This window comes from Giraffa tippelskirchi, chromosome 5 (assembly GCF_054371585.1).
Source record: "Giraffa tippelskirchi isolate mGirTip1 chromosome 5, T2T-mGirTip1v1.2.pri, whole genome shotgun sequence".
NCBI classification, from domain to species: Eukaryota; Metazoa; Chordata; class Mammalia; order Artiodactyla; family Giraffidae; genus Giraffa; species Giraffa tippelskirchi.
The window spans coordinates 77,479,380-77,550,328 of NC_137279.1; the positions used below are offsets into that span (position 1 = coordinate 77,479,380).

The following is a 70,949-nucleotide window of genomic DNA, read 5'->3' on the forward strand; positions in this document are numbered from 1 at the left end:
ACCCTCTGAGATAATATTGGCTCATTTGTTCATTCAAGTATATTCATCTAGGGACACATGAGATCAATGAGATTCACTTAAAGGAGCTTCCTCACAGCCCTGTGGGAAAGACTAGGGAGAACAATGACTAGGCAGCATCATAGTGTGCACAGAGTGCCAGGGTCAAAAAGATTGCTGGTTATCTAATTCTGCTGAGGAGAGGCAGGCAGTGCCTCCTAGGTGATGCTTGAAGTGGGTCTGGAAAGTCCACAGCTGCAAAGGCAAGAAAAGTATTTGTGCTGCCTTCTGGTGACAGGGCTGGATAGACACATATCTGAGTTAGACTGACTCAAGACTGGTGAGAGGTAGAGAAGGTATGGGAAAAAGTCACGATAGCCTCTTGTCCTGCCCCAAGGACTTGGATCTCAGATCTAGAGGTGCTGGGGAGTTGCTACTTAAGTGAACAGCAGAATGATATGACTGAAGGGTGTTTAGGATAAGTACCTCTGGTATCAGTGTGAAAGGCTATGAGGAGAATGAAGCAGGTGTGTACAGAGGAAGAGAAGGAAATAAATCAATTCCAGCAGTTAGGACTCCTCACTCCTTTTCCTATACTCCCTTGGCACAAGTAACCCAAACATTAACCTCTCAATTCCATGGTTATATATGTAAACAGAAGGTTACTAACTACAAGTTTGAAAAACTCTTGATATTTACATTCCAGCATACAGCAGCCCTTAGGACTGTGGAATAAGCTAGATGTATCAGGTAAGCTTGAAGTTTAAAATAAAATAAAAAAAAAACCCAGAGCCATGTGTATGTTGTCTCAAGACCAGTTTATTAATTGGTATATACACACCCACACTCAACACTCATACACACCCATCCGCCCATTCTTGATGCACTGAGCCAATACAGTGCTGAGAAGGGACCTGATAAGACACAGGAAGCTGATGGGGGGCGGGGGTATGGGTCACTGGTGACTCTCCAGATAAAAAGTATAGTGACGGTGAGGCAGAAGATACACCAAGACAAGAACTTTCCATCACTGTATGTATAACCTTGCTGAAATACATTCCACGATACCCTGAACAGACCTGGATCCTGGTAGCTGCTGCCTTATGACATAACCAATTAAGATAGGGTTAAGTTGCAGAGGAGAAGCTAGGACTGAATTTCCCACTCAGCTAGCCCATCAGAGTTCCCTGAAGGAATCAGATGGCCTTATGGTCTCTGATTGTGAGTTCATCAATCACAGGAATCTGGGGCTCCTCCATAATCTTAACATCCATTACCCAGAGACAGGGGCTCTTTATCTCCATCCAACTCGTTTTCTGCTCAAGAACTCCTCCAGCTCCATTGCCAGTGGCCTGACAGACAGGAAGGGCAGGTGAATATCTTGCCCAAACCCATGGAAGCCCATCCAGCCCCACCACTCTGCAGCAGAAGGCTGTTAAGTGTGGCACTGCCCCAGGCTCCATCACTCCTTCTAGATGGGGTTCTCTGACCCTTCATCTGACCTGCTAGCCTAGCCCCTACTCAGACCCAAATCATCAGCTTGCAACTAGCTGCTCATCCACCTGAAGGTTGGCACTGCACTGACCCCTCTCCAGGTAACATGCCCCAGGTACTTTTCCTCTCCTCTCACTAGGAGAAGCTCTGGGTTCCATCAACTGGCCCTAAACCTGGGTTCCAAACACTTCCAAGCACCTTAGCAGGAGGAGTATGTGGGTGAAGAAGGAGAATTTATTGGAAATGACATTCCTACCAAACTAGGACCTATATCCCCTTAGCCCTAGATGCCACCATGCTGCTGGGGAAAGCAACTGAAACTGGGCAGGTCTCAGGAATTTCTGGAGGCAGCCCCTGAACACCAAAAGCACCTTGAACAAAGGGTGACAGTTTGGGGACAAGCAGGAGAATGAGAGTCTTCAACAACACTAGATTTCCTGGACCTAGGACATGATTCACTAAAGGGGAAGCTTTATTTTCTTGCTAGAAGATCAAGGGAAGGAAGCCTCAGATTACCTTTTTCCCAAACCAGATTTTAAGGTCAATGTATTAATATATACTCAATACACTCATTAGGTACATTTTTGTAGGGGTGGGGTTATCAAAGAAGTGGGGCAGAGAGGGACAGCAAGGGAAGAAATACTGGGAGCACAGCTGGGAGTGCATGGTTAGCTCTGTTCTGCCCCAGAGCCAAGATCCTTCTCCCTCCCGCCCAGCAGCAGCTCTACCCTACAGTTGGAGCAGGAGGCAATTCTCATTGTCACTTGGGCTTAGAGCTACCACAGGACATCGGCTCTCCCTCTAGCTGACCTACCTGCAACCTCTCACCGGGTAGGAGGGCTGAATTTCCCCATGTTTATGCTTGATGTTTTGGATTCAACTTAAACCAGGGCCTAGAATCTCCACCTCATCCTTCCTTCTTCCCAGGTTCATCATCCTGAGAAAGAATGGGGCCGTCTACATCTCCTCCCAGCTCCCAAAGAGGTCCTGAAGGTGAGGCAGCAGCTACAAGGCGCGGATGAGTCGGGGGAGGGAAAATAGTGGGAGTGCCAAAAGCAGACGTAGACCATCTAGTTCAACCAAGAGACGGAGAGAAATCAGGCCAAGTAACCCAAGCAAGGAAGTCTGAAGCGCCCTTTCCTTGGAAGGGCCACCCCAGCCCTCAGTGCTCCGTCCTGGTCTCTGGTGCAGTGTGCGGTCCAGACCTGTTAGATGCAGAAGACGGAAGGCGGAGTCCATCTATCTCGGGCTGCCTTCCTCTCCCTGCCGCAGACCCACAAGCATGGACGACCTGGCTGCCTCACACCACCAGCAGACCCAGACACATCCCAGAGAGCCTTACGAGGGACACACGGTGGACTTGGGGTAGCGGGATGCTGAGGGGTAGACGAGTATATTCTGAGAGAGGAGACTAGGAGCCCTGGGAGTAAGGGGAACCAGCAAGACGGTAAGGGCCATCCGAGCCTATGAAACCAAGCAGGAGGAAGCTGGCCTTGCGGGGGCTGTGCCTAGTCTCGGAAGGCGGAGAGCATGTGTCCGTAGAGATAGTGGGAGTGAGCTGAGAGAGAGAAAGGCATTTGCGCAGTGAGTTGGGAGCGATCCCCTGGGAGACGAGTTGCAAGGTATCTGCGGCATGCTTGCAAGCTCGAAGCGCCCAAGGCCTGAGAAAGCAGGAAGGGCAAGCGGGACAGTGGGCGCGACCAGCGCTGGAGCAGCAGGGCCAGCCCGCCAGCCACAGGCGCGGGGAGGCCTCGCGCCGGTGGGCCGCGGAGCGCCTGAGCCCCGGGCCTGGCCCCCTCACCCCTCACCCTGGCACAGCCGCGAAGGACCCGGGGTGGGAGGCGGGCTCAGCAGGAGTAGGTCCGCACTGCTGGGGTCTCCAGTCTCTGCACCCCCACCGTCCCGACTAGCAGTCGACCGCCTCAGAACATAGAGCAACAGGTTAGTGAGCGCGCAGCTCGCAAGCGGGTCCCTTCCGCCCACGGCCGCGTTAGCAGTGCCAGCCCAGAGCGGCGCGCCCCGCCTCGGCCTCGCCTAAGCGCCAGAGCCCGCCCCGCCCCACCTGCCGCTCACCTTCGGGCGTGATCTTCTTCCGCGGGGACGGTGGAGGCGGCACAGGCCCCACGGTGGACGCGCGGAAGGCTGCCGGGAGCGTGTCAGCCGAGGCGCTGAGCGGGGCGCGGCCGTGGGGGTCCCGCGGACGGAAGCGTTTCCTCCAGGAGGGCGCGCGGCGGAGCGCCTTGTCTTCCCCCTGCACCGGGGGGCGCGCAGAGGCCCGGGGCTAGGGTGCTACGGCCACTCTCCCTCCCTGCCTAGGAGGGCAGGCAGTGCCTGTTCTACGGGCACCTTTCCCTTCAGAAAGAAGGGGGCAAGGTCACGTCCCGTTTCGGGCCCTCCCCCTTTCCCTGTGGAAAATGACTGTACGAAGCGGATGGCTCCGGGGAGCCCTTGCGACTCTTAAGTTCCCTGTCTCTAGGCGAGGTGGGGTCTCCTCTGTTCGAATCTGACATCCTGCAGTTTAACTCAGTTTCCCAGTCGCCTCAATCATCTAAAAGTGGGCTTGGGATGCCCACTGACCTTTAAAGTATTCCTCCTGTCAGCCTCATCCATGGGAAGTGGCCACCAGCCGGCCTCCATGCACTCCTTCCTGCCCTTCTGGAGATTCAGTATGGCTGCAGCCCCAGTGTCCTGGAGGAGTGCTGGGTCAGGAGCCAGGAGACCTGGCTTCCATTTTACTAGCTATGTGACCCTCACAGGTGACCTCTCTGAGCTTCAGTTTCATTCTTTATAAATGTACAGGCTGCCTATCCCCGGAGATCTGGGGAGAGCAGTGACAGGGCTAGGTCAGGCAGATGGCCCATCTGAACAGGCTCCTCCAAAGGAGGCAGTGGACAGCAGACAGGAAGGCAGTGGACAGCCCCCTGCTATCTGCCCACTGTATTGCCAGCCAAGTCTCCAAAATAACTATCTCTGCCAAAAAGGACTCAGAGCCATAACCCTACAGGATGTCCCTCTGCACAAGCCTCCCAACCCACGCTTCAGAGCCTATATCCACCCTCCTTGGCAGCCATGCCTAAAACCCCTCAACCCTTGTGTTGGCAGAACTGGTGCAGGTAAAGTGCTCTGCGGGACTGAGAGACACCAACCCACCCGTTCTCACCTCAACAACCTCTCCCAGCCCCATTAGGGTTTGCTGCTCCTGCCCCGAGTAGGGCAAATGTTCCCATCAGTTCTTAGCACCCTTTATCTCTGTCATAGCATTTTTAAATGTACTGATGAGATTATGTCATCAGTTTATTTCTCTTCTTCTTGTCTTCCTTCTCTCCCCCACCTCCATTTTCAAATTCTAATCTCCATGGGGCAGAGATTTTGTTCTTTTTGTTTCAGCCAGTATATTCCCCAGCCTCTGAGTAGTGCCTGGGAACACTGTAGGCACTCAATATGTAACTGTTAAATGGCAGCTGGCTCCCTATGCACACATCCCATCCCTGAGTTGATGAGAAACTTTCCTCATCATTTCTGTCTCCCCCATGACCCTATCCTTATCCTAGTCCTGAGACCCTTCTCTTCTGCATGCTTTCTCTCCATTTCCACCTTCAGCCAACACTAAGGTCTTGTTTCTGTTTTTCTCCCCTGTCCTCTAATAGGTGTTCTTTCTGTTTGCCATCTCCTCATTTCCCTTGCGGAGAAGGCAATGGCACCCCACTCCAGTACTCTTGCCTGGAAAATCCCATGGATGGAGGAGCCTGGTAGGCTATAGTCCATGGGGTCGCTAAGAGTCGGACACGACTGAGCGACTTCACTTTAACTTTTCCCTTTCATGCACTGGAGAAGGAAATGGCAACCCACTCCAGTATTCTTGCCTGGAGAATCCTAGGGACGGCGGAGCCTGGTAGGCTGCCGTCTATAGGGTCACACAGAGTCGGACACGACTGAAGCGACTTAGCAGCAGTAGCAGCATTTCCCTTGAGTCCTGCTATCTATGTATGGGAGAACTGGATCTAGCCCTCCAGGCCCTTAAAACTTGAGAAGGGAAACCGAGAACCAGAACTGTCAGAGAACACAGTTCCAAGAGACAGCCCAACATTGCTTATGATGTGCTAGATGGCTTGGCAGAAGGCATGCTCTTGGATCTCCAACCTCCCCGCTACCACTCCCCCATAGCCCCAAATCTGATATTATTCATGGGACCTGGCCTTCTACTTTAAGCTTCCTTTTAAAGAATCAGTTCTCTCCAGCCCTACACCCAACTGCATCCCAGAAAGTCCACTACATTGCCAAGATAATATCATCTATTCAATAACTCCACCTCAATGTCTGAAGCCTGGTATTTCCACTTCTAGGAGGCAACGGAATGTAGGAAAAAGAATACAGGAATCAGATACACTTTTGCTCCAGTCTTGCTCTGCCACATACCAGCCTATGACTGTAGATAAGTTACCCGTGACAGCAAGTTACCTCTTTGATCTTCAATCTCATCTGTAAGATTGGATAATAACCTGCCTCATGTGATTATTACTAGCATAAAATAAGATGTCTGCCATCACTTCACTACCATGCCTTGCCCAATGCTTGGCCCAGAGTAGGCATTCAAAGACTAATTTTGTCAGGATTGAAGGAGTAAAGAGCTTTCTAAATTAGAAAGCACCATTCAAAGATTTATGAGAAAGCTATATCAAAGAAAGCTTAGATCCTAGTGTATGGGAAATAAGTAGGAAGGTCCTCCTTGAAGGGGCATTGGGAAGATACAGATCTCAGAATGGGGACACCTAGTAGGGTTTGGCAGTTTATCTCCTTAACTGAAATACACACACACACATACACACACACACGTGTGTGTGTGTGTGTATGGTAAATAACACACTCCAAATTTCAAAGTACCTCTGTGAAGAAACACCCCTTTACAAATTCTGTGTGTTTCTGAGTGTGTCCTATCTACCAAGGCAGAGTAGTCATTCCACAAACGGGTTTTATCCCTGTTAAACCCAACCAAGAAAAGACTAACTGATAAGTAGGTAACACTAATGGTATCTCATAAGGAGGCCCAGAAGTCTAAAGAGAGGCACTGATGGAGGTAGGGGTGCAAACAAAGGGAAGCTGCACAGAAAATGGGGATCAGCAGATCTGATTGAAGATGGAGAAACTAAAAATAAACAGTCTAGGCTCTTTTTTAACTTGTTTGGAACCAAGGCAGCTAAGGCAGACCTGACAGGGAGGGCAGGCAAGGCTGATGATAGGAAAGTGAGTAGGGAGGAGGAAGGGGAGAGGAGGCAGGCAGTGAGGGGACTGTGTCCTCAGGAAACTGATGTCTTAGTAGGCATCTCTTACAGAAGCATTATGGCCAGAACTTAAAAATCTTCCCAGAAACAGTCCAGCCTAAACTTGAGAGGAAGGCCTGACAAAATCTAGTTGGAAGGGACTGTTTCTTCAGAGACCAGGGGTATATGAGTAAAACTAGAGGGGAAGCTGGGATGATAGCAGCCTGGGCCATGTGTTTAACTATGTCACACTGAACTGAGGAACATGTGAGCAAACTTGTCATTGAATGACCTCAGCATAACTTCCACCTCCAAACAATCACACTGCTGGAGGGGTTGGAAACTTTATGAACAGGCTGGAGATGTGCTTTGCTAACAACACTGAAAAGAGGAGGTCTAAGAGATACAGTAAAAGGTATGATCCCAAAGAGATGGCCTTTGGGGTAAACCTCTGAGCTTCTGTAGTTAGGAGGTTTGGGGCACAGATGCTAAAGGTTCAAGGAAGGAGTTTCACAGAGACTTCTCTAGGCCTATTGCTAGGCGTGTTTCTGCCTCCTCAACCCCATGACATCATCCCCATCCCCTATGGCTCTCCTCTTTTAGGTTACTCCACCAATCATCAACCCAAGGAAAGAAGAACTCATGAACTTCAATGAACCAGCAGTGACCACCAGATCTTCAAGGTCCCCAGTTCACAGCCAGGTACTCACATCATCCAGCTTCCGGTCTGTGCCCAAAGCCAACAGGTTGTTGAACTCTCTCTCCAACACGTGGCGTGCCTAGAGTCCACAAGGTGAGAGAGGGAGAGCAGGGAGGGGCTGTGGTTACTGACTTCTAATACCATCTTTCGCCCATTTCGTAGGGAGTACAAGGGCGGAGATGGGGTTTTCAGTTCATTTAACCCATTGGCCTTTGATACTGTGCCTTTAGGCCTGACCTTGGTGTCCTCCTACAAGTCAAACTGTAAACCTTAGGATTTTTTCATATGGAGCTAATTAGAAAACTATAATTACAAAAAAACAACAACTATAGAACACATGGATGGACAGGCTTCACCTACTGGGGGAAAAAAACCAACACTTTGTCTATAAGGGAATATCATGGCATACTACCTTTCTGAAGGGGTAAATATGCATGGAGAACATGGATAATAAAGATTTAATTTATTTAGATTATATAAATGTATTTTATGAGGTTTCAAATAAGAAATTTAACTTAGGAGACTGCTCAGTCATGGATATTGGTGGCCCTTAGGCTGCGTGGGGCATAAAGGCCTTCTGTAGGCCTCCTAGTACTTTAACTCACTAGGAGATTTGAGAAATGCCAGAAACAAGGAAGTTTTCAAAATTGCCACCAGATATTTTTAACCATTTTTAATGGAGGATTCCATATTGGATCAGATCCTACTTCCCTTGACAGCTAAGCTAAATGAATGGGTCAGAAAAATAAGAATGGTTAGAGAGCAACAGAGGGGTAGCCCTGTTACTGTTTACAGAAGTACTGCTATCCACAAAAACTGGATGTATGCAGAGACAGGAAACAAGACAAAACAAGCCCATTTCTGGGTAGAAAATACTAACCATAGAATTCTATGAGGACAGTCTTTGTTTGTAATGGGAACATAATATTTTTATAAATGATCAAAAAGGAGACACACAGTTAATTTTCAAGTATCTAGATGACACTGTTCCCCTGGGTAGTGAAAAATGACTATGAAGCTGTGTAAGTGGGCAAGAAGGCGACCAATGAGGCTAGAGGTGGACAATCATAGAGAAATTGCATTTTGGGGGAAATCTCAGCTCTTCCTAGAGAACAAGGGGAATCTGTGCGATCCATTCTGACTGGTTGGGATGGGTCACTGCAAAGAGACTACAGAACACCCTGGGCTTGTATGCTGCCATCACCCCTAAAAGGCCAATACACCACCAAAATTACAAGACAATTCAATACTACCTTGCACAAGCAAAAACTTGTCTGTTCCCAGAATAGCTTGTGCAGCTCTGGTGGTTGAATTTCAGAAGATATATGACAGCTGCAAACAGTCCAGACAAGGGTAGCTAAAATGATCAGGGCATGGAAACAAGTCTATATGAGAAAAGCTAAAAGAATTAAGACCACTCTGTCTGGAGAGACAAAGCCTCAGACCCAGAGGTAGCACAATCGGTATTTATGAAATGACAAAAAGTAGAACTAGTCAAACACAAACATCTGTACCAAATTACAGACAATTAGGATGAGGCAGTTCTCATACCCAGGGGGGAGCCCAATGTGAGTTACATTTAGGAAAAATAAAATCAGGAAGTACTTTACACAACAGGTAGTAATTCTAGAGTCCATTATCCATAGGAAGTTAAAAAGGTCAAACAAAAATAGGTTCAAGAGAATTTAGATATATTCTTAGATGATAGCTCCATAATAATTATGAAATGTAATGGAAGGAGATGTCTAATCGTTTGAGCTGTTGACAGAGACAAAGCCTTGGCATGGAGAAGCGCTGGGCTGTGTTATTTGGTATATTTAGCTTTCTTAAACCTAGGGACCCAGGAGCAGATCCCTAGGATGGGAAACAAAGGAGATACAGGTTCTCTGGTCCTTTTGGGCCCTAGGGCTAGGGCTATTTATTTTCCTCTATGAATAGTCAGGTCAGAAAAGCAAGTTGAGGAAAAGTCTCAACTGCAATGACGTGGCTGGGAGGAGATGAAGGTGCCCACTGCAGTGGCGCCAGGCCTGTGCTGAGCGCGTTCTGTTTGTGAAGAACACTTGTTTCCTAGGGAACTTGGTTATGCACAAGGACCACTTGGAGGTTTGAAGACATTTGTGATCCCCTCTAGGACAGGCCTCCCACCAATCCATAAACCTATGCATATCAGAGGAAGAGAAAGCAAGAGCAAAGGGAGACCGCAATTGAGACTGATGACAAGGATGCCCACCTGGGTATTTTGTGTGGGTATCTGGAGAACCAGGGCCAGTGTGTTGTGGTCAAAGTTCTCGTCCAGGGCCAGCAAAGCGCCATGCACACCACTCTCGTGGAGGTTTCCCGCGTAGTCCCGGAGCCCAATAGACTGGACCCAATGAACTACCTGGTCATTGGTCCAGACCAGCACATCTGGAGGGTGGGGGCAGAAAAGGAGCAGAGACAGGTGTGGACAAGGCCTCTCCAGGGACAGAAATGGAGGTCCCTGGACCCAGAGCCCCAGTCTTGGCTCCTACCCACTCCCACCCCCCTCAACTTTCCACATCTTCTTTCTGTCCTTCCTGGCACCTGAGCTCTTGGAGAACCAGCCCATACCACTCCATTCTTGCCAGCCTGCAGGTTCAGGCCAATAGGCTTTCTCCCCAGAGCTCCTGTATCAGGCATCCCCTGTCCCTAGGCAGGAATGGCCCTTTTCTTAGTCTTTCTACCTTCAAGGTCTCTTCCAAGACTTGCCTTTCTTTCTGGTCAAACCCCATCCACAGCACCAAGTTCTCTCAGCGCTTTCTCACATCAGTCTATAACACCATCCCACAGGGATCCTTGCATTTGTCTGGTTGGTGGCCCTGTCTTGTGTGTGGGGAGGGGGAATGTTGCAGCAGATTGGGCGGGGGCTGTTTCTTCTCCAAGAGACAGCAGCATCCTCTGGGCAGAGCCTGTGTCTCCCTACGGGCTCTGCCTTCCCTCTCAGATTTGGATCTCTGCTGTGGCACAGGATGCCTCTTCTCTCTTCCCTCAGCCGGAGGCCGGGTCTGTGCGGCAGGCCCTCGACCCCCAAGGCTGCTTCCACAACCCTCAGAGGAGGCTCCACCGAGCCCGACAGGCTTACCCTTGATCTCATGCTGGCTTTCCTCCCGCCGCTTCTCCAGCTCCTTCCGGTCGTAATTCAGCCTCTTCAGGCACATGATGCCATACTGAAGACTGGTTCTGCAGGCACACAGCACCCCCCCGCCCCCCAAGCCAGAGCCTCAGTGGGGTCACATTTCTACCTCATCTGCCCCATATCCAGCACCAGTCACAGCACATCAAGACCTACATCCTCCAGCACAAAGAGCATCCCCGCCTGCTCCTCCTCCCCCTTCCCCAGGGCTTAGACATGATCCATTCCAAGGTTACTTCCCTCTCGCTGCCTCTTCCCTTTCAGCCAGGGTGTGGGCTTGACTGATGAAGGAAAGTTCTTTGAATGATAGCAACATGTCCCTCCCTCTCCAGGGTCTGAAATGACAAAGACCCCTACGGATACTCTTTTGTGTGCCCATTTCATTGAGTCCCTAAAATGGCCTATGGTATGACCTGCCCCTATACTGACAGCCCTGCTGTTCCTCTGACACGGCAGGTGTGCTTGGCTTCTGTGCCTTGGGGCCTTTGCATGGCTGCTCCTTCTGACTGTGACATCCCTCCCCCTTAGACTGCTACATGGCTCACCCTCCTGTCTCCTTTAAGTTTTTTCTCAAATGTATTTCAAGTTGAGTAGTTACCTTGTTTACCTGGTTTAAAACTGCGACATCACCAGCACCACCCCCAGCCCATATTCCCAATCCACCTTACTCTGGTCTAATTTTTTTCCTACCACCTTTTATCTATTAACATTCTGCATATTTATAATTCCTTGCTATGTCTCCCAGTTAAATGTAACTGGAAACTTTGTTTTGCTCACTGATGTATCTTAAATCCCTAGAATGGTGCCTGACACATTTCATAAATGTAAACGTCATAAATGCTAAAAAGATTACATGAAATCATTCACATAAACTATTAAAGTACTTTAAACTGCACCAGGTGCATAGTATGTACTCAGTAAAAAATGACTAAGCCAGGCCAAAACCCAAAGACTGTAGAAGGGACCCCACAGGCTATCAGTCCAAGTTCCCACCTAATGCAGGAGTCACCTCTTTAGCATCCTTCTGAGTATTATGAACACCTGTGCCTGAACACTTCTGGTGACAGGGAACTCACTACCTCTCAATGCAGCTTATTCCACCTTGAGCAGCTTTCCTTGTAGTGTTCTTTAAACTTGAACACTACTCTGTCATTCAGCCTCTCTGGATTTTATCATCTATAAAGTGGAGGAATAGAATAGAAGGTCTCTCCCAACTCCAACTGCTTTTGACTATCATTGAGGCCATTGCTTTGTGAGATTAAATTATGCTGGATTGCTCCCTACTTTTCTTACCTCAGTTATACCCAGGTAGCCCATCTGCTTAGAAAAAAAATCCTTTACAGCTCAGAGACACCATTTCTAGGAACTGTTTTCTGGCTCATGACCACTGGTTTAAGCCTTTTGGTCCCATGGAAGGAGGGCAGATGCACACAGACCTCCTAACTGGACATGCCTCTAATTGCAATCTTACTATAATTTCAATTCAGTTTCTGTGACTTTCAAAAAGCTGTTGTATGGTATAGCAGAAATATAAAGCTCTTAACGTCAGATCAGTCTGGGTCTGAATGCCAGCTGTGCCACTCTCCAGCTAAGTGGCACTCAGCATATGTGAAACAGGGGTTGTACCTCTCCTGCAGAATCACCGTGAGCATTACAGGTGATCTTGTATGATACAGTTTACCCCAGCCCCTGAAATATAAGAGGCACTCAGTAATGTCCACTCTTAGGAGGACATTGCTGATTATTGTGTGTGTTTGTTCTCCTATCAAAATCAGAGATTCTCATGGAAACCTGCTCAATAGAATACTATGGTCTAAGGAAGAGAGTTCTCAGTGAGGTGTCAAGAAAGAATGTTGGCCCCATTCTGCAGCCACTTGACTGAGACCTGGTGACACTCAATCTCTACTGGACTTTTTTTCACCATCTGTGAAAGAAGTTTTTAAATATCCCTTCCTCATCGTTAAAAAATTATAACTTAAAAAACATTTTTTAAAGATGAGAATATGCTTATGAAATACTGAGTGGAATGAAAGCAGTTATAGACGTAATTGAGATAATAAGCAATGTAGAAATGCTTTATTAACTCTGAAGTACCAACAATTTGGGGCTGCATCTAGAACCATGTATATAGGTTGAGAGTCTCTCCTGGGACCTGGGCAAAGGGTCAGAGGAGGACTTCCATAACACTGGGCAGGGCTGGGCTACCGGATCCTGGTAGCAGCAGAGGCACATCTCAGCTTGGTGGGCAATGGCCCTTCTCTCCCCAGCCCCATCAATCACTCAAGGGGGACAGGTGCAGCTAGGTCTGGCAGCCTCCCAGACTGACAGAGACAAAAGAGCGCCTTTCAGCCCCAGCAGTGAGGAGGGAGGGCAGACACAGCTGAGGGTTCCAGCACAGGAGGTTCTCCAGCATGGTGGTGAGAGAACTGGGTTTGCGTCAGGAGACTTCTATTCTGATAGTATCCCTGAGTGACCTTGGGCTGCTACTCCTTCCTATGCCTCAGTTTCCTCACCCATAAAAATATGGAGGCTAACTAATCTCTTCCAAATATAATTTGTTCTTTATGAGTTGCAGAGACTCAGGGACACCTGCAGAGTCCAAATAGAACCTTGAAAAGCCATACACTCTCAGCCGTAACCTTTGACACATTAACCACTCAAGGCAAAAGACCTGGCTCAGATAGCTGGTGTGATGTGAAGCTGAATGTTAAAAAGGACTTCCTAAAAAGTATAAACTCCTGGAACTATTACCACTCACTTTACTCTCCCACCCAAATGCCAGCTGGGGTCAAGCATATATTTCAAATGAGTGAAGCAGGCTGGAGGGGCTGGGAGGACCTGGGGAATACCTGTGTTTTAGGAGGGCTGCCTCCCTAGCTCCAGCTGGTTGTTTTCATGATGCTGTTTTTCAAGAGAAGCCAGACATTCAGAATTCTGTGTAATATTTCCTAGTGTTTAAATGTTGGCAACTGAAGTCATAGTTTTAAAAATAAAATGTAGGCCAAACAAAATACATTAGTGAGCCAAATTCTGCCCTCAGGCTACAAGTTGGTGACCTCCACTGCAGACACTTTTGCACAGATCTGTCAGATGACTTCCTGTACAAAAGGATGTATGTTTAAAGCTGAGAGGCTCAGATCTAGGCTGTCAGCAGAGCAAGAATCCAGATAGAACTTTCCTCTTATCTTGTAAGGAATTAGGTACCTAAAATAGATGCTGGGTTCAGTATGAGTCTTCTTGGGATACATGTAGGGAATTCAGCAAGCCCAGTGACAAGAAATAAAATTCATATCTATGAGGAAATTTTTCCAAGTGAAGCTAAAAAGAAATGACTGTTTGTGTCTTAAGAGTTGGGGGTGAGAGGATTAAACCCTCAAATTGCAGTGGAGACAAAAGATTTGACTTTCCCTAAATGGAGATCTGTCACTATCCCAAACTGGCAAAGAAAGAAGCACCTCTATTCCTGAAGACAGACCCCCAGAACTGGGGGAGACCTGTGCTGGGAGGTGGCTGCGGGTTCTAGCCTGGCTCACCGGTGGGAGCTGTCCACCATCTTCAGGTGGACCCGTAGGTCCTTCTTGGTGAGGTGATCCAGCATGCGAGCATCCACGAGGCACTCCATGAAGTAGCTGCGGTATTGGGGGAGCCCCAGGCTGGGGAGCCACTGGTTCCCAACCCACTCGTGGTTCATATCCCCATAGACCAGGGTCTGCAGAACAAGATGGAGGAGGATGGGGGCAAAGGCAGCGTCAGCAGGTTGCAGCTAGCATATCGTTGAGAGAAATCTTATTCCAACGTCCATGGCAATTCAACAAAATATCAGCTTACTTTCACTGAGAGGCTGGTATAAGTGGGAGGTGGGGATTTTTAATGGAATTTTTTAAATCCTGAAATGATGTATTTCCACTCACTTATCAATTATCTACAGTAATGAACAGAAGCATCTATCTAGGCAGCAGATAATAGGAAATCCTTCCCATCAACTTTGAAAGGCATTTGTGGTGCTGTAAGGCAGACTTGCCTTCCTGATTTCCAGTCAGCCACAAGCCTGCTGAGCCACCCCCTACCCTGTCTGGTTCTGACAGGCCTGCTCCATTTAGTCACTGCCTCCTGTCTTGCGGGCAGGGACCTCTCTGACCATCTATCCTTAGAAAGAATTTTAATGGCAACCCTCCATCACTCTCTTTCCTTACCTAATCTGATTTTTTTAGAACTGAAAATTTTATTTTCATTATCTTTTAAAAAATAGTTGATACATATAAAATATATGCAGCGTATGTTCATTGTGAAGCATAAAACTGAAGTTAACATCTCTGGATGTCATCCACTGCGGCCTCCATCCCTGTGTCTTCCCCAGCTTGTGCCCTGCTCCCCTGAGAGGAAACACCTCTACTGAGTTTTCTATCATTCCCCTGCTTGAGAAAATGTTTTATTGGTTCTTATGGTCACTGATGTGTACTTCTTTAAATAATACAATTACATTTGCTTGGTTGTGAGTTTTAATGGAAAATCTTTTGGGACTTACACTTTTCATGTTACATTATATGTGTGAGTCATTTATTTCCTCTGCTGAACAGTGTTTTACTGTGACAATATGCTATAACTGATCAGTCCAGTCTACTATTGCTGATGTTGCCCAGTAAGTATGAACAGTGCTGCTCTGTGCTTCATTTTAATTCATGGCACTCATATCTATCTGACGTACTGTCCATTTATTTATTTACTGCCTCTCTCTCCACTAGAATATAAACCCCAGGAAGGCTACGTTTGCTTACTTCTGTAGAGCAAGGCCTAATACCTAGTAGCTGCTCAATAAATCCTTGCTAAGTGAATGAATGAAAGCCCTTTGCTAAGCTCACCAGCGGTACCCCCGAGAGGGTCAGGAAGAGGAAGAGGATTCATACAAATGATCTCAATACTCCTGGGAAGGGTGTCAAACTGAGGGGAAGAGGAAGGCATGCTGGGGGCACAGCCATCCAAGGCTCCTCACCTACCATAGTAAAAACCAGAGGTAACGAAAAGGGACTGAGGAAGGAAGGAGGCGGGGCTTCAGCAGAGGAGAAAACCTTTGCCCAGGGCTCTTCGTGTGAAGAGGGACCTAAAAGACCAGGGCTCAGAGTCCTCCAGGAGCAAACCTGCTGGGAGAACACCACCCCTAACTGCTGCGAGTTGGTTCTGAACAAGGGGACGGGGTCTTACCTGAGCCCAGCTGCCCTTCTCACTGTCCTGGGAACAAGTGCAGCATGTCAGAGGGAAACAGGCAAAGTCAAGAAACCTGGCAGCCTCCACCCAAGGTCCCATCAGGAAGAAAGAGAAGACACCCCAGTAGCGGGTTGGGTGACTAGGGAAAGCTTACTGGGATGGTTTCAGCACAGAAGGCTGGTGCACATGCCTATTTGCAGTGAAAGGGGATCAAATGTGTGTGTGGCAGAAACAAAGCCAGGCAAATTCCCAGGTCCTCGTAACCCTCCCTGTCCCTTCCCCAAGGATCCAGCGCAAGGGCCAAGACTGGCTTCATGCCTGTAGCGGGACAAGACGCTCCCAAGCCCGCTTCTTCTCTGTAGTACATCAGGAGCCCAGCATGAGCCTGTGAACCCCCTGGGATGGACCTTCACCCCCAAACTGTTTCCATTCTCACTTCTTTCCCACCACCCACCACTCTGAGAACAGAACTCCATCAAACATCAGGGATCCCAATCTTATGCTGTATCAGCTACAACCCCCTTTGACTTCCTATAATCTTCCCCTCATCCTCACGCAAGTCATCAGTCCTAATCCCAGACCCAGGACCCAGGGCCAGACTCACTGTTTTAGTGGATGTTGCCAGAGTTTCCATCTCTTCATGGGTGACCCAGACATTCCCAGAAGACTGTGGGCAGAGAAGAAACCTAGCTGGTCCTGTGTGGGGGTGCCTAGGCTCCCCATCAGGCTGAGCCCCAAGGACAAGGACAGAGCTGCCTTCCTCCAAGTCCTACCACAGGCCTAGCCCAGTATTCTGCAGTCTAGCTCTGAGCAGCTCTCTTTTATCACCATGTCTGCACTGCTTAGCACAGTGTCTGGCACATAGAAGTACTCAGCAAATGTTTTCTGAATGAATATGAATAAACGGTGTGAATCTGGTATAAGGACCGACCCAATCAGAGAGATGAACTACAGTGAAAGATTTCATCTGGGCCTCTATGGAGAGGTTTACATTCTTCTGGAGAGGTTGGAGGGCCAGAATTTACAAATGGCCTATTCCCTCTGCTTCCCACAAAGGCCCTATTTGCAAACTCTGCCCAAAGATCTAGAATTGTTGGCAGAGGAAGAATTGGGGAGATGGAGCTCATGGGCGGTATGTGGGAGGCAGGGAATTAGACCTGCTGAGATCCTGCTGAATCAGTGTTCCTACCTCTTGGAGACCAGGTGGGACCCTCTGTGGGGACAGGAAGTAAGGGGCAGGACTCAATGCTACCATCTTCCCAATGACCCATGGGAAACTTTGCAGACACTATTCTGGGGCTTCTGAAAATATTCTAGGTGAGGGAGAGGCCACTCACAGTCCTGGAGGTGGGCGGGGCAGAGGGGCTGGTCAGCGACACCATCTCCTGGATGGCCAGCCGGAGCTTGAGCCGGTGCAGGGCATTGCTGATGCCGATTTCTCGCTGGATCTCTGTGTCCGATAGGGCTGACATGATGGCACCACTCTTGATGTTGGCCCGGCAGGCTGCCACATACCAAGCAGGCATCCCCACCCAGAGCTGAAGATATGAGGCACAGAGGGAAAATTCAGCCCCTTCCCCAAGATCTGGGTTTCACTCAATACTGAGAGGCAATGGTCAGGCCTCACCCATGGTCTCAGAATAGCAAATGCAGAGAAGAGGAATTTAGACATGTGGAGATGACCATCATCAAATGCTTTTTCTCATTTTACAGGTGAAAACTCTGAGGCCTGGGAAGGTGAAGGGATTTTACTAGCACTGCATGGGTGATCAGCTCCTGGGGATAGCTAGAGGAAAAGTGAAACCACCTGTAAAAGTCTTATGGCTCAGTGATGATTAATTCCCAGACTTAGCCACCTGAGAGACATCAGAATATAACATCCATTATGTCCTCCAAAGTAACAGGTGTGAATGTTTGGGGAAAGGGGGTGTTGGCTAAGGGCTAGATATGGCACTGTGCACTTGTCAGGGGAGAAACATGCTGGGACAATTTTAGAAATACCACCCCTGTGCCTAAGGAGTCCTTGTCCTTTCCCACGCATCCTTCCCACCAGACCCGAGTAGACTTGGACTCCCTTTGCCCAGGTTTACCTCTAGCCAGGAGACCACAGTAGGGCCGTCCCACTGGGCAAAGGACATTCCTTTTCTGCGGGCATCTTCAAGCAGCTGGTGTCTTTCAGGAAGAACAACAACAGACTCACTAGTCCTTCTTTCTTTCTCAACCATGCTTACTCTCAGGGACCATGGGCTCTGCTAAGATGTGGACTCCCATTACCCCAGCTCCCCACCACCAGACTGCCACCTCTGCTCTATGCCTGAAATAGTGTAACACGAAGACATGAGGAGCAACACCTCTCCGTTCCCAGAGGTGAGGGCTTTCAGTTTGTTTGCACATGGCCTGAAACACAGACATTTTAGTCTGCTGTGTCAGAGATCCCAGGTGCTGGGTTGTAGCACCCTTGTCTCCTTCTGGCTCAGGTCATCTTAAGAACAATCTCCCAGCCCCCACTTAGACCAGGCCAACTCAGTTCAGAAAGGGCCTTGCTGGGCTCTGACTGCCTGAACTCAGTCCCACAGCAGTCCTGGGGGACGACAGTGAGTGAAGGGCTGGACCCCACCCTGGCAGAGCCTAGCCTGTGGTTCTTACTTCTTCTTCAGCCTCCAGTCCTTTTCTGCCTGGGTTCCCAGCTTGGCAGGCACCATGGGCTCCTGCAGACCGAGCTCAGAGTCTGTTAGTAGTACAACTAGAATGGAAGAGACGGCGTATCAGCTAGATCCTCTGGTTCTCCTCCCAAGGCCTGGGCAGGACTGCAGAGCATACCAGCAGGAGGCGCCTCCGCACAGGAGAGCCCACAGGCCTGAGGGGACCACCCATTCTTCCTGGAGCCTCCACACAACATCCCTACAACCCGGTGGTCCCACAGTGGCATCAAGTGGGTCACCCTGAGCCCAGAGAGCCTTCCCCTGGGGGCCTCAGCTCTGGAAATGTTTTCCAGCCAGATGGTTAGAAGTTGTTCCACCCTAACAGCAGCAGAATCCTGGCAGAACTTGTCCCTCCTCCAAACCAAGCTGCAAAGGAAACTCGGAGAGCCAGAGTGGGCTTTGAGCTCAGCTAGGATTAGCCTGGCCTGGGCTGGGGTGGGGAAACAGGCATGCTCAGAGATGTGTGTCTGGGCCCCTTTCTCAGGGCCACTCACTTGCACAAATCACAAAATGGAACATGCATGGCTCTGTCGTCTTCTGTTAAGAATCTCCTGAACTGATGCCAGAGTTCATGGCAGGGGCAGCATTGTAGAATTCATTTAAGTCCCAGTCACTCCTCACAAGTATACAGGGGCAGAGAGTAATCCAGAAATCAATCTGCAATGCTGTTTTAGCTTTAGGTGCCAACATGGTGTGGGGAACATAGGAAATCATAAGGCTTCAACACAAGATGCCTCTTCCACTGCCAGACCTTCTCAGCCCTGGCCCCTCCCATCTGTGGCTGGCTCCATAATGTATTTTGCAAGGCCCTTATGAGCTAGCCCCAGCCCAGGGTCTAAACCCACCTCTTCCATTTCTCCCACGCCCTTCCCTCCCCACTCTGAAAAGATTCAACTAGGTACAAAACTCTCATACCCGCGAATCTTTGTCTTTCTCAGACCCACCCCCTCCCCCTCTCACACACAAATGCTTCTTCTTGGCTAATTCCCACTTAGCCTTCAAGCTTCTGCTGAGGTGTTGCCCAGCAGAGAAAGTCACTCCCATCACTCCCACTGCTCCATAACTGACCTCTGAGTTCCAGAAGCACCCAGAGCGTATTGCTATCTTAATATTGTTTTGGAATCCCCTCTTTTTCTTTTTCATTAGAAACTGAACTCCTTGAAGGAATGACTACTGCTGTGATACCTAATACGAAGCCTTGCTTACTACAGTAGTTAATAAATGTCTGTTGAGCAAATAACTGAATAGATGAGGGCAACGAAAGGAGGAAGGGAGGGAAAGGAAGAAAGGAAAGAAGGAACAGGGGGACAGGAAGACAGCTAACATTTACTGTGTACCTACCACATGCCAAGCACACACTGGAACTTTATATTATCACAGAAGTGTTAATAATGCTACCCTTGCCCAAGTACTTACTTGACTACAGTGTCTACAAAGTTATGATTAGGCATTATGATATTTTGAGTCTTGGAGGCAAGGTATACTAGGAATTAACAAGTGACTCTCCTGGGGAAAAAAAATCCAAGAAATTTCTCCTGAAGGTCCTGAGCCCAGTACACTAGAAAACCTCCGAACTGGAAGAAACCTCAGAGGTCCAACCTCACACTTGATACAGGAAGCCCTTCTACAGTATGCCAAATAAACAGACATTCATCTGATGCCTGACACTTCTCATGGCAGGAACTACCACCTCATGAAGCAGCCCTTCCAGCTGTGAAACAGCTCTGACAGAAAACTGATTCTCTGGAGTGGGATTTCTATGTCTGTGGCTTCTGCCCACTGGTCCCTGGCAGAGAAGGCTGGATCCAAGGACACCCTCCTGCTTCTCCCCCTACTCACACCCATTTACTAGGATTAGACAGAGACCATGGCCTGTGGGTCCATCCCGGCTCGGCTGGATCAGCCTGCCTTTCTCCTTCTTTCCAAACAGGCGGCCGATGGATGATTTGATGCCCTTGCGCTTGGCACCCTTGTGCAAGGAGTCCTGGCTGCTGTTGCTGCTGCTGGGGTTGCTGCCTGGATCCTCCAAAGCACTATAGGATGACAGCCAGGATGGGGTGGGATGAGAAGAAATATACTTAAATTACAGCATGACAGATGGGAGCCAGACTTCAGGAAGAAGTGTCAGAATTGAAAGGGTAAGGGGGTATGATCAGAGCACGGGACCAAAAGAGACGTGGAAATGTCCTTCCCTCATGGTGTTTCAAAGAGAAGTGAGATGTTCAGACACCTGGGACAGGTGAGATTCAGCCTGTTCAGAGGCAGAGAGAGGGACGAGATAAACGTGGGGATGGAGAGGCTTGAGATGGGGTCTGCTCCATTTACCTCTTGCCTTCTTCCTGGCTCAGGGCTGGGTGGCCAAGCTTCTCTAGCTGCAGTGTCCTGGGTGAGGAAGGAGGAGAAGTCTCACATTTTATGGTGGCTTTATCCTCTCGGTTCTCTTCCCAAGACACTGGTGACTGAACAGACAGTGGAGCCGTCAGGGGGTAGAGGGAGAGATTGGGGGCCTGCTGACCCAGCCCAGACAGGCAGAGGGGCGTGGAGAGCGGCAGAGGGGAGGCCCCGGGGCCTCTCAAGAGTTCAGACTCAGACTCAAGGGCCCAGGGGGAGAAGTTGAAAGGGAAAGGTGGGGGAAAATTAACCTATTAGTACCTGGGTCATCAGGCAGCACTCACCAGCAGCTTCCTCCTATGCTTTCTTAAGTCACTGGGCTGGAAGAGAGAGTGAAGGGTGAGCTTGGACTCACCTTTTGGATGCTTGAACGTCTACCCTAAGGGGAACCCAGTGGTGTGAGGATGAGAAGATAGGACTCAGTGCCTTATACAGGCCTGAAGAGACTATCACAGCAAAACAAACCAACAAAAAACTGGCTTGAAAAAAAAATAAATCAGGGCTTCTTCTGAAAGAGAGAAAGACGTGTGGGCGCTGGGTGAGTTTCTTAAGCATTATCCAAGGGGAGAGGGCAAGAAAGAAACTATGTAGCTCTTTCCAAACCCAGAAGGACATGCTGGTGACCTGGCATGCCAAGGTCTATACACATCATAAGAAGAAAATGCTGTGACCCAGCTGAGAGCGAGCCCTGCAGTCAACTCCCCTCGGTCAACCCTGAAGCAGAGCCTAGTGATGACAAGGTTGTTCATCAACTGCCCCGAGTCTCTCACCAAGGTCATGACCCCCATTCGGTCCAGGTCCTGGGCAGCACTGCGGGAGGTAAGCTTAGGTGTGGCGCGGCCGCTGAGTGGAGGGGATGCGCTGGCCAGGGACAGGGCAGTCAGAGAGGTGGGGATGGAACCTCGTTTGTGCAGCTGGGTCAGGTCTAGGGCCTCCATGCTGCCACTAGTCACTCGAGTTTCGAGCTCCTCAGCACGGAGCTCTGTGGACTCCTTCTCTTCCTGGATCATCCTGGGAGGTAGGCAAAACCGGGCCTCACCATTAGCCCAGAGAGGACCAGCAGGAGGCACGTGTGGGCACTGCCTGGGTCACCCCCCAGTGACCCCGGGTACAAGGTGATGCTCAGGTGTATCCCAGTGTTCGGGGGCACTGCAGGGACATACAAAGCCTTGTGGGCATAGCTGGTTCTATCCCACTACAGCTTAGCAATTTTCTGTCCGGTTAACTGGCCTAATGTTAACAAAACTCCCTAGTTTAACAAAAGCAGTTGCTAGGAAAGGAGGCAAGTCAGTCAGTGGAATATAAGCCTTCCAGGAAGTCAGAATGCTTGACCTACCACTATCTATAGGGCCTCAGTTTCCCAATATACCCAATGTCAGGAATGGTCTAAGTCAGTAGTTCTCAAACACAGAACCTTTAATTGATGCTGATCCCTGATGGAATGTTCCCTGTGCCACGGAAAAATTAGAATAATAGTGATAATGTTATGTGTATTGGGGAGGCACTCAGAGAGAAATGTGTGTACGCACACTCATACACACACACACACAAATATAACAATGTCAACTATCCTTTAGAAGCAGGACCTTATCTTTATTTTCAGAGCATATCTTTCCAACTTTAGGGATGTTAAAATATCTTTTCTTTCATAGAATGGTTATGATAGGAAATGGTAATTATCTTTACTGTTTCATTTTGCAGAATGAAAGTTGGCAGTCCAATGTTAGTACCCTTCTGTGTGTATGTGTGTGTGTGTGTCTGTGTGGTATTTTCTCTTTAGCTTGTCTGTGAAATCCAAAAGTGTGGGAACCACTGAACCAGATGACCTCTACAGCCTTGTAAAGCTCTGATGGTCTCTGCTTTGGACTTTCCTTTGCCATTTGTCACAAACATTAATAAACTCTCTATAAAAATGGAGTAAAGCGCAGATCTTAATAACATTCCCTGCCAGTGGTTTCTGTCTGATGCTTCATTAGGGATGGAAGGCATGACACAGTGCACTGAGTTTAGAAAATTTTGAATCCTGGCTCTGCCACTTACTGCACTGCTTTGGGCAAATCATTTAATCTCTCTGATTTGTTTCCTTGTCTGTAAAATGGAAATAATGCTCTCTCCTCCAGTGACTGTGATAAGACTGACAAAAGCTCTCACCCTGAGTTGGCCTCAGTATGTGGGAACTACACTTTTAGTGATTGTGTTTAGCTGTAGGAGGTCAGGAACACAGCCTCCAAAGACCTGGCAGGAAAAATGAAGCCTGAGAAGTCAATCTGAGGTCCTGCCCCTCTCCATCAGCACTGTGCCAGAACCTTGCCCGATCCCCACACAGGGTCCCCTAGACTATGGCACTCAAGGTGCAGCTGTAAGAGGCAAGCAAACACATATAGACTCTCTTCTGCAGTGCCCAAACACAAAGAGCCTCTGTCCTTCAAGGAACCTCCCAGGCCCTCCACCCCTGCCCTAACCTGATCTCCTTGTTGATAGCATCCAGCTGCTCCTGCAGCATCATGGCCAGGGTCTGGGCGTCTGAGTGGCTGCTAGGGGAGACAACGTCCATGGAGCCCACCAGACCCCCTGGTTCATCCTCATCCACATCAGAGATCTCACGGTCACTGTCAAAGGCAGGGGTGGCTGTCGGGACCAGCACCTCAGGCAGTGGAGATGGCTCCCAGTCCTTAGCAGAGAAGGACAGAGAGGTGGATAAGATGCACCCGATGGCTAAGGAGCAGGACCCTCCCCACCTACAGCAGCAGCACTGACATTTCCTGGGAGGTTGTTAGAAACACTAAATCTAAGGTACCATCCCAGACCTACTAATTCAGAATCTACATTTTAACAAAATTCCTGGATAACTTACTTGTATGTTAAAGTCTAAGAAACACTACCCAAACCCAAGGAGGCCAAACAGCAGAATAGTTAGGAACAGATTCCAGAAACTGCCTTGCTTTGAATGCTGGCTCCACCAAGTACTAGCTATGAAAGAGCTGTTTAACCTCCCTGTGCCTCAGTTTCTTCATCTATAAAGTGGGAATAGTAATAGTATCTACTTCATAGTTAGCTCTGAGGATTAAATTAGGAAATGCTTGTAAGGCATTAGCACAGTGTCTGGCACCAAGTAAGTATTATGTAAAGGCTATCCATTTCTATGCAGACAAAAGGTAAAGGGAACAAAGAAAACCAAGGAGGCCCGACTGTCTTGTGTCTCACAGACTTTCAGCACATTACAGAACCCTCTGGTCAACCCTCAGAGGAGGTAGCATCTCAGAAATTGTCCTACAAACCTCTTTGGTAGACAAAGGCCTAGAAGTGGAAACAGCACAGAACTGGGCTAGGAGAGTGAGATCGGGGGAAGAAAAGGGAAGAGCCCATCTATAACTCTTATCTTCTGTGTCCCAAACCCCCCAGGGCTCTTTTCTCACTCCTGCAGCCTTTAGACTGAGCTCCTGGACAGCTGCTGTGTTGTTATAAACAGAAGGAGGACAAGGAGAGAGGGGAGAGAGAAAGAGATGATTTCAGACATCAACTCCCCGCCTTAAGGGTTTCCCTAAAGGCGGAGATGGATCCCCCCCATCAGATAGGAGTTCCCTCCTTCTCTACCTCTATCTTCTAGCGCCCTAGAGCATGTAGGGAACCTGCATTCAAGACATAGCATGGTTAACAATTATGGGGCTAGGAAGGAATCAGACTTCCCCAAAAGACTGAAGTCAGTCCTTTTCTGCCCCTAATCTTTCCTGTTTCCTCTCAGCTTCCTAGGCAGACCCCACAGAAACTACATGCTTCTCAGAAAACTTCAGGAGCCATCCCAAGGGTCAGTTAACCTGTTATCTCTCCCTCACCTCCCCCATAAACCACAGCTTTTGTTTCAGAAAGCTTGCCAATTCCATCTTGGCCCTACTTGCCCCACCCCCACCACTAGAAACACCCAGGCACACATGCACAGGCTTCAGTGGGGCCTCATGGGACTGGCTGGCCACCCACCAGCCCTACCTCTTGCCCATCAGGAGGTCAAGGCGAAACACAGCTGTTGTAGCTGATGATGGCCCTAACCCCAAGGCTGCAGCTGTCACTGACATGGGGGAGGGTAGGGGGAGCATGTGCACCACACACCAGCTGTCTGTGAAACCAGAGCCAGACACGTGGCTGAACTGACCCCAAATTCCCCTGGGGAGACCCATCCGCACTCACCCCTCCACCCCCTCACCTTGGCAGACTGTTCCCGCCGTGCTGAGTAACAATGATGCAGATCTTGAGATGCGTGGGCAGTTGTGCTCAGGGAGAACCGCACATCCGTTGCACTGCCCGTGTACGCCCTTGAGTGGTGGATGGGGGAGAAAAGGTGAGCCCCGAGGCCTGACAGCCCCAGCTCACACCCACTGGCCCCAAAGAGTTGAGGGATCTTCATCTTGGAGAAGGACATGACCTTTGTAAATGATTTAAGGGTTTCCATGTAAGCAAGAGATTAGGTTTATTCTCTGGTGCTTCAGGAATGAGAATGATCCAGGAGAGTAAGTTCTAGGGAGGTAGCTTTTCACTTAATACAAGAAGAACCTTCAAACAGTAAGAGTTGGCTTATGATGCAACTGGTGGCTTTAAAAAAGCTGAGCTCCCGATCAGAGATGTATTCAGGCGGAGGCTCTCTGGCCATCTGACAAGAATGGTGTGGGAGTGTTTATGGAAACAAGAGAAGTTGGAAGGGATGATCTCTAAAAGTCCTTTTAACTCTGAGAGTCTTTGTTTCTTGGTCTTCTCCCCAGCAACTTCCTCTGGTCTTCCTCTGGACTGAGTCCCTGGCCAAAATTCAAGCCAGGCATACTTCCTATCCCCACAAAACTTCAAGAGGCCTTTCTCTAGCCCATGTCTCTGATACATGGGCTAGAGAAAGCATTGTGACTGCCGCAACCCTGAAATTTTAGGATCACAGTAAAGATCCTCTGGACTATCTGGAGCATCCTCTGCTGACATTTCTTCCCTAAATCTTCCCAGTTGAGAACCCGAGGGAGCCTGGAGCAAAGAGACAGGGTGGGCCTACAACAGATTACACAAGGTATCTGGAGGGAGAGGAGAGTTCCTGCTTATCCCCACCGCCACTTTTCTCTGCAACTCAGTTCCAGCTCTATGATGGGGTCAGTACTTCCATAGTCAAAGCCAAGAATTCTCAGTCATTAAGGAAAGCAATGCCAAATAGCTTGGTGTACTCCAGGCTATGTCTTTTTGATTGGAGTAGGGGGTTGGTCTCTTCTGAGCATCCTACAGGAACAGAGGAGTAGGAGGAATTCCAACTACCATTTCCTGTTTCTATTCTCTGCTTCTCTCCATTTGTGCTCTGTCACTCAGTCGTGTCCAACTCTTTGTGACCCCATGGACTGTAGCCTACCAGGCTCCACTGTCCATAGAATTTTCCAGGCAAGAACACTGGATTGGGTTGCCATTTCTTTCTCCAGGGGATATTCTAGACCCAGGAATCGAACCTACATCTCCTGCATTGGCAGGCTGATTCTTTACCCACTGTGCCACCTGGGAAGATGCTTCTCTCCATACTCCTATACTATAATTCCTAATAAACTTGAAATTGATACCTAAGTGCCTACCACCCTAGAAACCTACAGGCTTCTCTTCAACATCTCTTTTCCTAATTTATGTCCTATGTTACCCTTCTGCACATGTACCTACACACATTTACTTTTACCTCTCTTCAAAAAAACTGATCCCTATTTCCCTGATACAACAAGAGCATGACCATAGGGAACCTTATGAGTTCTGATCTAAGAAATTTTGGTTTGTACAGAATATATCCAGAAGCCATGAACTTTGAGTAGCATCATCCACTTCAGTCTCCTCAATCGTCACCCTGCCTCTCTGGGCAGAGAACTGAGTGCAGGCCGGATGTCTGAGTTCAATACTAAATGCTTCAGAAAATATGAAGAAAAACCCAGAAGTCCCCTAAAACATGGGCCTAATTCAAGCATTATGTTCAGAGCCCTAAGTAAGTTATCTCAAAAGAACTAGAGTGAACCAGATACTCCCCATGAGCAGGCCCTGTGGGACATAGGTGAGCATGTAATTCAGTAGACCCCTCTCAAGGACATGCCCTGTCAAGGAACCAGGAATCATGCCCTGTGTTCCAGGACAGTGGTGAAGGATCATGCTCTGGTTTATTGCCTCTCAGCATCCCTCAGAGGACAGGTACTCCCTTCTAAACTGCCCAAGTAAGCTGGAGGACTTTACCAAGTTCTCTAAACCTCAGTCTTCCACCCTGAATAGGACAAGGACCCTGAGGTCCTGAGCAGTCTTTTGTTGGGAAGAAGTCTCCTTCCCCAGGATCCATCCAGGTCCGTCCAGGACCCCATCCCAGCGTGCCTGGCCTCCTAAGCGTACCTGGAGTGGATGGCATCCACAAATGGTCCTCCTCGACCCTTCAGTTGGTCCACCTCTTGGCGCAGTTTCTCAATCTCTTCAGACAGGCGGCCCTGTGCCAGGCAGACACACAGTATGGGTAGGGGCAAGGGAAGAGAAGAAAGGGGATAAAAGGACACAGAGAACAGCAGAGTTGGGAAGAAGCAGAAGAATGCACTGCAAAGTCCAAAGCCAGGGGCCCAAGGCCAAGACCATGGATGACACCAGAAGAGAAGAGGTCCAACTGGAAAGTGAGTAGAAGGGTTGGCAGGGCAGGGCCAGAAGAGGGGTCTGTCTGGAAGGACTCAAGCAGAACAGGTCTGCTGAGCCCTCCCTGCCAACAAAGGCATGGCACGTAAGGCCGGGCAGCAGAGGGGCCCGCAGTGAACTCCCAGACCTAATGGACATTGCTGGGGCACACACAGTGGTAATCCTCCCCAAACCACCAGAAAGCAAGAGCTTCACCAGGTTTGTGTGCATGCATGCTCAGCTGCTTCAGTCATGTCCAACTCTTTGCAACTATATGGACTATAGCCTGGCAGGCTCGTCTGTCCATAGGATTCTCCAGGTAAGAATCCTGGAGTGGGATGCTCTTGTCCAGGGGATCTTCCCAACCCAGGGACTGAACCTATGTCTCTTATGTCCCCTGCATTGGCAGGTGGGTTCTTTACCACTAGCGCCACCTGGGAAGCCCCACCAAATCATTTTGTCAAGTCCTTCACTGGGCCCTGTCTGCTACCGACTCTCTGCCCTAAGTTTATGGCTCAGTTTCTTCTTTACAGGTCGGTGGTGATGCATCCACTGTGACAGGCTTTAGTGAGGATTAGTGGGATAACATGCATACATGGACTAACAAACTGGCTAGCACAGTGCTGGGTTTGAGAGCAGCTCCATGAAACATAGGTGTGTTCTTTCCTCACAGCAAGCTCAGCCCTCCCAGGCTGGCAGGGCTGGCCAGCAACTGGGTACCTTGTGATGGTGCTGCTCTTCAATCTGCCGCTGAGAGGTCTCCAGCTCTTGGATCAATGTGTTCTGGGGGAGAACAGCTGTAAGCCAAGAAGCCTTCCTCTCCCCGTCCTGACTCCAACTCCAGCTCAGGCCATGCCGTCCCCTCCCAGCACCAGCTGCCCTCGGCCCGCTCTCCAGTCCGCCCTCTTCTTGCCTGCCCACTACCCCCCCACCCCTGCCCCGCTGCTCCTCCTTTGCTTCACTCCGGTCCACAGACCACTGCCGCAGTCTCCTCTCCCCTGCCCACATCCCCAGCCCTACCGCACCCGCTCGCCTGGATCCCCCCATGCCTTTGCCCCTCCACCCATTTCCACCAGATCTGCTCCTCCCAGTAACCTGCCCACCCAGACTGCCGCCCGCAGCACCTTCTCCTCCAGGGCTGCCATGCGCTCCCTGAGGTGGAGTTGGAAGCGCTCCTTCGCCTCGCTCAGCAACCGGTCCACCGTGTCTGACAGCCGCTTGTTGTAGGCCTCGTTCATCCTCTCCCGCTGGCGCACCTGCACACGCAGCCCGCCTCACCACAGGCCCCCGCGGCCCTCCCTCCACAACCCCAGCCTCCTCACCGCAGGCCCCCCTCGACCCTCCCTCCACAACCCCAACCTCACAGCAGGCCCCACGGCCCTCCCTCCACAACTCCAGCCTCACAGCAGGCCCCCCTCAACCCTCCCTCCACAACTCCAGCCTCACAGCAGGCCCCTGGCCCTCCCTCCACAACCCCAGCCTCACAGCAGGCCCCACGGCCCTTCCTCCACAACCCCAGCCCCCTCACCGCAGGCCCCTCTCGACCCTCCCTCCACAACCCCAGCCCCCTCACCGCAGGCCCCCCTCGACCCTCCCTCCACAACCCCAGCCTCACAGCAGGCCCCACGGCCCTCCTTCCACAACCCCAGCCTCAGAGCAGGCCCCACGGCCCTCCTTCCACAACCCCAGCCTCACCGCAGGCCCCCTCAGCCCTCCCTCCACAACCCCAGCCCCCTCACAGCAGGCCCCACGGCCCTCCCACCACAACCCCAGGGAAGCACCTGTTTCCACTGTGGTTCTGCACCCACCCAGCTTCTTCCCATCCCCTGGGGGCCCCTCTCCCGCGCTCCTGCCCGTGTCCCCCGCTCCTCCATGGCTCTGTCTCTGTCTTAGCCAGGTGCTTGCCCAGCTCCCAGTCTCCTCCTTTCCCTGTTCACAGACCATCCTGCGGTACCACCCTGGGGCAGAGAGGGGCACCAAAGAGTCCAGTCTGGTGCTCTCACCCGCGCCAGCTCTTGGTTCTTCTCCTCCAGCTGTCCCTCCAGCTGTCGGAGATGCTCCTCAATGTTGCCATGTCGCTCTTCAGCCTGGAGGTAGGAATGGGTCAGTGCAGCTTGTAGACCATCCTTCCTCCTGCTCAGACCTTGGGTCTCATGCTCCCAGGTGCCACAGGAGTCTTTGAGAATTAGGGCCTCAGGGAAAAATGAAGCCAAGATCTCCACTTACCATCCTGGAGCATTTTGTCCCCACTACTGCCATTCTTCCCAGGTACCCCAAGCCCTGCCAGATTCCCCCACCCACAACTCCTCCTTTCTGTTCAGGGCTAACCTTGAACTATCTCAGAGCTGGCAGCTCAAGAGACTGTAAATTCTCTTCATGCTTCCAGAAAGAACGCCACTTGAAAGTATGAGCTACCATAAATCTCTGTGCCTCTAGACAGGAGTACGGATTCAAGCCAGAGTTCAAATCCTGGCTCCCTCCCGTCTCAGCTGTGTGACGTTGGGCAAGTTACTGAACCTCTATGAGCCTTTGTCTCCTCCATTGTGATAACAGTACCTATGCCTTTTGCAAGGACCAAAGGTCATAATCCATGGTAAACACTTAGGACTCAATGAGCACTCAACAGTGAGCTGCCCTGGTAGAGTGGTCTCCCTTCTGTTCATGCATCGTCAAATATGGGGACCCCACTGTCTCTTTTGACACAGTATTCCAGATTATTACACATCCTATAGTCATGAAATCCCTCCCAAAAGTCCTTCTACTATGACTTCCTGAACACATTAATCACTTCGGTCCAGCCCTTCTGGTCAGTTTTGGGAGTGATGAAACCTGACTGCTCAGCATCGCACACACAATATCTTCTGCTGGACTTTACAATCTGTTCTTCATTCCTGGGGGATGATCCCTGAAAGGCTTAGAGATCACCAAGTTCAACCCCATGATTATAGAGATGATGATTTCATCAGAGACAATAACACAGACACCCAATTAGGGAGGGAGTGACTTTTCCCAGGTCACAGAGCCAGTCAGTGGCAGAAGTAAATCTGGTCCTGAGTATGAGGCACAGCCGAGCCGGAGGCTCCATCTGCAGAGCTCCCAAGCTGCCACACAGGTACGATGGCCAGCCTCTTACCTCCAGAGGTCTAGGGTCTGATGCTTACTAAATATTGGTTTCCTTCTCTTCACTGCTTGAGGGGGTAGCTATGGTGATCCCACATGGGGCACCCCTGAAAGTCTCTCCCACTGTAAACACTCCTAAATTCTCCTGATTAAGCCACCACATGTCCATGCATTTACATAGCTCTTCCAGACCTAGGATATTTTTAGCCATACACCTCCATAAAGTTAACTATCCTTTGGGTAAAATTATATTCCCTTTCATTTGTCCCAAAGTTGTGGCCTTCCAAACAGCCAGAGGTGGTCCCAAGATCTAGAATGCTTCAATCTGACAAAAAAAAAAATGAAATGCTTAGCCTAAACTCCTACCCCCTTCAGAGATGTATAAACTCTGATCATATCTCCTCTCAAATTTCACCTTTCCAGAAATGAAAGTCCTTTTTTTACACTTCAGATTCCCCCAAAAGGAAATATTAATATTAATCACAATGGTATAAATAATAATAAAAACACTTTGAATTGACACAGTTTTTTCTACTTCTTAAAGTATTCAGTACTTTTACATCTACCCTCATGGGACTCACATCCCTGTGGAGTGATAAGGGCAGGGATTACTCTTCCATCTGACAGACACAATCAAGTGTGTTTCCTGGAGCCCTGCAAGGAGCAGCAGCTTCCTGGCCGGAGCCCATCACGCCTCCCACTCTCTCCACCCACTGCCTGGCTCCAGGAGAGCTCAAGTAGAGGCGGTCAGAGGCAGATTCCCAGGCCCACAGTCCACTTGCCTTGGTGAGGGCAGTAACTCTCTGGGCCAGCTCAGCCTCCACTTCTGGCAGCGTCTCGGCCTTGAGCATCATCTGCTGAAATTTCAGCTCGGCTACCTCCAGTAGCTCCTGCAGATATCGGGCTTTCTCTTCACACTAGCAGAGTGAGGGGTGGGAAGTAAAGTCAAGATGGAGCACTGAAGTGTCCCCCACCCCCTGCTTCAGGAGAGAGCAGGTGACAGGCCAGGGGTCATCTCGGTTCCTGGTTACCCAAAGACACCTGACTTCCCTCTCCCAAGGTGGCCTGCTGTACTTCAGAGGCTCTTGGGCTACCAAGGGGAGGGTCAAGCATGATCATCAGGACCTCCAGGGTCAAGTACAATGCTCCCAAACCCCAAATGCAGGAGTTACCTGGCGATGCAAGGATTCCTTATTGGCCAGCTCGTTCTCCAGTTTGTTGTTGAGGTCATGGATTGATGTAGCCTCACGCTGAGCAGCCAGGTAGCGCTTCTCCAGGGTGGTGATCCGCTCCTCCATGTCCTCCTTCTGGGCTAGAGCCTGAGCAGGAGAGGAGAGGGTGCCAGGGAAGGCCATCAGTTTCTTCCCGCCCTCACCCTGTCTGTGCCTCCGCACCAGGATGGCTATGTCTCCTCCATGCTCCCCTACCAGTTTCTGACCCTGACCCATCCCTCCCACCGCTCCTCCCCACACTGGACCCCCCACACGTTCGGTCTCACACTCCTCAGCCCTCTCCTGGCCCTCCCTCAACACCCAGGACATACAACAGCCACCTTCCTAAGTGCCAAAGGCCCGCACCCAGAAAGACAGCATCAGGCCCAGGCCCCTGCTCACTTCCCGGAGGTCCCGCTGGTATTTGCTGTTCAGCTCCTCCGACTTGATGAGGTCCCGGTGGGCTGTGCCCAGGTCCTCCTCCAGTTCAGCCATAGCTGCTGTCAGGGTGACTAGTCGCTCCCGGGCCTGGCTCAACTCAAAGTTCTGCTTCTCCAGAAGCTCCTGCAGCTCCTCAACCTGGCCTGCGTCCTCCTCCAGAGACAGGGAGCTCTCAGTCAGCCATCAGGCACCCCCTCTCTGCCCTGCCCCAGGGAGGGGGACGGAGGGACAGCACATCCAGAGCAGGCCACAGCTCTGCCCCAGCTCTAGAGCACACGTCTAGGAACACCCTTCCTTCTCTGAGCTCCAGGACCTCATGCCAAACAACAATCAAACACCCTCACTCTCCTGTGTCTCTCTTGAAAAGCAATCATTTCTAGCTTTACCTGCTATTTCAGTCTCTTGTAACCTAGAAAGGGCCATGACTAGGGGAAGAACAGAGGCTCAGAAAGAGAAGTGATCTCTTAGATAGATGGCTCCTAACAATTCAGTTACATGCTTACCAGTGTACATACTGGGCACTAAAAGAAAAATCTGCAGATTTCTTTGCAGATGGGGTAAGGGGAAGGAGGAGAGAAAGATGGTAACCTCAGAAAAAGCTCCAAATTTAATTCAAGCAGTCACTCTACTGCACGAACGCAGGGCAGGGCCCACACCCCGTCTGGGGTAAGACGTGCCCCCTCTGTGCAGCTCCCCATGACCCACCTTCCACAGGCCTTTTGGTCCCAGCTCCACAGTCCCCTCCTCTTCAGCCACTCCATCCCGAACCCCTGCCCCCAGCTGCAGGGAAGACACCTGTAGGGCACAGTCCCCAGGGCAGTGAGTCAAAGAGAAGAGAACCTTCTAGACCTTCCAAATCCCCCACCTCCCACAGAGAGATGCCTCCTGTTAGCTAACAATCTCTAGCTAAGACAGGAGGGAAAAGTCTGATGAGGACCGGAATTGGGAACAGGTGTAACTCAGCCTTGGCTTCCAGATGAAAAGAGGGAAAGCAGCTTACCTGCTGATGGGCACACGCCAACTGTTCTTCCAAAGTGGTCACTCTCTCGAGGGCCTCCCGGAGCCGCTCTCGCACCTGCCCAAGGTAAAGGGAGATGGAGAAAGAAACAGGGACCCTCTGGACTTGAGCTAGAGAAGCCTGGGCTTGGTCTATCATCACTGAGCATGAGGCAAAGAGAAAGACCTACCAAGAGGCAAATTTCTGAGAGAGCACCCAATAGGAGGACCTGGAAATTGGACTAACGGTAAGAGTAAGCCAGTTAAGAAGCTAGAAGGCAGTTTTCCCTAAACACATGATACAGAAATCTCAGAGAAGGGATGCATGGAGGCTCCAGGGAAGAGATTGAGGGTGGACTGAACTGTATTTATTGTATTCATGGTTGCACTGGGGGTGGATGCAGGCTGTGGGCTGGCCTAGGTACCTTCTCATCCAGTGCCTTGTGGTGCTCAAACAGTGACTTGAGAGCCTTCAGCACCTCCACCTCACTGGAGACTCCTGATGGTGACTGAGCCTGACGCTTCACCACAGTCATTCTCAGTGACCGCTCATGGCGGGACACCAGGCACTCCAGATGTTCCAGAAGCAACTGGCAGAGAGAAGGGGAGGGTGCGAGGAAGGACTGTCAGCCTACGCCCGAGGGGCTATATATAAGCAGAGTCCACACAAACACCCAGCAAACCCAAGTCCTGCCGTGTGTACCACTGTTGGGATGCTGAAATACTCCCATGTGGGTAAATGGGCACTGCCCCAACTGCAGACCTGCCCGAGCCTCTCTCTCAAGACCCTGACTTTCCCATGATCCCCTAACTAGAGGCGAAAAGCCTAGGACTGATGGTTGAACACACTGACTATTGTCTCAGAAGACGAGCCAAGAGGAGGTGAGGATGGGGCTGGATGTGCTGGCCATGCCTGCTCCCTCTGTCATATGCCCCCAAACCCCAAAGCACAAACACACACCAGGTCACCCCACTTACCCTAGTGTTATTCCGCTCTGCTTTCAGCTCTGATATCTCTTCCTCCCTCTCTAGAAGCTGCTCCCGACACATACTCAGCTCCCGGGTTAAGGTGGCAAATTCCTGTAAATCCCCAAGGCCCCTCAGTGCTTGAGGATCCACCACTTAAACAGTATCCTGCATGTCCAAGTCAGTGAGTGGTGGGATCCTGTCACTTGTACCTTACTTCCACCAACTGTCCCCAGAAAAATCCCTACCCATCCACACGTGCTTAGTCACTCAGTCGTGTTTGACTCTTTGTGACCTTATGGACTGTGTAGCCCGCCAGGCTCCTCTGTCCATGGGGATTCTCCAGGCAGGAAAACTGGAGAGGGTTGCCATGCCCTCCTCCAGGGGATCTTCCCAACCCAGGGATCAAAACCAGGTCTCCCGCATTGCAGGTGGATTCTTTCCTGTCTGAACCACCAGGGAAGCCCAAGAATACTAGAGTGGGTAGCCTATCCCTTCTCCAGGGGATCTTCCTGACCCAGGAATTCAACTGGGGTCTCCTGCATTGCCAGTGAATTCTTTAACAGCTGAGCCACAGGGAAGCCCTATCCATCCATACTATTAGCATATGCTTCTCCAGAGGGGAGAAGCATTCCAAGTACATGCAAGGGAATACAGTTGGATATAACAGTGAGAAAGTCACCAAGTGTGCTCTGTGATTCCTTCCTCCTCCAGCTACCAATATAACTTGATTATGTCCTCCCTCCCATTTTGTATTTCTGTTTCTCCAACAATCCAGTGACATTTCCCCGTAGAAGTGGGTGGAGGGGAGTTTCACTTCTGGTTTGCTGTTAGTAAGGTCCAAACAGAGATTTATGGATATCAAAGAAGGAAAAGAAGGCGGCTTTGAAGCGAGTGTTCCGGAAAGCTCTTTTCCACTCCCTTCCCAGAGTTTTACAAGTTACCGGTAGCTAAAGAAATGAGATGACTGAAAGGCCCACCCTACATAGAAACAAGAGAGTGAACAGATCTGCTCAATCAGCTATGTGGCTTCAGCTTTGGCTTCTAGGATCCCAGCTTACTTCATCCTGGGGCCTGATGCCAGGGCATTTGTCCTGGCTTTGCTGAATGCCTATGTATAAAGTATCCCTTTGAGGGGTCTTTTCCCATAATGATAGGCCCAGACACTCTGAGAGACACTTCTAGCCCACTCTCCTCCATGAGGCCAAGCACAGAGGGTGAGAGGCTGGCCCCACAGACCCAGGCCTATCATATCTATTTATAATTAGACATCAACTAATTCCAGAAAGGTGTTTAGATAAGTGGCCCAAACTCTGTAGATGCTCAGGGTCTGGGAATGACTGAATAGTGGCTACAGTCCCATCCCAACCTGCAGTCTCTCTCACACAGCACAGAATCACTACTGAAGGAAGAATTTCAAAGCAATCACCTTTTATATCATTCCATATCAGGCCAAGGGGACAAGAGACACAGGGAAGGAGACAAGGGACACAGAGAGATGCCGGAGCCTCAAAAGCCTCGGACGCAGACCCCGCTCATGATTCCTGCCTTTCTCTCAAAGCCATGGGCAACAGAGGTCAAGCAGCTCCCATCCCGGAGGCCAGGCCTGGCCTCATGTGGCTTCACTATCCAGCTCACACACGTGTACATGCACACATTCTCTCACACACCTGAACACTTGACAGCATGCTCCCAGCCCATACCATGGCACTACCAGCTCTTCCACCCTGTCCTCAGGCTCAGTCACTGCCTAGCCTTCTCACCCCAGGGTGCCTCCTACTTCCCTCCCCAACTGTAACCATCTGACACACTGTTGCCAGGGGAATCTCCTAAAGCAATGCTGTCTTCACCCTTAAATACAAACTTCTTATCCTGGTTCCAGCTTCTCTCTCAGGGCTCCTTTCCAAACACCCTAAGACCTGGTTAACCTGAGTAACCTGCTGTTCTCAATCACTAGTAAAGTCCACACCTTTGCTCAATGGGCTCCCTCTCCCTCCCTCCCAATCCTCTGTCAACACCTGATTTTTCAAAGTCCATTGCAAAGGACACATTTCCTTGGGATCTTCCTAGTGGAAGGCTTTCTTCCTCTACTGAAAACTGTTTGGAACAAAATACTGGGAGCACCTACTATGTACCAGCTCCTGTGCTGGTCACTGGAGACACAGTAACAAGAAAGGCATAATCCCTGCCTTCGTGAAGCTCCCAGTGCAGAGTTAAGATCAATTCTTAGCTCTGCCCATTTGTGATCTTGGGCAAAATGCCTAACCTCTCTGAACCTCTAATCCGAAAGGTACAGCCCTCCCTCAAGTGTTGCTATGAGGATCAATGATCTGGCCCCTATTTTAACCATTGATATGATTTTAACAGTCCTCTGGAGCCCCTCTTCTGTTCCTCCACACTCTTCCTGTCATTTGGGTTCTTGTCTATTTCCTTTTTAGTGTATGAGCTCCCTAGAAGCAGGTGGTTCCTTCATCCCAGGGCTTGTTCAGGGTTCCAAACACAGTGGGGGTAGGGTGGGCCCATCTCTCACCCCAGTTCCTCACCAGGGCTCCATATTCCCATCTAGAAAGCATCATAAGACTCTGTCCTGCACACACTTCTGAAGCCTGGGTAGGAACCTCGCCTGCTCTGGCCCTTCCCCACGTGCGAGGAGCAGAGGGGCACTCCAGCTCCTCAGGGCCGCCTCCTCCACCCCGGCGGCTCCCCTACAGGCAGGGCGGTCAGAAGCAATTCACCAATCTCCTCAAGTTTTGAGTTTCATCATTTGTATAATAGAGGTGATGGTGATAATAGCACCAAATTTACAGTTGTGAGAATTCTGTGAGGGAAACCCCATGCAAAGTGCTCAGCATACAGAAGATACCATAAAGGGTGATTATAATCGCTACTAGTTGTGTTGACGGAGGAGAATAAGAGAGGTGTCACAGTTCTACCTATAATTGTCCACGGGATGCCTCTTGTTTCTCTCATCCGTGCAATGAGAGGTGAACTAGATTGTCTCTAAAGCTTCTTCGTCTTCACTCTCTGCGGTCCCCACCCATCACTTCCAAGAACAGACCCTGGTGAAGAGCAGCCAAGGGGAAGCTTCCTGCCCAGTACCGGCTGCCACCTGCTGGCTGCCTGGGCTCACTGCAGCTGGCCACTAAGGCGGGGTTTTCCTGCAAAGGCCATCCTTTTCTCCAGGTGAAGCCAGTTTCAGCCTGAGGCGCTTGGGAGAAACAGGGAAAGGTTTAAGGAGACAAGGCGAAGGAGAGGAAATGCTCTGTGAGTTCCATCTGTTGAGATGCTCACAGGTGCAGAGAGCCGAGGGCTCAGAAGGTGTGGCTCTGCTGTGCTGGGTGAGGGGAAGGTGAGGAGAGATGCTGACATCAGGCCTTACCTGGGGGAGGGCAGAGTTAAGGTGGCGCTGGAGCTGGTCTCGCTCATGCAGGGCATCCTGGAGCCGGCTCTGTGTCGCCAGCAAAGTCTCCTGACTCTCCCGAAGGGACTCTAGCAACTTCTCCCGCTCATCCAGCATGTTCACCATCAGCTGCTCAAAGTTGGCGTCAGCATCAGCTCCATGGGGAGGCCCCAGAGGGTCTCCCTCATTGATTGTGGGCATCACTTCACACATGGTGGGGGTGGGCAGGGGACAGGGGAGTGGCTCACAGTGTTGGCACCTCCGGGGGTCCCAGTGAAAAGGTCTCACAGTGGGCAGTACCAGGTGAGTGAAGAGGTGGGCAGGGGCTTCTCCATGGCATCAGTTGCTCTCAGTCTGAAAGGGGCCTGGTGCCCAGAAAGCCCCTGTGAAACGGAGTGAGAGGGCCTGGTTTAAGCTCTCTGGGCTGGTGCTGGGTACCCTGTGTCCCCAGACAAGGAGGAAGCAGCCGTGTGTGGCCATGACAGGCAGAGCAAGCAGGGCTCAGAGAGGATCCTTCTCTTAGACTGAGCACTGGAGCCTGGCAGAGTCCCAGGTGGGTCCAATGACAACCATCGTTTCTGGAGGGCCGTGGTCTGTTGGAGAAGAGACTACTATGAGAAGCAGCTGAGCAGAGAAAGGCACAGAGAAGGATGAGTGGGTGAGGGCAGAGAAGGCAGGAACCTGGATCAGAATGTGGGGGAGTGGCGGAGGAGCTGGGCAGGCCCCTCCTCTGGGCTTTCTCACTCAGATGGTGCCTTCCTTAGTTCTCCCAAGAAATGCACATGCCCGGTGCTGCAGCTTCTGCTGCCAGCTTTCTCCACCCCCAGCTGTCAGAAGGGCAGCCACAGTGGAGTGGCTCCCCCACCCACATGGCTTGCTGGCCAAATATAGTATGATTCAGTAAGTGGCAAGGGAGCAGCCAGAAAGTGGCCAGAGTCCTCCCGAGTAGGACTGTGCAAGTGGGAGGAGGAGAAATAGGGTCCCTACCCCACCATAGGTTTCTCCTCCACATTCAGGCCAGGGTGAGTACAGAAGGGGTTAAAGAATTCTTAGTGGATATGAGTCTCACACAGAATAGACTACTGGGGTCACAGGAAACAGGGACAGAGTAGCTCTTACCCTGACCCCTGGTACAACATGGCTACCTGGCAAGGCCCAGGCTGGACACTGGGGCAGGCAGAGAACCCTGATCTGCTCCATGCCCGTCATTCAGGGAAGAGTCTCTGGATCAAGTCATCCCTTACTCCTGAATCCTGGCAGACAGCAGGCTTCCACTCTCAACTTGTGAACTGCCACCTCTGGGCTGGAGCAGGGGCTGAATGAAGTGAAGGATCTGTGACGGGGAGTGGGGAGGGTTACTCTCCTAGGGCAGGGCTTCCACGGGGGGCCTCTGCTCATGTCTGGGAATCTTCTCCCTCCAAGTCATTGCCCAATGCTAGCACTGTCAGAAGCCATCAGCTAGGGTGGTTAACATGTGCACAGCCTGGCAATAACACCTTGAATTTGGCACAGGGATGCCCAGTAGTCAGAGCAAAGGAAAAGGAACTGAGGAAGGCAGCAAACAGCTGGGGATTTCTGCCTGCCATCGGCTTCCAGTCTCCCTGCTCACTGCTAGAAGGCTACCACCTAATCAGTTTTCAGAGGAAGCTGTCTTCAAAGCTCCTGTTCTAGGAGAGATGGGATGTGAGACAGCCAGCATGGTGATAAGGACTCAGAGAAACCCCATAAAAGGTGCTTTCTTTCCTTCCCTACCCCTTCTATATCTGGGAAACTCAGAGACAGCTTCTTGTCTACCCCTCTGGCGGCAGACTGGGAGGGTCAGGGAGAGGACAGGCAGCATCTGGACCCAGTGTGAAGTGAAAAGTCAGACAAAGGAAGTCAGACACACTGTGGCAGGGCTGAACCTAGCAGGAGAACCAAAGAAGGGCCAAGACTCTTCTACCTGAATTCACCCTTATCCTCCCCTACTCCCAGGAATGGGGGACAGCCAAAGTGATGCAGGGGAGAAACATGGGCCCAGATGAGATACAAGTCAGAGCACCAGCTAGAGAACTCCCAAGTCCACAGCCACGGCCATTCCCAGAGGACCCAGTAGTTCAGGCAGCATGTGGGTGTGCCCATATATGCACACACATGCCCACATATGTATGTGCACTGGCAGACACAGGAATTTGGAGCCTTAGGACATACACATGTTCCCAGACACAGAAAATGCATACAAAATCTGACCCAGGGAGCCCTTCTCCAAACTGGATAGCCACTGTAAAAGGCAGGATCCCATGAGGTGAAAAGTAGCACCCTGCTCTGCACCCTACATTACCCCAATATCCCTGCTCCACAGAGTAGCTGGGAGCAGACAGGAGGAGCTGCTACCCCAGTCCTGCCAGAGGAGTGGTCTCACTAATGCTAATAACAGCAATTCCTCAGACTCTCTCACCCTCCTCACCTGAAATGCTCCACTCTGTGAGATTTAAAGGCCACTGGCCCCACCAAACCTCTCATCAACAGCCAAGCCCTAATCCTTTCCCACTCTCCTGCCCCCACCTGAAGAAGAAATGAGAAGCAGAAGAGAAGGCCAGTCTGGGGAAGGGGCCCCTGTGGCAAAGGCTGTCCTTTGGAGAAGAGCACAGTATGCTCAGGAGCACAGGGACTGAGTCCAGCAGATCTCAAGCAGCCCGCAGTGTAACACACAGGAAGGAGCCCAGAGCTAGGACTCCGGAGCCCTGAGTTGCAGTTCTGCCACAGATTAGCTGAGTGATCCTGGGCTTGTCTTGACTTACTGAGACATCTGCTGTAAGACAGAACCCACGACCCTTATTCAGTCCACCTCAGAGGGATGAGATCATAGATAAAGAGCTTGGGAAAGCAGAAAGCACCCCATGATTATAGGGGAGTATGAATTATGTTAGTAGTGGGCAAAGGTGGGCCTGTGGTGGAGTTTTTATGGTTCCTTCTATGGTTCCTCAAAGGGGTTGAGAAGTTCTCAGGAAGGGAACATAGGATCTCAGGTTGGCCACAGTGACGTGCTGGACATTTGGTCTGATCTGGCCTACTGAAATCCTCCCAGTCATCCTGGCAACTGAGAAGCTGACTTTGGTACCATCATCACTTCCCCAGGCTCCTTCCAAACCAAGAGCCAGGTAGTCACTCCACTCCTCCTAGTGAAATGGCATCCCATAGACAGGTTGAAGATGTGCCCAGAGGTGCATGGCAGGCGGATACCCCTGAGATGACTGTCCAGGACTTCTACGGCTGCCCCCACAAACTGCACTAGCGTGGTGAGCAGACTGGGGCTCAAGACAGCCCTATCAGGACACCTGGCTCTTTCTGGTTCCATGGCCATCTTTAAATAGTGCAGTTATCATCTCAACCTAACAGAAGCCGCAACTCCTGCACAATTTCTAAGTAACACTCACAGGTCAAAAGCTACCAGCCCCTAAAGCAGACATATGTGAGGAGCTGTGGTGGTGAGAAGTGTGGGCAGGCTGTGACACAACAGAAGAGTGCCCCCAACCAAGCTGATGTGTGTGTGTGAAGAGGGAGAGGTCAGATGAAAACCAGGCCTCTGCGCTTATGAATACAGGAGAGGCAGACTCTGAAACCTCTTTGGCTCCCTAAAAATCACCCCCATCTTTTCCGAACAAACAGGAGGGATAGGCGCTTGAATGTGATGCTCTGGTTGACCACACACACACATACACAGGCTGGCTTCCCACCGCCCTACCAGACGGCAGGCCCCACCATGGTAAGACAGCTCGGCAAGGGCAAAGCTACTGGATTCCACAGAGGCCCAAGGGCTAGGGCAAAGCTTCCAGGAGCTGTGCCTGAGTCTAAGCGGGCCAAGAGCCAGGCAAAGAGGGAGCTTCAAGGTGAGAGCCCCTTCAGGGTAAAGAGGTAAAAAAGGAAGGTCAGATACCACCCAATTGGAGGAAGGGTGAAGACCTGAGGAAATGGAGGAGAGTCATCTAGGAAAATAGTAACAATTATGAAAGAAGCTATGATTTATTCAGAATTTACCATGTGCCAGACATTGTGGTGTCAGTTGACACATAGTAACTTTAATTCTCAAGTTCCTTGCAAGGAAGACACAATTCTCATTTCACAGATTTGAGAATTGAGACAAGTCATGCAATCAAGTCTATGTGGCTAGGAAGAAGAAGAGCTAGGATTCAATTCCAGTGGCTGACTCCAAAGAGGAATAGAGGATGGAGGAGAGGGGAGTGGACACGACTCCTTCAGGCATCCTGTTTCTTCCAAGAAGCCAAGGCACTTGGGCCCCAGCCCCCTTCACCCTCATTCAGGAGACAGCAGCCTAAGGGTTCGCTTGCCTCAGCCCTCCTCCACCAACTTCTAGCCCGAGCGAAGGCCTCTGCACAGCGGGCACCATGGTCATGAGGCAGCCACGTCCCCACTGAAAGTGACCTGTCTACAAAGCCTCATCCACCACCTACCAAACTTCTCCCCCTACCCCCTGGCTGGCTCTATACTGAGCTGTAAGGAGACCACTCCTTTTCCGCACCACTCCATATTCCCTATTCCCACAGGAACTATAAAAGCAGACATTCTTCCGAGCCCTCGGCCTCCTCCCTCTGGGACTTTCTGACACCATCCTCTCAGTGGAACGCAGCCCAGCTCCCCACCTCTCTTTCCCTCTCATGCAGAAGTCCATCCTACCCCCTTGTTCCTCTTCTAATCCAGCTCAAAACCCCAAGAAGACTTGCCCCCACTCAGTGTCTTCTCCAAAGCCCTGTCGAGCCCCTTCTCCCTGCTACTCCTTGTCTCTGCTCACCGTCAAGCTCCCAGAGTCCACCTATTGCTCATGAGCTTCTAGCACCTCATCCGGCCTGCCTCAGTATCCTTTCCATATTAGTCTAAGGAACTTCTGATCACCCTTAAGCTCATCTTAAGCACCACATCCCCCATGGAACCTTTCTGATTCCCTCCACACAGAAGATTGGCCTTTCTACTGACCCAGAACAGCTTTTCCCTCTGTTTGTGGCACATCAACTCAACTAAAGGCTCTAGAGTGAGAACCATAACCTAATTATATTTGGATTCTCCAACACTTACCGTGAGCCTCACATACACAGAGTTGAGTGGATACATGTGACACAGTCATTCTGGGAAGTCCATCCCTGACCCACTTTAAAGAAGGGGAGTTCTAAAATAGAAAAAACTGACTCAAGGCCTAGAGCTAGGTTCATTTACCTTGCCCTCTAAAAAATTAAAACTTCTTTACAGCAAGATGGGGGCCACTCCTGCCTTAAAAGGCAGACTCTGGAGCAGGTTGATGGACTGGCTCCTCCACTGACCACTCATGTGACTCTGGAAAGATAACTAATCTCTCTGAGCCTTGGTTCTTCATCTGTGAAATGCGGATGATAATAATATTCACCTCAGATAGCAGATGTGAGAATTACTAGAGTTCACTCACATACACAAAGTGCTGACATCAGTGTCCATCAAACACTCAGTAAGTGTTAATTCTTAGCATTTCAGGCTCCTGAAGCACATTGAGGCTGAGCCCACTCCAAGTACAATAAGAAAACTAAAAATCTGTATTAGCTAGAGGAAGCCTTCCCAGAGGAAAAAACTTTTGGAAAAGCTTTATTGATACTTTCTCACTGCTGGCCAAAAATCCCTTCAAAAGCATCCAGTTCTCTCGGTCTCTAAAGGGCCAGCAATGAGACCTCCTCTCTCTGAGCTTCAGGTTCCCAAATCTGGGAAATGAAAGTCATAATATGTAACACGATCTAGTGATCTCACAGGTTGGCATGAGGGTCTAAGGAGTTAAGAGATATGAAACTGTTCTGAGAAGTATAAAATGCTACTCAAGCACAGGTTAGCACTGACTGCCAGCTTAAGACATTCAACTTCTGAATGCTAGCATAGTCAGCTGACACAGGAAGAGCCTGCTCTATCTAACAGGTTCCCCTGGGCCCATATCTGTGAAGGCCATCTCTCCAGCTGCTCCACAGGAGTTAGTTATAAGCCACTTCTTACTAAGACATGGCCTATCATTTGGGTAAGCAAAGAACTTTCTGTCCAAATCAGGACAGTGAATGGAGGCACTGTTAACAACCGTACTAGGACACAGATATAAAATGCCACTGCCCCAGGCATGTCAAACCATCTTGTCACTCTCATCCTCATCACCCAAGGGGGACTAATGGCAAAGGCTAGTGCGGAAAGGAGGACTGCAGGTTTCTGTACATCTCCAAAATAATTCCACTTCTAAAATAACCAAAATTATAGCCATCACAGCTATCTGTTTAAATTAAGCCAGGGATTTGAAAACTGGGCTTTTTCATAGAGTACCTTCGGGGGAGCCTGGCATGAAAAAAAAAACAGGAAAGAGGTTAAGACAAATGCAAAGGGCTCTGAACTCTCTTTCCTTTCTTTAATCTCATCAACTCCAAATCTGTGAATTTTACTGGATTTCTGATTAAGGTTTCATTTGCATAAAAGGGTTCCAAGTCTAACAAGAGGTTAGAAGATCTCTGGTAAGTATTGTCTACAGATCTCTGCTAAAGTAAACACACATTCTCTCAGAGAGGCAGCACATCAATGCAACAGAAAAAGAACCTGGGAAGGCTACACAGGAGACACTGGGGGCCACATTCTAAAGGTCTAATGGTGGTACTTTAGTCACTCAGTCGTGTCTGACTCTCTGTGACCCCATGGACAACAGCCCGCCACACTCCTCTGTCCATGGGATTTCCCAGGCAAGAATACTGGACTGGGTTGCCATTTCCTTCTCCAGGGGATCTTCCTGACCCAGGGATCGAACTCGGATCTCCTGCATGGCAGGGGGATTTGTTACCGACTGAGCCACCAGGGAAGCCCCAAATGTCTAATAGAGATTATTTATTTACAAAAGTTAAGATAGGCTGCACCACTGAACATAGTGTCTGGCTTTGGCTGAATTTACATCATAAGTACAGTAACCCTAACCATCTTCTGCTAATCAGAGCCACTAATTAACACATATATGTCCTCATTCCACCCTGGTAGCTCAGTCAGTAAAGAAGTAGGGAGCTACCATATAGCAGAAAACAACTGTCCAGGGGTAATAAGGAACATCAGAAGGGAGTTCTGTCAGGGACTGGGGTGTGAAAGATCCAGAGTACACAGAACTGCCCAGAGAAATGTACGCACAATAAAAAGTGTGCATTGCAGGTGGTCACAAAAGTGTGTGTGGGGGCGGGGGTATGTGCAGATACAAAATAGAATATGGTGGGGGGAGGCATGTGTATTCACACAACAGAGTGTGTAAGTGTACAGTCATGAGAATTTGTGGTGTAAATGTATAATCTTGAAAGAGATATGTGTGTGTGTGTGTGTGTATGTGTATAAGAGTATGGTCACGAGAATAGGGTCCTGAGTCCATGTGCATGAGAGAACATGCTGCTGCTGCTGCTGCTGCTGCTAAGTCGCTTCAGTTGTGTCTGACTCTGTGCGACCCCATAGACGGCAGCCCACCAGGCTCCTTCGTCCCTGGGATTCTCCAGGCAAGAATATTGGAGTGGGTTGCCATTTCCTTCTCCAATGCATGAAAGGGAAAAGTGAAAGTGAAGCCATTGCCTTCTCCAGAGAGAACATGAGTGGGTATATAATATGGTGAGACTGTGTGGATGTGTGTGATCATAAGTATAGTCAGGGCTCATGACTGGTCATGAAAATACATGTGTGTGCAATCATAAGAATGCATCTGGGAGTCATGAAATTATGTATGTTCATAAGAGCATATGGCTGCCGTGAGAGTTTTGCATGTGTGCATGATCATGAAAGCATATCGCTGATCATGAGAGAGTATAAGTATATATGTGGTCTTGAACTTCTGTGAGAATGTATGAGAGGGAAAGGAGGGAAGGATAAGAATAATAATGAAGGAATAAAAACTGTACTTGTTCATGTGCTCTGCCCCAAACAAGGACCAAAATTTTAGGGAACTCCACAACTGGCCTAGTGTGAGTTCAAGTCAGGGAACTAGGCTCAGCCCATCCTTCTACTTACCACCAACCATCAGAGCTTCACTGCCTAGTTTCCCAAGCCCAGGGCATCAGAGATGGCAGTGGTCACCCCCTAAGTGTTCCAGAATGCCCACTCCTGAAGGAAGAGTCCAGGATAAACTCCTTGCCTGACCTTCCTCTTAGCAGCTATCCTCTAAGCCGAACATAGGAAAATCCTCTTCCACAGAGCGGTGAGCAGGGCTACGTGGTGATGGAGCAGCGAGTGGCTAAGAGGAGATACCCCACGTCCAAGGTAAGAGAAACCCCAGTAAGACGGTAGGCACTGAGAGAGGGCATCAGTGGGCAGACAGACTGAACAACAATCACAGAAAACTAACCAATCTAATCACATGGACCACAGCCTTGTCTAACTCAGTGAAACTAAGCCAGGCCATGAAGGGCCACCCAAGACAGACGGGTCATGGTGGAGAGTTCTGACAAAATATGGTCCACTGGAGAAGGGAATGGCAAACCACTTCAGGATTCTTGCCTCGAGAACCCCAAGGACAGTATGAAAAGGCAAAGAGATATGACACTGACAGATGAACTCCCCAGGTTGGTAAGTGCCCAATGTGCTACTGAGATCAGTGGAGAAATAACTCCAGAAAGTATGAAGAGACTGAGCCAACGCAAAAACAACACCCAGTTGTGGATGTGACTGGTGATAGAAGCAAGGTCCGATACTGTAAAGAGCAATATTGCATAGGAACCTGGAATGTTAGGTCCACGAGTCAAGGTAAATTGGAAGTGGTCAAACAGGAGATGGCAAGAGTGGATGTCGAAATTTTAGCAATCAGCGAACTAAAATGGACTGGAATGGCTGAATTTAACTCAGATGACCATTATATCTACTACTGTGGGCAAGAATCCCTTAGAAGAAATGGAGTAGCCATCATAGTCAACAAAAGAGTCTGAAATGCACTACTTGGATGCAATCTCAAAAATGACACAATGATCTCTGTTCATTTCCAAGGCAAACCATTCAATATCACGGTAATCCAAGTCTATGCTCTGACCATTAACACTGAAAGAGCTGAAGTTGAATGGTTCTATGAAGACCTACAAGACCTTTTAGAACTAACACCCCAAAAAGATGTCCTTTTCATTATAGGGGACTGGAATGCAAAAGCAGGAAGTCAAGAAACACCTGGAGTAACAGGCAAATTTGGCCTCGGAGTACAGAATGAAGCAGGGCAAAGGCTAATAGAGTTTTGCCAAGAGAACGCACTGGTCATAGCAAACACCCTCTTCCAACACAAGAGAAGACTCTACACATGGACATCACCAGATAGCCAACACCAAAATCAGACTGATTATATTCTTTGCAGCCAAAGATGGAGAAGCTCTATACAGTCAGCAAAAACAAGACTGGGAGCTGACTGTGGCTCATCATGAACTCCTTATTGCCAAATTCAGACTTAAATTTTAGGAAGGGGGGAAAACCACCAAACCATTCAGGTATGATCTAAATCAAATCCCTTACAATTATACAGTGGAAGTGAGAACTAGATTTAAGGTACTAGATCTGATAGAGTGCCTGATGAACTATGGATGGAGGTTTGTGACATTGTATAGGAGACAGGGATCAAGACCATCCCCAAGAAGAAGAAATGCATAAAAGCAAAATGGCTGTCTGTGGAGGCCTTACAAATAGCTGTGAAAAGACGGGAAGTGAAAAGCAAAGGAGAAAAGGAAAGACATACCCATTTGAATGCAGAGTTCCAAAGAATAGCAAGGAGAGATAAGAAAGCCTTCCTCAGTGATCAGTGCAAAGAAATAGAGGAAAACAATAGAATGGGAAAGACTAGAGATACCAAGGGAACATTTCATGCAAAGATGGGCTCATTAAAGGACAGAAATGGTATGGACCTAACAGAAGCAGATGACATTAAGAAGAGGTGGCAAGAACACACAGAACTGTACAAAAAAGATCTTCATGACCCAGATAATCACGATGGTGTGATCACTCACCTAGAGCCAGACATCCTGGAATATGATATCAAGTGGGCCTTAAGAAGCATCACTACAAACAAAGCTAGTGGAGGTGATGGAATGGCAGTTGAGCTATTTCAAATCCTAAAAGATGATGATGTGAAAGTGCTATACTCAATATGCCAGCAAATTTGGAAAACTCAGCAGTGGCCACAGGACTAGAAAAGGTCAGTTTTCATTCCAATCCCAAAGAAAGGCAATGCCAAAGAATGATCAAACTACAGCAGAATTGCACTCATCTCACACGCTAGTAAAGTAATGCTCAAAATTCCCCAAGCCAGGCTTCAGCAATATGTGAACTGTGAACTTCCAGATGTTCAAGCAGGTTTTAGAATAGGCAGAGGAACCAGAGATCAAATTGCCAACATCTGCTGGATCATCAAAAAAGCAAGAGAGTTCCAGAAAAACATCTATTTCTGCTTTACTGACTATGCCAAAGCCTTTGACTGTGTGAATCACAATAAACTGTGGAAAATTCTGAAAGAGATGGGAATACCAGGTCACCTGAACTGCCTCTTGAGAAATCTGTATGCAGGTCAAGAAACAACAGTCAGAACTGTACATGGAACAACAGACTGGTTCCAAATAGGAAATGGAGTACATTAAGGCTGTATATTATCACCCTGCTTATTTAACTTATATGCAGAGTACATCATGAGAAATGCTGGGCTGGATGAAGCACAAGCTGGAATCCATATTGCCAGGAGAAACATCAATAACCTCAGATATGCAGATGACACCACCCTTATGGCAGAAAGTGAAGAAGAACTAAAGAGCTTCTTGATGAAGGTGAAAGAGGAGAGTGAAAAAGTTGGCTTAAAGTTCAACATTCAGAAAACTAAGATCATGTCATCTGGTCCCATCACTTCATGGCAAATAGATGGGGAGACAGTGGCTGATTTTATTTTTTGGGGGTCCAAAATCACTGCAGATGGTGACTGCAGCCATGAAATTAAAAGACACTCCTTGGAAGGAAAGTTATGACCAACCTAGACAGCGTATTACAAAGCAGAGACATTACTTCGCCAACAAAGGTCCGTCTAGTCAAGGCTATGGTTTTTTCAGTGTTCATGTATGGATGTGAGAGTTGGACTATAAAGAAAGCGGAGTGCAAAGAATTGATGCTTTTGAACTGTGGTGTTGGACAAGACTCTTGAGAGTCCCTTGGACTCAAGGAGATCCAACCAGCCCATCCTAAAGGAGATCAGTCCTGGATGTTCATTGGAAGGACTGATGTTGAAGGTGAAACTCCCATACTTCGGCCACCTGATGCAAAGAGCTGATTCATTGGGAAAGACCCTGATGCTGGGAAAGATTGAAGGCAGGAGAAGGGGACGACAGAGGATGAGATGGCTGGATGGCATCACCGACTCAGTGGACATGAGTTTGGGTAAATTCCAGGAGTTGGTGATGGACAGGGAGGCCTGGCATACAGCGGTCCATGGGGTCACAAAGAGTCCAACACGACTAACGACGGAACTGAACTGAACTGAAGACTCTCTATCATCCAGTGCCCATGCCTATCTCTACTCCTACCCCTGCCTGGAATTGTAGATTCCTATTTGAAAGGTTCTCTGAGGCCATGCAGGCCAATCTCCCATGCTGGGAGTGAGTTCCTTCCATAATATCCCTGACTGCTCAGTCTTTCTTTGATTATCCTTCAGGAATAAAGAGCTTGCTACTAAATGAGGAAGCCCTCATTGTCCTAAGGAAGCTTTTTCTTAAACTGAATGGAAACCTATCTCTCCTTTAAAATGACAGTTATCTATCAAAGGACAGTGGCTATGAAGTCACATCAGACATGCATTTATGAGAATAAATTTATCAGAATAAAAAACTACACTGGCTGGGCAAAGTGAGCAATTGTTGTTTAGTCACTAAGTCATGTCAGACTTTTTGCAACCCCATGGACTGTAGCCTGCCAGGCTCCTCTGTCCATGGGATTTTACAGACAAGAATACTGAGCCACCAGGGAAGCCCAAGTGAGCGACAGAGGTCTCTCTGCAAACCAGCTATTTTCATCAGAGACTTAGCAACAAAATTATACTTGTAACTAAGTATTCTTTTAAATCACTGTATACATTACACATTTTTATAATTACTGTACACTGTATCTGTACATTAGTATTATTACTCAGAGATATAAACCTAAACTACCTACCATGCTTTATGGGAGATTTAGGAATTTTCCCTTTACTGACTATAGAATCTAATTTCTCCACTAATGTAACACCACTGTATTGGGTGACCAGAGGATCCTCTGCTCCTGGTTAAAAATATCTAGTTGCAAGGCTTCATTGAACCCAAGGGATCTGCAGTTAGACCTCTTTAATTCAATCCAATGATTACTATGAGTAGATTTCCTATTCTGCATTAGATTACTTCTTGCTATGGATACAAAAGGCAAGTAAGATACAATCTAAACCCCTAAAAAGTTCACAGCCTACTTGGAAGAAAAGAAGACATATGGAGTAGCATGTAATCAAATATTCAGTCTCTGGCACATCCTGGGGTTCAGCACTGAGCACCACTTGCAGTATGACCAACTGAGTTAACCAGTGACAGTTTCTCCCCCAGCTCTTTGGGAATGAAGCAACCCCATCCAAGGCCTCTCAGCCCCTGACTGACAGGAAAGATGCTTCTCTGGACTAGAACTGACTTCACTTGGGGGAATGGAAGGTGCTTGAGGGAGGTGGGGCTGCAGCTCCCAACGCTCTCTGAAAGCAGAGCCACGAGCTGGGCAGCCATCATGCTTCTTGTGTGAGTGGTGAGCCAGCAGCCCAGATCCTCAGGCTCTGCCAGCCCTGGAGTTTCATACCAAGTTGGCTTAGAGCTCCTTCCCTCACTGCTATTTCCCCATGACATTCTCAGTTTCCACAGACCCCTCCCAGTTCAGCAAATTCCTCTAGAAGGACCCCCTCTCAGAGTCTGCCCAGCATCAGCACCCCTCTGAGTACTCTTTACTCTGGTGGCCATCTCAAGTGCCATGCTCCTGGAAGCCAGCACCGTATGCCTTCCAGAGCTAATTATACTTAGTGAGCTAGCAGCCAGAGGGGGACATATGGTGACTTCATGTGGCTACAATATATACTTGTCCCTCCCTCTGACCCCACTCCCTCTCCTCTATTTCTCCCAATTCCCTACCCGGAAAATAAACTCTGAGGCAGCTCCCTGCTCCCTACCAACTCCTCCTCTCCAGCACACACACACCTCACATAACTCCATACCACTTAGAAACCACACCTTGTTTCTATATCAACTCATCCAAGGGCATATAGCCCCAGAGTATAGTATCCCCGGCACAGAAAGACTTCAGTTGTCTCCCCCATATCCTAAAGCCCCATTGGCCTCACCTCCCTGTCCCTGCTGAGTTTTCACCATGCTTCACTGCCCCCACAGTTGACTACTCTCCCTCTCCCCTAGCTCTCACCCTGCTGTCCTCAGTGGCTCTGAAAGGACCCACAAGCAATCCCTGACAACTATTTCCAGCTCTAAGATTTCAGCAATCAGCCTAGAGAGGAGACCCAGCATCCTGGCTGCCTGCCCTTCCCTGCCTATCCAATCCCTCCTTATCATCCAGCTGCAAGACCTTCCTTATACATGCCACAGTTCTGGCATCATGACAAGCTCAGCAGCACATGCCCTGATACCACTGGATGAGATTTCCTTTTCACATCCCCACCCCCACCCCCACCCCACCCCACCCCACCCCACCCCCATTCTTCTATCTTTCAGAGATGGTGTCTCTCATTGTGGAGGGTGTCTAGTGCATTCTTGGCCTTCAATAACCATTGCGCCATTCATTGCCTCATTATCTCCATTCATTGCCTCATTATCTCGGGATACCTCTTAATCCAGGCAGCCTCCTCACAGCTCAGGGCAAAGTCCTAGAAAACAGCCAAAGGAAATCATTCAAATACTTCCTTTTTAAGGTAGCTTTCCTTGGGACCACCTGGCTAATCATTAGTGGCAGAGTGTGGATAGGTTGGAATCCAGGTAAGACAGTTATTTAAAAGGATGTGGACCCGGATCTTTTCATAATCCAATAGCAGTGTAACAAAATTGGTGCTAGTGGTGGGGGAGGAGGAATGGAGCTGTTAACAGAGTGTCTGCTGTGTGTACCTTTCAGGTGCTCTGTGGCTCTAAATTGCCTTCAGAAGACTCTGCACCTAGCATGGTGTCTGGCATTACAGTAGATGCCCAATTAATATTTGTTGGATGTTGAACAAAGTAGCAGGTACCAGTTCCAACTGGGAAGATTGAGGGAAGAACCCAAAATGTGGCTACTGGAGGCACCCCTTAAGATCCCACCAGGAGAGGATCTCCATGCTAACGACAGCCTCCTCCTCAACCACTTGCTCACCAGAGGACAGCAGTCTCACTACCCCTACCCCTCTACCAGCATATCTCTCCTTAAAGGTGACATTGGCACCCCCCTCCTTCTCAAAACAAAACAAAAAACCCAGCTACATCACGTTTCCAAGTCCTTCAACCAGACCTCTCTTTTCCCACTCACAACCAAACTGTACTGGAAAACATCTCAACTGCGTAGTGGAAAGTCAGTTCCCCACTCCTACTCTCCCCGCTCAGGAATCTCTACCCAGCCCTATTTTATGGTTGCTCCCACTCTGAACCCTACCTTCAACAGACCTCCGATTGGCTGCTCCTTCCCCTCCACCGCCCCTGGCACTGCAGAAATGTGGGCATCTCTGGCACAACCTGAGACTGGCAGTTTGAGGAATGGAGAGCGAGCAATATTAAGAACGGCTGATATGAGCAATGTGGGAGGGGATAAGAACCCCTGGAAGAACGAAGACCTCAGTACCCTTGTGCCAAAGCAGCGGAGCTGGCCCTGGCGCTTCTCTGGCTCTTCTGGATGGGAAACCGGGGCGCAGTCCACCCAGCTCCCCCTGGGAGACTTACCAACTCAGAGCCCCCGCCCCGAGCTGATGGAGCTGAGGGCGAACTCCAAGCCCTCCCCGCAAATCGGGCATCGTCCCCTCATTCTCATCCCCAAGGGCACAGGGCACTGCAAAGGCTGGTGAGGGGCAGCAGGAAAAGTATCTACCAGAGAGACACGTTTGAGTAAAAGGTGCTGTTTCCCAAGAACCGCTAGACTGAGACCTCCTTCCCAAACTGTGAGGGGAGCTGGAAGTGGGAAAAACAGACATCCTTCCCGCACCCCGGGCTCTGGAGCCTCACCTGCCTGCGCTTACTGAAGGCCGGGCAGCTTGGCTCTGCGTAGGAAGCCGCCCCGGCCTCCAGGCGCCGGACTTGTCCTAGCGAGCGGAGCAGGCGCGGAGGCAGCCGCAGGCTTCCCGATCCAAAGCGCTCCGCCTCAAGCCCCACCCTCTCCTTCCGCGGACGGCCCCCGGCCCCACCTCAAGGGCGGGGGTGACCGGCCTCCTCGAGGCCACGCCCCCACCCAGGCGCTCCGTCGCACTTGACGTGGAGCCGCTTGGGGCTGCGCGCCATCTTGGCTCCGCACGGAGAGTCCCTTGTGAGGTGGCGGGGAGCCAGGATTTTACCCAACGCCAGTCGAGTTTTAGGGCCCAACGGAGCCCTGCCTCCATCCCAGTGAGGTGCAGCACGTATCCCTTTGAACCCACCTTTGTCTCTAACCACCTCCTCCCTAAATTGGGTCTCAGTACTGGCAAGACGCTTACTCCTTGGAAGGAAGGTTATGACCAACCTAGACTGCATATTAAAAAGCAGAGACATTACTTTGCCAACAAAGGTCCGTCTAGTCAAGGCTATGGTTTTTCCAGTGGTCATGTATGGATGTGAGAGTTGGACTGTGAAGAAAGCTGAGCACCGAAGAATTGATGCTTTTGAACTGTGGTGTTGGAGAAGACTCGTGAGAGTCCCTGCAACTGCAAGGAGATCCAACCAGTCCATCCTAAAGGAGATCAGTACTGGATGTTCATTGGAAGGACTGATGTTGAAGCTGAAACTCCAATACTTTGGCCACCTCATGCAAAGAGTTGACTCATTGGAAAAGACCCTAATGCTTGGAAGGATTGGGGGCAGGAGGAGAAGGGGACGACAGAGGATGAGATGTTTGGATGGCATCACCGACTCGATGGACATGGGTTTGGGTAAACCCCGGGAGTTGGTAATGGACAGGGAGGCCTGGCGTGCTGCGATTCATGGGATCACAAAGAGTCGGACACGACTGAGGGACTGAACTGAACTGGCCTTGTAATTGTTTGCCAATGATTTGTCGCCTTTCACACTCTGTTGCCATTTATTACTCGTCCTTTGGTTGCGCCCATTTTTTAAGTGAAGAAACTTGAAAGCCAGATAAATTTCCATAGTGCACTCTTAAGTGAATTGTGTCGCTTGCCTGAATTTAGGTATTTGGCTGTGCTAACACTGTTACTATAAAATGAAATGTTTGTCTGTAGTATGTACAGAGTAGGAAGACAGTTTTAAATGCCAAAATTCATGACAAATTTTGGTTAAATCTGACCATTTTCTTTTAGTTGCACCGTACCCTGTACCCTGTGTCAATTAATGCATCTTTCCCATCTGGTTTGTTAAGTTTCATCACAGTGCCTACTCAGTCCTTTACAGTGCCCAGTAAGCGCTGCTAGAAATGTTTAAGGATTTTTATACACATGCAATGTGTATAGACTTATAAAACACACAAGTTCTGTATCAGCAACAAATGCTGGAGTTGAGATTAATGGCACGTATAACCATTTTTTTCTTTCCTCCAATATATTCACCATTTGGCTTAATTAATTCTATGTCATTGATTGGTAGAAGGCAGGAAAATCTGAGTAATTCTGATTTACTTGAGGGGTAGGAAATGAACCCAAATATTTTGTCTGACCCTCCAAGCAAATTCAAGGTATGTATTTAAGGAAGTGGAAGGTACATAGCAGTTTTTATAAAAGTAGTCCAGAAAGTTCCAACTCTTCTCCAGATGGTTTTGGTTCCCATTAAAAGGAAATCCCTGAGACACTTTATATCCTTTCACTAAAGCGCCAACTCAGTCAATGCAGAGGGAAGGCTAAAACTTGTAACCTTTGATAACATACTTTACCAAGTGTTAATGTTTTACTAAGAGAACAGCTGAGGCAATATTTAATGTATCAATCATACCATGGAGTTTGAAACAAAAACTAGGAAGTTCAGTCAGGACGCAATTATTAAGCCAATTTTACTTCACTCCCCTTTTAAAAGTAACTCCTAAATAGAGGACACAAAATTCACTAGACATCTCCCTTCTGCCCCACAGCATCTTATAAGGACACTAAGAACTGTGTGCTTCTCTCCTGCCTCAGAGGCAATTTTTGATTGTAGAGATCTCTAAGGTGCTTTTTGTCCTTGGGTTTTTGTTTTCATCATTTAAATGGCCAAATTCTGTTTTTCACTGACCTAGCTCACTTTCTGCATGAACAGCTTTAGTACCCACCTCAATGTGGGGTGAGGTTAGCTATTAGCAGCAGCATTAAGCAGATCCTTCTTAAGAATACTCTTTAAATAGCAGGGGGTAGGGAGAATGATATGGAAAAAACAACACACTAATTTAGCAGTCAAGCTTACTATTGTACTGCCTGCATGGGATTTTCACGTTTATGGAATATGGTCTTAATGTATATGATATTGCTCACTTTGTGGCAATATCTAGCTAATATCCATCCCCCCTAGCTAATTTGGGTAGGGGGTGGGGCAGGAGACAAGCAGCAAAGTTATCTTGTTAGCAAAAAACAAAACAAAAACATGATCTTCTTCTCAGAGTACACAGGCTGTAGCAAGTCCTCTCACCAAGAGGACGTTAGCTTTTCTGCAGGGATGAAAAGACGAGGCTCTGATAGGTAGCACAGGGCAGAGCAAAGCAGAGGAGCTAAATTCTTACAGTGCCGGAGTCTGGTTCCAATATGGGAATGCATTTTTTAAAGGACCTTCAGCATAATAAATGCCTTTTAAACAACTTAATCACTCTTCTTCCTGCAGTAACTTTCATGGTTTTACATTTTACTTAGAAACATATATTTAAAAGATTCTTTCATCAATCTTATATACTATTTAGGCTGATTAGGGATAAGATTTAGCACAATCAACTTTTTATTCATCCTTTTATTTTTTCCATCTCTATGTTCACTTGCCTGCTTTCCATCTTTCCATCTCCTGCTTTCCATTTCCATCACTTTCCATCTATGTTCACTTGCCCTTTGCTGACATCTACTATGAGAACAATGAGACTGACCATTTTAATTGTGGCATAGCAAAGGGTCAGAATCCTGGCTCTGCCATTTATTGGGTATTATGGCTTTGGGTGGGCTTCCCTGGTAGCTCAGGTGGTAAAGAATCTGCCTGCAATGCAGGAGACCTGGGTTTGATCCCTGGGTTGGGAAGATCCCCTGGAGGAGGGCATGGCAACCGTCTCCAGTATTCTTGCCTGTAGAATCCCCGTGGACAGAGGAGCCTGGCGGGCTACAGTCTGTGGGGGTTGCAAAGAGTCAGACACAACTGAGCAACTAAGCACAGCACAGGAGAGCTTTGGGTAAGTCACTGATTTAGTTTTTTCAGCCAGAGAATGGAACAGTATCACCCACCTTGCGGGACTGTGAGAACTAGAGACATTATGAAAAGTTCCTAATATAGCACAAAATCATTATTATCACCACTATCAGCTTCATGCAAAAAAAACAAAAACAAAACCTAAAATTCAAAACTGGCAAAATAATTTATGCAACAAATATTTTTAAAGAAAGATACACAAGTCAGTCTCATTAAGATTCGGAAAACCCTGTCACCTGTTTTATTTCTAGATAAGGGTAAAGGGAAACAAGGAAATATTCACTTGAATTTGAGGGGCAGCTAAACTGAAAGCAATAGTAGCAACAATTTTATGCCTCTAAGGTTACTCCGATCCATAAAGGAATGCTAAAATTTCCTTGTTTGGAGATTTAAGAGTTTCATTTTCCCCTAAAGCAAGATCATCCACTTTGGCTAGGGTAAAAGAATAAAGAACAAACTCAGTAGCACCAAATGGGGTTTAACAGAAAACAGGGCCAGGTTTCTCCTTTCAAATGCAAAATTTTACATTAAAATACATTTATAAATCATAGTTGTTTTTCCTCCTGATTCAATCCTTCTCCTTCTTCTACCAGGAACCCCAGAAACCTAAATAAAGAGCATGTGCATTACTGACTAGATATACAATCCAGCTGCCCCTTCCAAACTGGAATCTGATTACAAATGGACTGGCCTAGTTCAGGGCTGCCCTCAGTGACAGGAAGCAATATCTATGCTCTCAGGGAAAACGGATACTGAGGATGCCACCAGTCAAAAAGTCGAACGCTGTGCACTGGGTCCAGGATGACTTGCACACCCTGTTCACTGCGCAGTTTCTGACCACCATGGACAGGATAATCTTGGAACACCAGTCTCACTCGATGATGCCGCATGTCCGTGCTCACATTGATAGTAAACTGGGAGGGAAAAGTAAATTCAATACCCAAATTTAACAACCTTGTTTTCCTATGACACACTCTGAAATGAAACAGTCTAGACAACTGACATGGACTAGGCCACAAAATAATCTCTAAGTTACACTACTAGCAGCTTTGCAAAAATATTAAAAATAAACAGTGGTTTTTATAAGTTTTTCCTAGCTTCATATATTTAAACTGTGCTAAAGAAAGCCTCTCAAATGGCTGCACATATTAGGATATGTGCACGTAGAGTACCATCAGTGGCAATTTTTGAAAACTGGATTGGAGCTATAAGAGATGATTTAAAGGGATTTTGATGAGATACATCTGATGACATTTTTTTTGGAAAATAAACTACAAAATCTCTAAACGTGTTTATATATCAACATATATAGATAGGGAGAGAATTGTATGAATAGGAAAATATGGAATATGAGTATATAAATAAGTCATTAATGTGGCTTAATGAGATGCCTACCATAAAAACAGATATATGACATACTTTGAATTATACAAAATTATTTAAGAGAGTGGATATATACATGTATATATTAACAGAAACATTAAAGAACAATTCCCCAGAAGTTAATTGCAGTTATAGGATACAAGTCTAAGTCACCTTTACCGTCTCAACATGTTTATGTATTATTTAATTCTTCACATGAAGTATGTATTACTTATTTTACCATTAAAAAAAGAATAAAGCTATTTTCAATGTGGAGGGGGGAACATATCTCTGAACATAAGCCAAAAATACAGAAAGATAAATTACATGAACTCTCCAGTTGCCAATCCAGTTAAAAATGTTAAAAATATGGAAAATATACCAGAGGCATATTTGTTGTTTACTAATCTAATTCTTAGCTAAACCTTGAACAGTCAAGAGAATCACACAAAGGACAGAGCTGGTAACCTTACATTTTAATATTCCATTTATGATACTACATGCATGCTTCAGATCCTGACATATAGTGCCCATGCATAAGCTTTATCATTAACCTTAATGGGATAATGTTTCTCAAACATTAATGAGCACAACACAGGAGATACAAAACCATTCTATTCACTATAGAGAAGAAAACAGAGGTCAAATATTCTCAGACATAATTAACTTCTCCACAAATAAGTCTATTCCTAATATAAAAGTCGGTTTTCAGATTTTGTTTAAAATTAAACAATAATTTTTTCAAAGATTTCTTCCTCAGTGGTTAAATATACAAATCTTTCAAACTCTAGGTATAGTGAGAGTCTACGAAAGAACTGAGGATGACATCTTGTCTCCACTTACCAGGGTAAATATCATTCCCATGACAATTGGAATAAAGATGAAATTGAGGGTGGTGACCTGCAGTAGGCAGCAGTCCTGGTCTGGGTTGGTATGAACATCTTCATACTGAATGGGAGGCTGCAATCCTCCCATACACTTGCTCTTTAATCTTGGGGACTGAGGAGAATTAAGAATTACTCTCATGGGTTAAAGGAAATGTTATAGCTCTAAGACTCCACCAATGAAAATGCTTAACTAAAGCTTCTGAGATTCTTTTTTCTGTTCTCTCTTCTCTCTTTAATATACATATCAGTTTCTACACAGATCAAGGAAAGCCCTTTGAAAGATGCGGAAACACATGCAAGATCTCAGGTACAGTCCAAGCAAAAAGCAGAAAGGTACAATAGTATCTGCTCTTCTTGCAAACAGACTCTTGGCAGTCCCTCTCCCCACGGCGTCCTCAAATTGCCTCAGATATAAAACCATATGAATTATTATTGTTTACAAATACATTTGCTTTGGAAAAAAAAAAAATCTTAGGCAAATAACCTCAGTACATTGTTATAACAAGTTCTTTCCTTTCCCCTACTTTTAAGTCCTCAAGTATCCAGAAAAACTAATAAAACCATGCAATAAACTCCTGTATACCCGTTACCACTGGATATTCTGCCGTGTTTGTTTTCTTTCCTCTCACATCTCTCATTTTATAAATATATATATATTCACATGTTTAAAAAAAATCACAGCTCTGGGGTGTGGGAGGCAAAGTCATTTGAAAGTAACACTGGCACCTAAAAAAATTAACAATAATTTCATATCAATATCCACAGAATCTTCAAATTTCTTTAATTGTACCAAAAATGTCTTTTATACATATAGAGGTATCTCTTTGTTCATCCAGGATCTACTCAAAGTTTACTCTATGCATTAAGCTAGTAAATCTTTGTGCCTCTTTCATATAAAATAGTTCCTTCTTTCTTTTCATGACATTATTATAAGTTTTAATGTGTAGTATCTGATTTTAATAAGGCAATTTTATGTTTAGTAAAATTAGAGCAAGGTATTACCTGAAAAGCAAAGAGATGATAAAAACACATACCTGTTTTTTGAACTTGAAGTTGAATTCCCACATTGGTTCCTGTCTGTTCCCAACAATCTTTCTGCACCAGAAAAGTAAGCACTGTAAGAAAATAAAAATAACTTTTCTGTTTGCTAGCTCTAAAGCCAGCCATGGCTCCAATGCTGAGATTTTACTTTGGCACAGATAGAAACCCCCGTATCCTGCCCCCTCACCCCCCCAATTTGACATTGGTGCAACATGAGAAGAGACAACCCCAAGGCTGTTCAATAAAGAGAAGAGGTACCGATAAAAGTCAACCTCAGATGCTATTAAGGTCAACCCCTATTGTTCTCATCTTTAAAGGCAGAAACATGGTCTCTAGAGACTGGGGCATTCAGCAGGCCATTTCTCTATATTAAAATATAAGGGCAGTCAGTAACCACCAGACAAGATGACAACAGAGCCATAAAGCAGGCAGAGATAGCCAACCCTGGATGTAATAAGAGCAAACTCCTCAGGACCTTCTGCGAGCAGACAGCCAGTGTGGAAACTACAGAGCTGAGCTGAATTTAATCTAGAGTAAGCCCCTCAAGGAAAGTCAGGCTACAGCTAGGGTTAACACAAGAAGTTAAGTACCTCCCAGGGGACAAGGGGTGGGTCGTCCGCCGTGCCAGCTGTCCTGCCCTTCAGACATGCCCTGTACGTCCTGCTGTTCCATCAAAAATAATGGGCTTGGCTTTAAGGGGCAAACACTTCTGCTGCCAACACAACAGCTCCAGTGTCCCACACAAGCTATGCTACTGGAAAGAGAGAGAGGGAGAATCAAATACGAAAAGGTGGAGACCAGCGACATGTGACAACTTCCTTCAGGCATGCTGGCAACTTCCTGAATGCCATGCGATTATGGTTATACTAGCAAGGCAATGCATGGGACATCGGCCATTGCAGGTCCCACATCCTCCAGATCTCTAACAACGGACACAAAAGCAGCAGACAGGTGGCCTAGGCTTCTTGTCTCCATTAAGATTTTTGTTATCACCACTGTTAGTAGTCCACTTAAAAAACTAATATACAATTATAAAAATATGAAGACATGGGCATTTTAGATTTAGGAGTAGCACTTGCATTGTTCACTGGAGCCGCGAGGATATCCAGCATGAAGTCTGCCCAGTGCTGCTCTGCTCCCAGCAACTGATCAATACCCAGCCACGGTCAGCTTTGGGGTGATCCCACCTCACCATAGTTAACCTGCGATGATCAAAGGTCTTTGGGGGGAGGAAAACTATAAATGTGAAAAGATACTCTGTCTACTCATATTATGAGAAGGAATAAAATTCTACCCACCCGGCATTCTAATCCTGCCCCAAATCCATCAACTAGTGTGACATTAAATTGAGCTCAGCCAATGACCCTGACCACCTCAGTGTGCAACCCTGGGAAGAACCATGACGATCTTGAAATCAACAGTACTCTTTTAATCAATATGTATCAGGTAGAATGTTATCACACTAGAGCTGAACTAGGGAAAAAGTATCATTAACAACCAAAGCATAAAAAACAAAATAGAATTACAAAGTGCTAAAGAACATCAGACTTTGGGTAGGAATAGAGTTAAAAAAAATAATTCACAAACTCAAAAGATACAAAATTTGGACAACAGTATTAGCTGAATGAGAAAAAAGTTGGAGACATCAACTTGCATAAATAATCATATATGCTATAATACTCTAGCTTGGCAAAGGTGTGTTCACTAGATACCTCATAGTAGAACAAAGAACAAAATGGACCACAGGCTTAAGAGACCTAGTTGCTGCTGCTGCTAAGTCACTTCAGTCGTGTGCGACTCTGTGCAACCCCATAGATGGCAGCCCACCAGGCTCCGCCGTCCCTGGGATTCTCCATGCAAGAACACTGGAGTGGGTTGCCATTTCCTTCTCCAATGCATGAAAGGGGAAAAGTGAAAGTGAAGTCGCTCAGTCGTGTTCGACTCTTAGCAATCCCATGGACTGCAGCCTACCAGGCTCCTCTGTCCACGGGATTTTCCAGGCAAGAGTACTGGAGTGGGGTGCCAACGCCTTCTCCAACAGACCTACTAACAGATCAGAAAAATACAACGAAACTTGAATACACTGTATGAATGAATATAAACTACTGGGGAAATCCAGAGATATAAATAATGGCCTAGAACACAGGAAGAATTTTAGAGTGCTAACGTCTATGAGTGGGAATACTTTATAGTCTCTGAAACAACCCATCCCAGAGCCTGGCAACAGTAGGCACTTTGCAAATGCTGAAGAAGTCTACACCAGAATCTTTTAAGAAGGTCAATGAGAAAGTGGCATTTCAGATGTCAAGGTCACATTAGAAAAAGAAAATTAGTAAGTTGCTTTATATTTTTGTATCATGATTTAATGGAGAAGGAAATGGCTACCCACTCCAGTATTCTAGGCTGGAGAATCCCCATGGACAGAAGAGCCTGGGAGGCTACAGTCTATGGGGTTGCACAGAGTCGGACACAACTGAAGTGACTTAGCACATCATGATTTAAAGCACCTTTTGAGAATTATGGTTTACATCTACCATTTGAACTGTGTTCTTCCTCGCTCAAACCATCAAACCATTTAAAGTCGTTCAATGTATAAGGCATGAAAATAAATTAAAATAAAGAGAATAAGGAATATGCTAAAAGCACAAGAAAGCTTTAAGGTAAAGATGTTATGTTATATAAGCCAGCCCAGTACAGCAGGAATGTCTTGGAGAAACGATACCCACAAGCCCGGAAAGTTTATATTTGTCCTCCAGCAGCCTGGTATCTACAGCCCCAGACCACCCCATTAAGGAAGCTAGAAACAAGCCATATCAACAGGCCCATTATACAAGAGTCCGTTTGTTAAACCCTACCATGAATACCCACTTACTTTGGAATTCTTTAATGTGCTAGGAGTGCTTTCTGGAATGGCCGGATTCTTGGAGATTCGAGCAGCAAATGGCTCATACATATGGTACAGAGATCGGATCACACATGCCCGAAGACAGTGCAGCTTCTCCATTGACTCTGGTCGCAGGCGCAAAGGCAGAGAGGCATCCAGTGTGTAGTGTCTGAAACATGACACATTACTCCTACCAGTAAGCGACCTGTCTCTTCTGTTCTAGGCCAGTCTCCTAGGACTCCTGGGCTATGTACAAATTTTACATTACTATTCCACTGGCCAGTAGTTATTTGTCCCTAGTGCTTTCATGCTGTCTCTCTCTCTTTCTCTTACACACACACACACACACAAGTACAAATCACCACTCCTTCACTTCTCAGCTACTTTTCTTTGTTATGCAAAACCCAATTCATATATACCTTATAATCCTGCACTTCTCTATTCATTAAAAATTTTTAAATCCTCACTATTCCACTTTAAAAAAAGGGCAAGTCTCTGACTTGATACCAGTACAATATACTTCAGTTACTCAAAAAGAACATGCACTGGAGATCTACCAGGTTCTCTTGTCACATGTCTCAGAAAGTTCTCTACTCCCTGATAACCTCAACATCCCCTTCCACCATATTCTTACTGACAGTTTATAATCTTCACTTCCCTTCTAACCCAGCATCAAAAGTTAGCCCTCTTATTAATCACATCATTCACTCTCTCCTCACCACTGCAACTATACAGAGCCACATAAATGCAAAGACTATGCATTCAAGATGACTAGCAAATCTAAGAAACAACCAGGCCAGCTGGAAAGATAAACAGATGGGCATCTATAGTTTCTAAAAATTCTAGCTAAGATATAAACCTCTGAAGCATAGTCAAAAACAGTTATTTTTGAGATCTTACTTTTGCTGAAAGTATTAGGTTGGTGCAAAAGTAATTGGGGTTTTACACTGTTGAACTTTGCCACTTAATATTGGAATACATTCTTAAATAAATATAGTTATATTATATATCATTTTAATATGCATTTCTCACTTTGTTTTTTTTGCTAATGACATTGCTGCTGCTGCTGCTAAGTCACTTCAGTCATGTCCGACTCTGTGCGACCCCATAGACGGCAGCCCACCAGGCTCCCCCATCCCTGGGATTCTCCAGGCAAGAATACTGGAGTGGGGTGCCATTGCCTTCTCCAGCTAATGACATTACTTGCTGTTTATTTCATATTTATTTTAGACTATGGAAATGATGTTAGACAAGAAGCAAATTGGAGCGGTTTTTTATTTGAGTTCAAAATGGGTCATAAAGCAGCAGAGACAACTCACAACATCAACAATGCATTTGGCTCAGAACTGCTACCAAACACAGTGCAGTGGTGGTTCAAGATGTTTTGCAAAGTAGATGAGAGCCTTGAAGATGAGAGTGTAGAGGCCAACCAGTGGAAGTTTACAACAACCAACTGAGAACTATCATCAAAGGTGAGCCTCTTACAGCTAAAGGAGAAGTTGCTGAAGAACTCAACATTGACCATTCTATGCTCATTTGGCATCTGAAGCAAATTGGAAACGTGAAAAAGCTCAATAAGTAGGTGCCTCATGAGGGGACCAAAAATCAAAAAAATTGTCATTCTGAACTGTTGCCTTCTATTCTACTCAACAACAATGAACCATTTCTCAATCAGATTGTGATATGTGACAAAAAGTGGATTTTATATAACAAGCAGCAATGACAAGCTCAGTGACTGGACTGAGAAGCTCCAGAGCACTTCCTAAAGCCAAACTTGTATCAAAAAAGGTCATGGTCACTGTTTGGTAGTCTGCTGCCCATCTGATCCACTACAGCTTTCTGAATCCCAGCAAAACTATTACACCTGAGAAGTATGCTCAGTAAACTGATGAAATGCACCAAAAACTGCAATGCCTGCAGCCAGCATTGGTGAATAGATTGGGCCCAAGAATTATTCTCTACAACAATACCTGACTGCACATTGCACAACTGACACTTCAAAAGTTGAACAAGGGGGAAAAAAAAAAGTCGAATGAATTAGGCTATGAAGTTTTGCCTTATCTGCCATATTAACGTGACTTCTCGCCAATTGACTACCACTTCTTCAAGCATCTCAACAACTTTTTGCAGGCAAAAGAAAGCGAAAGTGAAGTCGCTCAGTCGTGTCGGACTCTTTGTGACCCCATGGACTGTAGCCCACCAGGCTTCTCCGTACATGGGATTTTCCAGGCCAGAATACTGGAGTGGGTTGCCATTTCCTTCTCCAGGGGAGGTTCCTGACCCAGGGATCAAACCCAGGTTGCCCACATTGTAGGCAGACGCTTTACCCTCTGAGCCACCAGGGAAGCCCTGACGCTTCCACAACCAGCAGGAGGCAGAAATGCTTTCCAAGAGTTCACTGAATCTGGAGGCGTAGATTTTCATGCTACAGGAATAAACAAACTTATTTCTCATTGGCAAAAATGTGTTGAATGTAATGGTTTCTATTTTGATTAACAAAGATGTGTTTAAGCCTAGTTACAATGATTTAAAATTCACGGTCCGAAACTGCAACTACTTTTGTACCAACCTAATAAGATTCTGCTTGGGGGTAAGGAGGTAACCATAGGGAAGACAATTACATGCATGAATTAATATTAATTTTAAAGAGGTGCTCAAGGAAGTCAAAGCTAGGTTCATGCCCAGGCATGAATTAGAGCAAGTCAAAAGAGGTCACCGTCCAGGGAATAGCACCAAATCAAAAACAACAATGAAATCAGCCACACAGATAATATAGTGAGCTCTCTGTGGTCGCACCTTCGGTACAACCTCGTCCAAAAGGCAGCAGTGCAAGTGACAGTCCAGGCATTCTTACAAATCAGGGAAAAATTCACAATGTCCTCAGGACGGATATAGGAGGCCAGCAACAGCCAAATATCCATGGGATACTCTTCTCCTCCATTCCCGTCCAGGTCTTCTGAAATAGAAAACAGAACTATAACCTCTGACCTTCTATTATATGCACATATGAAGATCCCTAATCATTTCAATTCTCCCAGGGCTTGCATAGTTAAGAAAATAGTTTAAATAGGTCAAGGAAGCTTCTCAAACTCACATTTCCTGCTTATTGTAGCTGCTGAAATTTTTTGTTTCCTGTTGCCCAAGTGAACAGGTCATGTTCTTAAGGCCTTTATTTAACCAGTATTTACACACTATTTTGAAATTTTCAAAGTACCTTAGCATACATTATACCATTCAACTCTAATAATCTGGAAATAAGGAAAATATTACTGTGCCCATTTTACTATATTATTGTGGCCCGTATTACTTTGTGCATGTCAGCTCAGTTCAGTTCAGTCCCTCAGTCATGTCCGAATCTGCAACCCCATGAATCACAGCACGCCAGGCCTCCCTGTCCATCACCAACTCCCAGAGTTTACCCAAACTCATGTCCATCGAGTCGGTGATGCCATCCAGCCATCTCATTCTCTGTCGTCCCCTTCTCCTCCTGCCTTCAATCCTTCCCAGCATCAGGGTCTTTTCCAATGAGTCAACTCTTCGCATGAGGTGGCCAAAGTATTGGAGTTTCAGCTTCAACATCAGTCCTTCCAATGAACACCCAGGACTGATCTCCTTTAGGATGGACTGGTTGGATCTCCTTGCAGTTGCAGGGACTCTCACGAGTCTTCTCCAACACCACAGTTCAAAAGCATCAATTCTTCGGCGCTCAGCTTTCTTTCTAGTCCAACTCTCACATCCATACATGACTACCGGAAAAACCATAAAAAACCAAAAAGCCTTGACTAGACGGACCTTTGTTGGCCAAGTAATGTCTCTGCTTTTTAATATGCAGTCTAGGTTGGTCATAACTTTCCTTCCAAGGAGTAAGCGTCTTTTAATTTCATGGCTGCAATCACCATCTGCAGTGATTTTGGAGCCCAGAAAAATAAAGTCAGCCACTGTTTCCCCATCCATTTCCCATGAAGTGATGGGACCAGATGCCATGATCTTAGTTTTCTGAATGTTGAACTTTAAGCCAACTTTTTCACTCTCCTCTTGCACTTTCATCAAGAGTCTCTTTAGTTCTTCACTTTCTGCCATAAGGGTGGTGTCATCTGCATATCTGAGGTTATTGATATTTCTCCCGGCAATCTTGATTCCAGCTTGTGCTTCTTCCAGCCCAGCGTTTCTCATGATGTACTCTGAATATAAGTTAAATAATCAGGGTGACAATATACAGCCTTGACGTACTCCTTTTCCTATTTGTGCATGTAGTCAAGGTAAACAAAATCCAGTTTTCTCCAAATTCCAACTTTACACCATAAATTCTATCCTTGATTTCCCTTGCAATCCCCATCCATCATTTTCTTCAGTTCAGTCATTTAAAACACAAAACTGATTTTTAGATAGTATAAAGAATCCTCAAAGTACACAATAAAAAACTAAGTAAATTACAATGTATTTTCATTACTTAGTAATTGCTTGTACATATGTTTTTTTTCTTCTAGTTTCTTGTTTCACTATCAGCTTGATCTACAGTTCTGGCCACGAGCATCCGGTAATCAAAGATACCCTGTGAGTACATATCCTCACTTCTTCCTCCTTCAGACCTTATTAGTGTTAATTCTCTTGACCCTGAGGTCCACTACACATGTCAGATTCAAGTAAAAATTCACACTTCATAGAGACACCAGAATCTGGTCTAACTCTAATCTTTAATTGAGACTTAGTTATATAGTTATCCAAAACCAAGGTTTCTTTGTTTCCTGGGCAAAGCCCATACAACCACCTCCCTGAAGCTGCATCTGCTTTTCTAGTCGCTTCCTGCAGCTCAATTAGTTGCTTCCTGCAGTCAATTAGGTTCTTCATAATGGAAACCAATGCTTCTAAAACATTGTTTCTTGTGGTTCCTATGCTTCTTGGAATCTCCAGTAACCATTTAAGGCTCAGCCTACAGCCCTTGGGGCCCTCTTCTCCCACATTAAATCTCTCTCTCAGAGAAGGCAAACAACTTTCAGTAATTCCTCCACTGAGAACCATGATGACTTTTACAAAGCAGAGTACTGTTAAAATTTTTCTAACTTTAGGGACAAAACTCAGTGATTATAAAAATTGCCAATATTCTTTTTTTGCCAATATTTTAAACATAATTATTAAGAAATTTCAAAACATATGGAATCAATAAAGGAAAGCTTCAGGTAGGTAAGTTATGTAGGACATAAAAAATTTGATAGGCATAGGTTAAGAGGAAGTATTCCAAGTGAAATGAACAGCTAACATGAAGTCTGAATATTCAGAAAAACAAAACACATGTGAGGGCAATAAAGAGATAAGTTGAACAAGATTTTGATGATATTAATAAACTGCTGTTAACTTTTTTAGATGTGGTAATTTTTTAAAGAGCACTTATCTTTTGGAGATAATTACCAAAATATTTACAGAGCTAATAATGGGATTCTGGAAACTTTCAAACTAATTGTGCATGTGTGCGTGTTGAGACTGGGGGTGAGGGGATAGTGGCTGAAACAAAAACAGCCACGAGTTGATAATTGTTGCAGCTATGTGATAGCCACATGGGATTCATTACACTATTCACTCTTCTTTTGTATATGTTCCTTTTTTAAAAGAAAAAACAGGGGGGAAATAAAAGACTGGTTCAATGAGAATGAAGGACCCTAATGAGGGTAAAGTGGAGCAAGGAAGTAAAAGATGAATTATAGCTAAGAGTTTGTAAACCACAAATCATACATCTGATAAGTAACTGGGCTCCTGAATACATAAGAATTATTACAACTTAGTAATGAAAATATAATCTAATTTAAAAATGAGTGAAAGATTTGAATAGATATTTCTCTACAGATGATATACAAAAGGCCAATAAGCACATAAAATATTCAACGTTAGCATGCAAATGAAAACCATGAGATACCACTGCACATTCACTAGAATGGCTATAGTTTAAAAAGTTAGACAAATAACAAGTGTTGGCTAGGATGTGGAAAAACTGTAACTCTCATTCATTGCCGGTGGGACATAAAATGGAAACTTCATAAAGAAAGCTTAGCAATTCCTCAAAAAGTTAAACACAGTTACCATGTGATCTAGCAATTTCACTCCTACCCAACAGAAATGAAAATGTATGTTCAGACAAAAACTTGTCCGTGAGTGTTCCTAGTAACATTATTCATAATAGTCAAATAAAAAGCAATAAAAACGAACGAAGCACTGATGTATGCTACAATACGGATGAACCATGAAAACACTATGCTAAGTCAAAGCAGTCAGATGCAAAAGGCCACATGCTGTATGATTTCATTTATATGAAATGTCCAGAATAGGCAAATCTATAAAGACAGAAAGTAGTTTGGTGGTTGCCTGGGGGGAAGGGATAGGTGGGAAAGAGTGCTAGGAGGGAATTAGGAATGATACTAACAGGTTTGGGTTGACAGAAATGTTCTAACTTAGATCATGTTGATGGCTACAGAACTCTGTGAACATATTAAAACCACACATTGCACACTTTAAAGGGATGTATTTTGTCTCAACAAAGATGTTTTAAAAATCTGTAAGCTCTTCTGTGGAACGTGCTCAAAACCAAAGAAGAAAATCAAGAGAAATATCTAACATTGATACAATGATGACAATAGGCAGGGATTTCAAGCAAGAAAGAGAGAAGAATGTCTATTAGCATCCTTGGTTCTGGAAAAGAGTGGTATAACTGACAATATCTGGCATAATTGCAAAGCAATGTCAGTTAATTTATTATTGATTATTCAATTGTTGTTCAGTTGCTCAGTCGTGTCCAACTCTGCAACCCCATGGACTGCAGCATGCCAGGCTTCCCTGTCCTTCACCATTTGCTGGAACTTGCTCAAACTAATGTCCATTCAGTTGGTGATGCCATCCAACCATCTCATCCTCTGTCGACCCCTTCTCCCGCCTTCAATCTTTCCCAGCATAAGGGTCTTTTCCAGGGATTCAGCTCTTCCCATCAGGTGGCCAAAATACTGGAGTTTCCACTTCAACATCAGTCCTTCCAATGAATATTCAGGACTGATTTCCTTTAGGTTGGACTGGTTGGATCTCCTTGCAGTCCAGGGGACTCTCAAGAGTCGTCTCCAACACCACAGTTCAAAAGCATCAGTTCTTCAGTACTCAGCTTTCCTGATGGTCCAACTCTCACATCCATCCATGATAACTGGAAAAACTATAGCTTTGACTAGACGGACCTCTGTCAACAAAATAATGTCTCTGCTTTTTAATAGGCTGTCTAGGTTGGTCACAGCTTTTCTTCCAAGGAGCAAGTGTCTTTTAATTTCATGGCTGCAATCACCATCTACAGTGATTCTGGAACCCAAGAAAATAGTCTGTCACTGTTCTATTGTTTCCCCATCTATTTGCCATTAAATGGTGGGACCAGATGCCATGATCTTTGTTTTTGGAATGCTGAGTTTTAAGCCAGCTTTTTCACTCTCCTCTTTCACCTTCATCAAGAGTCTCTTTAGTTCCCCTTCCCTTTCTGCCATAAGGATAATGTCATCTGCATATCTGAGGTTATTGCTATTTCTCCCGGCAATCTTGATTCCAGCTTATGATTCTTCCAGTCCAGTATTTCACATGATGTACTCTGCATATACGGAGAAGGCAATCGCACCCCACTCCAGTACTCTTGCCTGGAAAATCCCATGGACAGAGGAGCCTGGTAGGCTATAGTCCATGGGGTCGCTAAGAGTCGGACACGACTGAGCGACTTCGCTTTCACTTTTCCCTTTCATGCACTGGAGAAGGAAATGGCAACCCACTCCGGTATTCTTGCCTGGAGAATCCCAGGGACGGCGGAGTCTGGTGGGCTGCCGTCTATGGGGTCGCACAGAGTCGGACACGACTGACGCGACTTAACAGCAGCAGCAGCAGCACTCTGCATATAAGTTAAACAAGCAGGGTGATAGTATATAGCCTTGACGTACTCTTTTCCCAATTTTGAACCAGTCCGTTGTTCCATGTCCGGTTCTAACTGATGTTTCTTGACCCGCATACAGGTTTCATAGGAGGCAGGTAAGGTGGTCTGGTATTCCCATCTCTTTCAGAATTTTCCAGTTTGTTGTGATCCACACAGTCAAAGGCTTTAGCATAATCAGCAAAACAAAAGTAGATGTTTTTCTGGAATTCTCTTGCTTTTTCTATGAAACAACGGATGTTGGCAATTTGATTCTGGTTCCTCTGCCTTTTCTAAATCCAGCTTGAACATCTGGAAGTTCTTGGTTCATGTACTCTGAAGCCTAGCTTGGAAAATTTTGAGCATTACTTTGCTAGTGTGTGAAATGAGTGCAACTGTGCTGTAGTTTGAACATTTTTTGGCACTGCCTTTCTTTGGGATTGGAATGAAAACTGACCTTTTTCCAGCCCTGTGGCCACTGCTGAGTTTTCCAAATTTGCTGATTATTTCAAAATATTTTAACAAATGCAAAAGTCTGTTATCTGATTCTCAAGTATAGGTGAAAGTTCTCACAGATCTGAGACCAAAACTATACATATTATTACATTAACTTCCCCCTGACTCTAGCTGATCATCAGAACCACTTTAGCTTTATC

General features: G+C 47.2%; 2 protein-coding genes across 18 annotated transcripts in view; both read right to left on the reverse strand.

Moving 5' to 3' along the window:
- Positions 1 to 798: 798 nt before the first annotated feature.
- Positions 799 to 53,007, reverse strand: PPFIA4 (PPFI scaffold protein A4). 8 transcript variants are annotated; one of them, XM_081495062.1, is made up of 31 exons: positions 52,879 to 53,007; positions 37,917 to 38,051; positions 37,648 to 37,797; positions 34,281 to 34,382; positions 33,728 to 33,892; positions 33,307 to 33,381; positions 33,012 to 33,101; positions 32,232 to 32,459; positions 31,827 to 31,973; positions 31,437 to 31,571; positions 29,538 to 29,621; positions 28,659 to 28,790; positions 28,255 to 28,317; positions 27,268 to 27,359; positions 25,094 to 25,202; positions 23,358 to 23,566; positions 21,666 to 21,906; positions 21,180 to 21,215; positions 20,830 to 20,963; positions 20,371 to 20,537; positions 18,449 to 18,545; positions 17,893 to 17,974; positions 17,140 to 17,340; positions 16,407 to 16,469; positions 15,800 to 15,826; positions 14,134 to 14,309; positions 10,550 to 10,647; positions 9,680 to 9,855; positions 7,460 to 7,528; positions 3,565 to 3,742; positions 799 to 3,049 (listed from the first exon to the last, which is right to left on the reverse strand). In XM_081495062.1, the coding sequence occupies exons 3-31, from the start codon at positions 37,792 to 37,794 to the stop codon at positions 3,000 to 3,002; spliced, it is 3,573 nt and encodes a 1,190-aa protein (XP_081351188.1). In that variant the 5' UTR covers positions 37,795 to 37,797; positions 37,917 to 38,051; positions 52,879 to 53,007; the 3' UTR covers positions 799 to 2,999. The 8 variants fall into 8 exon arrangements, with proteins under 8 accessions (XP_081351188.1, XP_081351190.1, XP_081351182.1 ...); XM_081495064.1 differs by having other exon boundaries at positions 52,875 to 53,007; XM_081495056.1 differs by having other exon boundaries at positions 799 to 2,696; positions 32,268 to 32,459; positions 37,648 to 38,261; positions 52,875 to 53,007.
- Positions 53,008 to 56,416: 3,409 nt separating this feature from the next.
- TMEM183A (transmembrane protein 183A) overlaps positions 56,417 to 70,949 on the reverse strand; it is a 16,934-nt gene continuing 2,401 nt past the window's right edge. For 3 of the 10 annotated variants that reach the window (XM_081495071.1, XM_081495069.1, XM_081495067.1), the window contains 5 exons: positions 65,175 to 65,331; positions 62,367 to 62,547; positions 59,488 to 59,568; positions 58,410 to 58,565; positions 56,417 to 57,118 (listed from right to left, as the gene is read on the reverse strand). In XM_081495071.1, the coding sequence (XP_081351197.1) occupies positions 56,933 to 57,118; positions 58,410 to 58,565; positions 59,488 to 59,568; positions 62,367 to 62,547; positions 65,175 to 65,331 (761 nt within the window). In that variant the 3' untranslated portion in view covers positions 56,417 to 56,932. Of the gene's footprint in view, positions 57,119 to 58,409; positions 58,566 to 59,487; positions 59,569 to 60,084; positions 60,249 to 62,366; positions 62,548 to 65,174; positions 66,560 to 70,949 lie in introns of those variants that run through there. The other 7 variants (XM_081495070.1, XM_081495068.1, XM_081495066.1 and 4 more) reach the window with 5 other exon arrangements.

What these genes read in the sequence shown, in the direction of transcription:
- PPFIA4 (XM_081495056.1), bottom strand. Translation starts at nt 37,881, where the DNA reads ATGTGTGAAGTGATGCCCACAATCAATGAGGGAGACCCTCTGGGGCCT. An exon ending in ACAAGGCACTGGATGAGAAG is followed by an intron (nt 33,382 to 33,727) that starts GTACCTAGGCCA and finishes TACCTTGGGCAG; the next exon opens with GTGCGAGAGCGGCTCCGGGA. An exon ending in AGAACCAAGAGCTGGCGCGG is followed by an intron (nt 28,791 to 29,537) that starts GTGAGAGCACCA and finishes CTGCGTGTGCAG; the next exon opens with GTGCGCCAGCGGGAGAGGAT.